A 72089-nucleotide genomic window follows, 5' to 3' on the forward strand; every position below is an offset into this window, starting at 1 on the left:
TAGTTTTAGTTATTATTCTCGTGTGTTATTATAATGTTTTCATATGAACCCATGATGACGATGAGTGCTATTATGGGCTAATCATGATCATAGGGTCGTAACAAATTTACTATGGAATTCTTTAGTTAGTTGTTTAATACCTTAGTGTGTAATGATTGTATGATATCTAGTATTGGTTGTGCTTATTCGTCTTATGTGCATCGCGAACATATAAGATAGGTTGTTAATCTCTTGTGAAGCGACGGTGGATCTTGAGATTTAGAACTTGCCATGCTAGCATAGGTTCATGTATGAGTATGCATGATTAGTGGGTAACTCTAACCGTTTTATTTGCCCTATGTAATCAAAAGGAATAACTTGTGCTTAAATCGTTATGTTGTCAATTTCTGTAGACATATAGGGACTCAACATAATTGATGCCTATTCAACTTCTATCTTAATTGTGGATGTTTGGTAGAATGGTATTAGTATAATAAAAGTTGGCTTTTATCAGTTTCGTGTTGTTCGATTAATATCATCACTGTTGCATGCTAAGGGTAATAACAATGACTATTGAAGGAAGTAGTAATGAAGTTGTGATCTCATGTGTGTTTTAATATTGTTAATTCAAGTGTTAATTAAGTGCTTAATTCTCGTAGTTAATTGTAGTTAATAATTAGTTAATCAAATCTAAGTGTTATTGTCTTAACATTGAGAAGTAATCATACATTGGTGAGTGAGTGTAATTGAACATAATTAGTCTGAGTCTCTGTGAAAACGAACTAGAAAGTATTCTATATTACTTGCGAACGCGTATACTTGCATGTATTATTAGCGCGTGTTTTCTCCCTAACAAGTTTTTGGCGCCGCTGCCGGGGACTCGGCGTATTTGTTTAGTTTATGTACTTACCATCAGTGGTCATTAGGACTCAGTGATTAAGGCGTGTTACTTATTGTTTCCGGTTATGTTTTAGGTACCTTAGCGAGCGTTTATGCAAACATGTTCTCATACTCGCAAGAGGACTTTAGATACGGCTGAGGAGATAGATGGAGTTCTTGATATTCCGGAGAAGATAGAATTTGAAGATTCGCATTCAGGAAGTGAGCAGAAAGAGCCAGTAATCATGGGTGATCGTATAGTTCTGGCAGATCCAGCTCTTATGGACTTTTCTCGGCCTAAAATTGATGGTATTCAGTCTAGCATCATGCACTCGGCTATTGAGGCCAATAACTTTGAAATCAAGCCGGGCACTATTCAGATGGTGCAGAATTCTTTTTCTTTCGGAGGTGCTACGACTGAAGACCCCAACATGCACATAAGGAATTTTGTCGAGATCTGTAGTACTTTCAAATATAATGGTGTGACTGATGAGGCTATCAAGGTGAGGCTTTTTCCATTCTCACTGAGGGATAAAGCTAAGGACTGATTACATTCTGAACTAGCTGGGTCTATCACTACTTGGCAAGATCTTGCGCAAAAGTTTCCGGTGAAGTTTTATCCAATGGCGAAGACTGCGGCTATGAGGAGTGCTCTTACTCAGTTTGCGCAGCAACCTTCAGAATCTATGTGCGAAGCTTGGGAGCGCTACAAGGAAATATTGAGAAAGTGTACACATCATGGAATGCCTGATTGGATGGTGATCACTGGTTTCTATAATGGTTTGGGGGCCCAATCTCGGCCTATGCTCGATGCAGCAGTTGGAGGCGCCTTGTGGGCCAAAAGCTATACTGAGGCTTATAATCTTATTGAGACTATGGCTGCAAATGAGCATCAAAACCCAACTCAAAGGATGATTCCTGAGAAGGTAGCAGGCATTCTGGAAGTTGATGCAGCTACAGCTATTGCAGCGCAGCTCCAAGCGCTGTCTATGAAGGTCGATTCTCTAGCCACCTATGGAGTCAATCAGATAGCTATGGTCTGTGAGCTTTATGCAGGTTCTCATGCTACGGATCAATGTTCTCTTGTTAATGAATCTGTTCAGTATGTGAACAATTATCAGCGCCCGCAGCAGCCTGTGCCAGCTACTTATCATCCTAACATAAATCATCCAAATTTCAGCTGGAGTAATAATCAGAATGCTATTCAGCAACCATATCAGCAAAGCGTAAGTAAACAGTTCAATCCACCTAGATTCCAGCAACCACAGCATTATGCTCAAAGGCAATCATATCTTCAATAAGGAGGTGCAGCTCCACCCTCTAGTGCTGATTTTGAGGAACTTAAGCTGTTGTGCAAAAGTCAGGCAGTCTCTATCAAGACCTTGGAAAATCAAATCGGTCAAATAGCCAATGCAGTGCTCAATCGTCAACCTGGCATACTTCCCAGTGATACTGAAGTGCCAGGCAGGAAGGAAGCTATAGAGCAAGTCAAGGCTATTACCTTAAGGTCTGGAAAAGTAGCTAATGCTGAAAAAGTAAAAGAAGGAGAAGCTGAAGTTGGTAATGAAGAAGCTAAGCAAAAGGAGAAAGTGGCAGAACCAAGGAAGACTACTGTTGAACACACTCTGCCTGAGGGTAATACAGGGGAGAAACATATCTATCTTCCACCACCTTTCCCTAAAAGATTGCAATAACAAAAGTTGGATAAGCAGTTCGGTAAGTTTCTAGAGGTGTTCAATAAACTCCACATTAATATACCTTTTGCTGAGGATCTGGAGCAAATGCCTAGTTATGCGAAATTTATGAAGAGTATTCTTTCAAGGAAGGTGAAACTGGATGACCTGGAGACCGTTGCTTTAACGGAAGAATGCAGTGTTGTGCTGCAACAAAAGTTACCTCCAAAGCTTAAAGATCCAGGTAGCTTCACCATTCCTTGCACCATTGGCAAGTTGTCTTTTGACAAGTGCCTCTGTGATTTGGGAGCAAGCATCAATCTGATACCGTTGTCGATCTTCAAAAATTTGAACTTGCCTGATCCAAAGCCCATCTACATGTCTCTACAATTAGCTGATCGTTCTATTACATACCCACGAGGAATAGTGGAGGATGTGCTAGTAAAGGTGGATAAGCTCTTCTTTCCTGCAGACTTTGTTATTCTGGATTTCGAGGAAGATAAGAAGATTCCCATAATCTTGGGGATACCTATCTTGGCTACAGGCCGTACCTTAATAGATGTGCAGAAAGGTGAACTTACTATGAGGGTGTAGGATCAGGATGTGACATTTAATATATTCAAAGCGATGAAATTCCCTACAGAAAATGAGGAGTGCTTAAAAGTGGATTTGATTGATTCTGCGGTTACTTCAGAACTTGATCATATGCTAATGTTTGATGCATTAGAGAAAGCCTTAGTGGGGGATTTTGACAGTGATGATGAGGATGGCAATGAGCAACTACAATATCTAAATGCTTCTCCTTGGAGGCAAAAGCTAGACATGCCATTTGAATCTCTTGGTACTTCAGACCTCAAAAATGCTGAAGGAAAGCTCAAACCATCTATTGAGAAAACACCTACCTTGGAGCTTATACCATTGCCTGAACACTTGAGGTATGCTTTTTTAGGTGATGCATCTACTCTATCTGGTATTATTGCATCTGACCTTTCAGGTAGTGAGGAGGACAAGCTCTTGAGGATCTTGAGAGAATTCAAATCGACTATCGGATGGACTATAGCAGACATCAAGGGGATCAGCCCTTCATACTGCATGCATAAGATTCTTCTAGAGGAGGGTAGTAAGCCGACTGTTGAGCAACAGCGCAGACTTAATCCTATCATGAAAGAAGTGGTGAAGAAAGAAATTCTAAAATGGCTGGATGCAGGAATTATTTATCCTATTTCTGACAGTTCTTGGGTGAGCCCCGTGCAATGTGTACCTAAGAAAGGAGGTATTACTGTGGTAGCAAATGAGAAGAACGAGCTCATCCCCACTCGAACAGTCACAGGATGGAGGGTATGCATGGACTACAGAAAGTTGAACAAGGCCACGAGGAAGGATCACTTCCCTCTTCCATTTATTGATCAGATGCTTGACAGGCTGGACGGTCACGAGTATTATTGTCTTTTGGATGGTTATTCGGGGTATAATCAGATATATATTGCACCAGAGGATCAAGAAAAGACTACCTTCACTTGTCTATTTGGCACGTTTGCTTTTCGCAGAGTTTCGTTTGGCTTATGTGGCGTACCGGCCACTTTTCAGAGATGTATGATGGCTATATTCTCTGATATGATTGGAAATAATATCGAGGCGTTCATGGACGACTTCTCCGTCTTTGGACATTCGTATGATGAATGTTTGAATAATCTTCGTGCAGTACTCAAAAGGTGTATGGAAACTAATTTGGTGCTCAATTGAGAAAAATGTCACTTTATGGTGCGTGAAGGCATTATTCTTGGGCATAAGGTCTCTAGTAAGGGTCTCGAGGTGGACAAAGCCAAGGTGGGAGTCATTGAAAATCTTCCACCACCTAGTTCTGTGAAAGGAATCCGTAGTTTTCTTGGTCATGCGGGTTTTTATAGGCATTTCATCAAGGGCTTTTCGAAGATATCTAAGTCGTTGTGCAACTTGCTTGAGAAGGATGTGCCTTTCAAATTTGATGATGAATGCTTGACGGCATTCGAGACTATCAAGAAGAGTTTGATAACTGCATCAATTATTACAGCACCTGACTGGACAGAGCCTTTTGAGATGATGTGTGATACGAGTGATTATGCGGTGGGCGTAGTTCTTGGGCAGCACAAGAATAATCTCTTTCATGTGGTCTACTATGCTAGCAAGACCTTAAATGGAGCTCAAATGAACTACACCACTACTGAGAAGGAACTCTTGGCTATAGTCTTTGGTTTCAAAAAATTTTGATCTTATTTGCTTGGGACAAAGGTGACAGTGTTCACTGATCATGCGGCCATTCGCTATTTGGTTTCCAAGAAGGATTCGAAGCCCAGACTCATTTGTCGGGTGCTCATGCTACAAGAATTTGAGTTAGAGATCAAGGATCGAAAAGGTACTGAGAATTAAGTAGCTGACCATCTCTCTAGATTTGAGAATCCCGAGTCTACTTCACATGATAATACTTTGATCAACGAATCTTTCCCGGATGAGCAGTTGTTCGCAGTTCAGGAGGAAGAGCCATGGTTCGCAGATATTGTGAATTATCTTGTCAGCAATATAATGCCTCCTAATTTGAATAGAGCTCAAAAGAAGAAGTTTCTGCATGAGGTGAAGTGGTATATGTGGGATGAACCATATTTGTTTAGACAGGGAGCTGACCAGATCATCAGGAGATGTATCCTATTCTGTGAGACGGAGGGGATATTACGAGACTGCCACTCCACAGTTTATGGTGGACATTATGGTGGTGAGAAGATGGCAGCTCGTATTCTGCAAGCAGGTTTTTTCTGGCCTACGTTGTTTAAGGATGCTCATCAGTTTGTTTTAAAGTGTGATCATTGCCGAAGAGTGGGAAATATTACGAGAAAGGATGAGATGCCGTTAAATGTGATGCTTGAAGTCGAGGTCTTTGATGTTTGGGGAATCGATTTCATGGGGCCATTTGTCTCATCCTGCAATAATCAGTACATTTTGCTGGCAGTCGATTATGTATCAAAATGGGTAGAAGTCAAAGCTCTGCCGACGAATGATGCAAAGGTAGTGTTGAATTTTCTTCATAAGCAGATTTTCACAAGGTTTGGAATGCCACGAGTAATCATAAGTGATGAAGGGTCGCATTTCTGCAACCGTAAGTTCACTTCTATGATGCAGCGCTACAATGTGAATCATCGTGTTGCTACTGCCTATCATCCGCAAACGAATGGTCAAGCGGACGTGTCTAATAGAGAAATTAAGCGCATTTTAGAGAAGGTTGTTTTTCCGTCAAGGAAGGATTGGTCTTTAAAGCTCGATGAAGCTGTTTGGGCTTATAGAACAGCATATAAGACTCCACTTGGGATGTCCCCGTTTCAACTTGTGTATGGTAAGGGATGTCATTTACCTGCGGAGCTTGAGCATAAGGCTTATTGGGTATTGAAGAAGTTGAACCTGGATCTAGATGCAGCTGGAAAGAAGTGAATGCTTCAGCTAAATGAACTTGATGAATTTCGACTCCAAGCGTACGAGAATAATAAAATGTACAAGGAAAAAGTGAAAAGGTGGCACGACAGGAAGTTATATCCTAAGTCATTTGTGTCGGGGTAGCAAGTTCTTTTATTCAACTCTCGTCTCCGACTTTTTCCTGGGAAGTTGAAATCAAGGTGGTCTGGACCTTTTATTGTCAAAACTGTGTTTCCACATGGAGCGGTGGAGATTTTTGAGAATGATCCGGACCAAGCATTCAAGGTTAATGGTCAACATTTGAAGCATTACTATGGGGACACGGTAAACCGGGAAGTGGTTAGTGTCGTTTTATTGTCAACTTGATTAAGGTACGCTACGTCAAGCTAATGACGAAAAAGAAGCGCTTCTTGGGAGGCAACCCATGATTTGTTGTTACAGGAACACTTAGAAGTTAGTAACCTATCCAAAACCACAAAAAAATCAAAAAAAAACAGGGCAAGGAATTTTTTTTTCCAGTAGACCCCTGAGCGCCCGCTCAGGGCCCGACTGGGAGAAATTTTTTTAAGTCTTATAAAATCCAAAAAAAAATCTGAAAAATAAAAAACAAAACACAGCCCCATTACCCACGATCTATTCCCCATTATCCCATGTTTTTAACCCTCAAACCCACTCCTAATCAAATTTTACCCTAATCTCTACCCTATATATACATACAACTATTCCATATACTCCCCATACACTTTCAAACCTTAAACTATCTACCATATTCAAAAACACAAATCTTAAACACTTTTTCTCAGTTTCAATGGCACCCAAGAGATCTAGGACTATTGATAGCAGCAACACTGTCCCTACTGCTGATTATTCAAGGGGTACTGCTGCGAGGCCTCGTTTGTTTGATAGGGCTGCTGAGGAGGAGTATACTAGGCTTCTGGGAAAGACGATTTTGAAGGAGAGGGGATTCTTACCATCGGGGAGGGATGGGGAGTTATTTCCAATGATTGTTGAGAAGGGTTGGATTGCTTTCTGTGAGTCTCCTGAAGCAGTTCTGATGAGCGTTGTTCGCGAGTTCTATGCGAACGTGAAGGCTAAAAAGAATGGTTATTCTATTGTACGGGGGATGACGGTGAATTATCACCCTGCGGCAATTCGCCGTGTGATTGGGCAGCGACAGAGGAAGCCCACGGAGGAGAATTGGAACGAGAAGACTGCTGAGGATTTTGACTTGGATTTGATTTGTGCTACCCTCTGTAGGCCGGGCACAGTTTGGACCTTTAAGACTGGGACTAACGAGTATCGCCATTTTCCGGTGATTGTGATGAATAGGTATGCCCGTGCATGGAATGCTTTTATTTGCGCTAATATTCTACCTACTTCACATGCACATGAGGTCATAGTTGAGAGAGCACAGTTGTTATAGGGTATTTTGAATGAAGAGTACTATGTGGACCTTGGTGAGTTCATCTACCAAGGAATTCTGAAGTTTTTGAGGGGAGCTAAGCACATGAACATCCCTTATGCATCCACGGTTACAAAGCTTTACCGAGCAGTGGGAGTTCAGTGGCCGTCTCACGAGCAATTGCAGTTGTCGGCCACTCCCATTGACTCCGGGACTCTGAGTGCGATGCAGGAGTGGATTGGTGGAGAGCCCGAGGAGCGTGGGATGGGTTATCATCTTCCAGGAGGGCGTCCAGTACGCGGTGCTACCATGGCGAGACCAGGGCGTGATGAGGCTGGTTCTTCTAGAGCTCAGGAGGGTGCTGGGATGGCTGATGCCCAGTATAGGAGGCTATCAAGGAGGATGGATGCTATGTACGAGACGCAGAGCAGGTTTGCTCAGGAGCTCACCCTTGCGCTTGGGACTGCTTTTAGAGGCCTTGGAGCTGACATCCAGTGGCCAGGTTTTGGTGAGGACTCTGCATATCCGCCTCCTGATACTCCACCCTTTGAGGGTGATGATGATGATGATGATGATGATCTCTCCGAGTAGGTATACCCTGTGTTCCTTTCTACTACCTTCACTGGGGACAGTGAAGATTTTAAGTTTGGGGGTGGTAGTTAAGGAATATTTTTTGTGTGTGTCATATAGTTGCATATTCATCATAGTTTAGTTCATATAGTTGCATATTTTTTGCCATATAGTTTTTTTTATTTTATAGATTTATTTATCATGTCATGTAGCTCATGCATACACCATGATCCCTTTTGCGTTGCTTTGCCAATTAATTTGTGATATTGAGGTGAGTGTAGTGATAGCGTTAAAGTGATGTTGAGTCTTGTAGGTTGACATACATGCTAGAAACACTTGTAATTTCACTAAGTCTTAGAGAATGCTTAGGGACTAGATTGTTGTTATGGTTTGATGGTTTTTGAGGTTAATCTATTGATTATGCTTAGAATTTATAATAGGTTCTAAGTGATAAAAAGCATGAAAAGAAAAATTGGAGTAAAAAGTGGAATTCATTGCTAATAGTGGCTAGGCGTCAAATGGCTAGTAGCCGGCTCATATTTTTATGCGAGTAGTCTAGGGTTGAGCAAGATGGAGCGAAACGCATTTGCTCAGAAATTTTGAAAAAGAAAAAAAAAGAGAAAAGAAAAGAAAAAAAAATAGAGAGTTAATGCATAATTGATCACGAGTGGGCTCTTTGGTATTCGAGTTATTAAGTTCTTAGGGAACTTTGTGCCTAGTGACCTAAGGCTTTTATAGTCTGGGATCCACTAACCTAACGCTCGCTACATGGATGCCATTGCATAGGTCTTTTGTGGACCTCACTCATTGCACGGTCAAATAAGCATTTGTTTGTGTGATAAATAAAAAGCATGATTCCGTAATAAGCTCCAGTAATCTTGAAGTGTTATAAGTCATTTTGTACCTAGAATTTTATTCTTCGTATAATCATGTGATTACCTTGAGGATAATCGAGTTATGATAATTGATCTAGTTTCGAAATATATCTGTTAAACATCTGCACACACCACGTTTCCGGCGGAATGTTAGTTTGCATGATTTGATTGATCTTTGTTCTCCTAATTGCATTTGTTGAGATGTCGTAAGTTGATTGGTTTGGTCATAGTAAGGGGATCGTTGCATTTCATATAGATTGCATTCATGCATGTTTTTGTTTTGTTTTTGAGTCTGTGACGTTTGAGGACAAGCATCGATTTAAGTTTGGGGGTGTGATAAGTGGCATTTTATACCACTTGGAACGTCTTATAATGGCTTGAATTGGTGTCTTGAAATCAAGTATTTTGTGTATTGGATGCGTTTTTCTAGTGTTTGTGCATTTCAGGATAATAATTACATTTCTGGAGAGATTTCATCAAGAATAAGCCTTAGTATGTGTTTAGCATTGCAAGCGAGAAGATAGGAGCAGATTGCAGCAAAGAAACGGGAGAAAAACAGAGCAATTTCCAGTAGGGGTCTGAGCGCCCGCTCAGCTCTGCTGAGCGCCCGCTCAGGAATGCCGAGCGGCCACTCAGGGACGGAAAATTAGAATTATTATCTCGGACTCCTAGTTCTGTTTAACTTCTAACTTCTAAGATATCTGGGTATTATGGGATTCCTATATAAGTAGTTTTCAGAGACGTTTCACAAAAGGTTGGATCGGAGTATTAATCGAAGAGCGAGGAGATAAGGAAGAAGACCGTTTTAGCACACCGCAACGAAGAGGAAGCATATTTTCTTGTGATTCTTTATTTCGTTGTAACATTGGATGCTAGTTTTCTTACTTTGAACCTATTTACTCTTGTGACGTACTCTGGTTTAATATAAGTAGTTTTAGTTATTATTCTCGTGTGTTATAATCATGTTTTCATATGAACCCATGATGACGATGAGTGCTATCATGGGCTAATCATGATCATGGGGTCGTAACAGATTTACTATGGAATTCTTTAGTTAGTTGTTTAATACCTTAGTGTGTGATGATTGTATGATATCTAGTATTGGTTGTGCTTATTCGTCTTATGTGCGTCGCGAACATATAAGATAGGTTTTTAATCTCTTGTGAAGCGACGGTGGATCTTGTCATGCTAGCATAGGTTCATGTATGAGTATGCATGATTAGTGAGTAACTCTAGCCATTTTATTCGCCATATGTAATCAAAAGGAATAACTTGTGCTTAAATCGTTATGTTGTCAATTTTTGTAGACATATAGGGACTCAACATAATTGATGCCTATTCAACTTCTATCTTAATTGTGGATGTTTGTTAGAATGGTATTAATACAATGAAAGTTGGCTTTTATCAGTTTCGTGTTGTTCAATTATTATCATCACTGTTGCATGCTAAGGGTAATAACAATGACTATTGAAGGAAGTAGTAATGAAGTTGTGATCTCATGTGTGTTTTAATATTGTTAATTCAAGTGTTAATTAAGTGATTAATTCTTGTAGTTAATTGTAGTTAATAATTAGTTAATCAAATCTAAGTGTTATTGTCTTAACATTGAGAAGTAATCATACATTGGTGAGTGAGTGTAATTGAACATAATTAGTCTGAGTCTCTGTGGGAATGAACTAGAAAGTATTCTATATTACTTGCGAACGCGTATACTTGCGTGTATTATTAGCGCGTGTTTTCGCCCTAACAATTGCTAGGAGACCGTGTGCGTAGCGGGGCAAATTCAAATTTAGGGCAGAGTTAACTCACGCCACGACTCCTACATTCTCACAAGTTATTCCGTTTGCTTTCTCACCTTTTCTTACAATGTATGCCATATTTATATGCAAATATGCATACTTGATTATATTTTTGAAATCAAATATGCATATAAGTATTTTTATCACATCATATATTATTACAAATATTAGGAAAAAGTTAAATAATTTTGGTATTGTACATCACAAAATACCACATATATCTTAAATTAGGTAGAAGTTAAAAAAAATTGTATATTTAAAATTATTTATGAAATTAAAATTTGAGTGCATCCTTTATTTTTTTGCTAACTGATTACACGCACACATTATGAGTCAAACTTCTGACCTTACAAAAGCAGTACAAGAACTTAACCTCTTAAATAATACTTTATTGGTGTACCCATTTTAACACCAAATATATACTCACCCCGTCCCTTTCATTTGTTGACATTTAAAATGAAGTGTTCGACACACATTTTAAGGCTTTTATCTAGTGTAGTTATATAACTTATTTTGAAAATTTTCTGTTAGATATATTTGATAATGTCATGACTAATATGATTTATGTTTAGTTTTCAGATCTTACTTAAACAGGACAAATCAGTACTTAACTGAAATCAGCACTTATACTGAAGTCAGAACTTAAGTTATCGGTACTTAAGGTTCATGAGTTATTTATCAGAAGATAATATCAGGACTTAAAGGAAACGTTCAGATAAGGAAGGCGGCTGATTGAAAGGAAAAGAAGATCAAGACAAACGTAAGAAGAAATATGCATGAAAAAAGAATTCTATGAAGAATAGAATACTTGGAAGAAAAGATATCTGATTGATATATTTTAGGAAGTAGAATTATATTCCATATCAATTAGCGATTATCTTGTAACTGTGTAGTATATAAACACAGACATAGGGTTTACACTATAAATGTTATCGTTATCGAGAATATTATTCATTGTAACCCTAGCAGCTCTCGTAATATTTGTTTATCACTGAGAGAGGACAGTTCCATACTGTAACAGAATTTATTGCTTTGAATAAAGTCTGTTTTCTGTTACTTGTGTTATTAGAATTCGATTTGATTGTGTTATACACTGTATTCACCCCCCCCCCCTCTACAGTGTGTGTGACCTAACAAGTGGTATCCGATCCTATCTGTTAACACACAAACAGTTTAAGATCCAAAAACAATCATGTCTGAAGCAGAAAGTCCAACCAACCCCACCAAAACTGAAGAACCACAAAAGACACAAATCCATAGTCGATATGAGACTATTAGAGTTCCCATATTGAAACCGTCTGAATATCCCATATGGAAGGTGAGGATGACTATGTTTTTGGAAGCTACAGATCCAGAATATCTTGACAGAATCAAGGAAGGACCTCACAATCCAACAAAGTTCGCAGTTGTAGTTGCAGGTGAAGCAGCAAAGTCTGTACCAAAGGAGAAGAGTGATTACACTACTGAAGATATCGCTTCAATTGCTAAGGATGCGAAGGTACGACACTTACTGCATAGTGCCATTGATAATGTAATGTCAAACAGGGTAATTAACTGCAAGACTGCAAAGGAGATATGGGATGCCTTGGAAATAAGATGTCAGGGAACTGATTCGATCAAGAAGAACGGGAAGACAATACTCACTCAAGAGTATGAACACTTTGACTCAAAGCCAAATGAGTCATTGACTGATTTATATGACAGATTTGTCAAGCTCTTGAATGATTTGTCACTGGTTGATAAGGAGTATGATCTTGAAGATTCGAACCTTAAATTCCTGTTAGCTCTTCCTGAAAGCTGGGATTTGAAGGCAACAACTATAAGAGACAACTATAATCTTGATGAAACTACTCTTGATGAAATTTATGGGATGCTCAAGACTCATGAACTTGAGATGGAACAAAGAAGCAAGAGGAAATGAGGAAAGTCAAGGGCAGTTGCTCTTAAGGCTGAAGAAGAATCTCCCAAGGCAGCTACCTTAAGGAAAGGCAAGGGTAAAGCTCTCTTCACAAAGTCTGATACTGAGTCATCAAGTTCTGATAGTGATGATGACTCAGAAACTGAAAGCTTGCCTGAGACGGATGCTGATGAAGAGATGATGAAGCTGTGTGCTCTTATAGTGAAAGGAATCACGAAGATTGCATACAGGAAGTTCAGGAAGGGAAAGAAGTTTTCCAGGAGAGGTGCAGGTTCTGATAAGAAGAATTTCAGAAAAACTGAAGGCAAAGGAGGAAAGTCTGACAGAGGAGATTATAAAAATGCCAAATGCTACAACTGTGGTGAAAAAGGCCACATATCTCCTGATTGCAAGAAAGTGAAGAGTGACAAAGGCAAGGCTCTTGTCATAAAGAAGAAAAACTGGACAGACACCTCAGATTCTGAAAGTGAGGAGAATTATGCCTTGATGGCAAATGCTGATATGGCAAGTGCTGAAAGCAGTTCTGAAGCTGCTGAGTTAAAGGTACCTCAAACTACTTATGCCTTTCATACTGATGATATCAATGAGTTGAGAAGATATCTTAAAACCATGTTCATTAGCTATAGAGACCAAACTTTAACATGTGAAAGATTAACTTCTGAAAATCTTGCTTGTAAAAAGAGGAATGATTATTTACAGAAAGAGTTAGTCATGTTCCATCAAACTCAGAAAGATAGAGATGATGCTTTCTATGTTAGGGATGAAGTACTTAAAATGAATGAATCTCTAAAAGCTGAGTTAGAAAATGAAAGAGAGATTATCAGGACTTGGACTAACTCCGGCAGAACAACTCAGAATTTGTTAAGTAGTGAAAACTGGAAAGAGGGCTTAGGTTATTGAGATGATAAGAATGATAAAGGAACTGTAGATATTAAGCCTATAGTTGTTAAAAAAAAGCCAAAGTTAAAACCTGTTAAGTTTGTAGCTGTAAAGTCTGATACTGAGAAATCATAAGTTAAAAAGGAATTAACTTCTGACAAACTAAAACAGGAAAAGACAACTGAAGTAAACGTAGGCTTAATGACAAAGAAGCAGCTTAAGCATAAGCTGAAAGATGTTAAGAATGCAAACAAGGTAAAATCACCTAGGAAAAATAGGAATGGAAAGGAAGGTGTGAATAAAAGCAATGATTATAAGCCTGTTCCTGATGCTCCTAGAAAAATGTGTCATAACTGTGGAAGTTCTAACCATCTGGCTTCTTTTTGCAGGAAGAATAAGAACATAAACTCCTTACCTTCAAAGTCAGGAGTTAAGAGTCAGTCTGTTAGATATAAGCCACAAAATCCTTGTTTTCATTGTGGTAGTTTATGGCATTCCATTTATACTTCTAAGGAATATCATAGTCTGTACTATGATTATTATCAAATAAAACCTTCTTTAAAGAAAGTTAGCATTGTTCCTTCTAGTATAAGTTCTGATTCAAAGTCTGATAGTGTAAATTCTGATAAGAAAAATGTTAACATAAACTCTGATGCTAAATCCGCTGCAAATGTTAACAAACTTAATAAGGACAAAGGATCCAAGCAAGTCTGGGTCCTTAAAACTAATCATTAGTGGTCTTTGTGATTACAGGGCAACAGGAAAAATATCCTAGTTCTGGACAGTGGATGTTCAGGACATATGACTGGAAATAAAGCCCTGCTATCAGACTTTATAGAGAAGGCTGGCCCAAGTGTTTCTTATGGAGATGGCAACATTGGAAAAATGTTGGGATATTGCAATATCAATCTTGGGAATGTCATCATTAAAGAAGTAGCTCTAGTCTCAGGACTTAAACATAATCTGCTGAGTGTTAGTCAAATCTGTGACATAGGTTATCATGTGGATTTCTTTGAAGAACACTGTGAAGTTGTAAGTAAATCTACAGGCAAAGTTGTTCTGAAAGGATACAGGCGTGGTAACATTTATGAAGCAAAGCTTTCAACAAGTACTGATGGTTCTACAGTTTGTCTGATTAGTAAAGCATCAATTGAAGAAAGCTGGAACTGGCACAAGAAACTCTCTCATTTAAATTTCAACAATATAAATGAATTGATCAAGAAAGATCTTGTGAGAGGACTACCAAAGTCAGTATTTGCTCCTGATGGCCTTTGTGATTCTTGTCAGAAGGCTAAACAAAGGAAATCTTCATTCAAGAGCAAGACTGAATCATCAATTCTTGAGCCTTATCACCTACTACATGTTGATCTATTTGGTCCTGTAAATGTCATGTCTATTGCAAAGAAGAAATATGCTATGGTCATAGTGGATGAGTTCACCAGATACACATGGGTGTATTTCTTGCACACAAAAAGTGAAACTGCATCTATCTTGATTGATCATGTCAGGCAACTGGATAAATTGGTCAAAGATTCTGTGAAGATTATAAGAAGTGATAATGGCACTGAGTTCAAGAATTTGATAATGGAAGAGTTCTGCAAAAACCATGGAATCAAGCAGGAATTTTCTGCTCCTGGAACTCCACAGCAAAATGGAGTTGTTGAAAGAAAGAATAGAACTCTTATTGAAGTAGCACGAACTATGCTTGATGAAGCAAAGCTTCCAACCTATTTCCGGGCTGAAGCTGTGCAGACTACTTGTTTTACTCAAAATGCAACACTCATTAACAAGCATGGAAAGACACCATATAAGATGGTGAAGAAAAAGAAGCCAAATCTAAAATATTTTCATGTATTTGGATGCAAGTGTTTTGTTCTTAAGACTCATCCTGAACAGCTATCGAAATTTGATCTAAAAGCTGATGAAGGAATCTTTGTTGGATATCCACTTTCCACAAAAGCCTTCAGAGTCTTTAACTTGAGAACAAGGGTGGTCATGGAATCTATCAGTGTCTCCTTTGATGATAAGAAAATTACTGGACTTGAAGATTTCAATGATCATGATCAACTGAGATTTGAAAATGAAGACTTAAATTCTGATACTGAAAATCCTGACAGTCTAAATCCTGATACAGTAAACTCTGATGGATTAAGCTCTGATATTATTGAAACTGTGGTGACTACGCCAAAGGAAGATGCACCTATGCAGGGGGAGCATACTGAAGATACAACCACATCTCAAGAAGCATCAGAACATACAACTGGCTCTTCAAGTTCTGATTCATCAAGTTCTGATAAGCCAAGTTCTGATAATTCTGAAAATTTAAATACTGAAGGATCCAAATCAGAGAGCATAGTTTCAGGGAGAGTATCAGAAGATGTTGATGAAGATGGCATGGATCATGGGGGAGCATCCAGTTCTAGAGAAAACATTCCATCTGCAATGAAGTTGACTAAATCACATACACCTGACTTAATAATTGGAAATCCTTATGCAGATGTCAGAACTAGAACAGCTATTTCAAGTGAATGTCTTTACAATTCTTTTCTTTCTCAGACTGAACCAAAGAAAGTGGAAGAAGCTCTTCCAGATGCTGATTGGGTGCAAGAAATGCAGGAATAGTTAAATGAATTTGAAAGAAACAAAGTCTGGACCCTAGTGCCAAGACCAAAGAACAGATCTGTTGTTGGTACAAAGTGGGTATTCAGAAACAAAACTGATAGTGATGGCATAATTACAAGGAATAAAGCAAGGTTGGTTGCAAAAGGATATTCTCAACAGGAAGGAATTGATTATGATGAAACATTTGCATCAGTTGCTAGATTGGAAGCCATAAGGATATTTTTGGCTTATGCTGCTCACAAAAAGTTTACTGTCTTTCAAATGGATGTGAAAAGTGCTTTTCTCAATGGAGAATTGGAGGAGGAAGTATATGTTGAACAACCTCCAGGCTTTGTCGATCCCCAATATCCAAATCATGTCTACAGGCTTGATAAAGCACTTTATGGCCTTAAGCAAGCTCCTAGAGCATGGTATGAGACTTTAGCTCAGTTTCTTCTGGAAAGTGGATTTAACAGAGGAACTATAGACAAAACACTGTTCTACCTCAACCATGGAAAGGACTTACTTCTGGTTCAGATTTATGTTGATGATATCATCTTTGGTTCTACAAATGACAGACTTTGCAAAAAGTTTGCCAAACTTATGCAGTCAAGATATCAAATGAGTATGATGGGAGAACTTAGCTATTTTCTGGGCCTTCAAGTCAAGCAGAATGAAGAAGGCACTTTTATTTGTCAAACCAAGTACACCAGAAACTTGCTGAAGAAATTTGGAATGCAAGATTGTTCAAGTGCATCCACTCCCATGTCCACTGCAACAAAACTGGATAAGGATACTGGTAAATCAGTAGATATTACTGATTACAGAGGTATGATTGGCTCTCTACTCTATCTAACTGCTAGTAGACCTGATATCATGTATGCTACCTGTCTTTGTGCAAGATTTCAAGCAGATCCAAGAGAACCTCACTTAACAGCTGTGAAAAGAATATTCAAGTATCTTAAGGGAACAGCTGATCTGGGATTGTGGTATCCCAAAGAATCAAATTTTAAACTAAAAGGTTACTCAGATGCAGATTTTGCAGGTTGCAAAATTGATAGGAAGAGCACAAGTGGAAGCTGCCAATTTCTTGGAGGCAGATTGGTTTCTTGGTTTAGCAAGAAACAAAAGTCAATTTCCACATCAACTGCAGAAGCAGAATACATTGCTGCAGGAAGCTGTTGTGCACAGATTCTTTGGATGAAGAATCAGTTATTGGATTATGGGTTAACATATTTTGAAATCCCTATTTACTGTGATAATCAAAGTGCTATTTCTATGACAGGTAATCCAGTTTAACACTCAATGACAAAGCATATCAGTATTAGGTACCACTTCATCAGGAAACATGTTGATGAAGGTACAGTGGAATTGCACTTTGTTCCAACAGATCAACAACTAGCAAATATCTTCACAAAACCACTGTGTGAAGCTACTTTTACAAGATTGGTAAATGAACTTGGAATGGTTTCAGGTTCTTTCTCTAAATCTGCTTAGTTTTGTTCTGATACATCAGACTTTATGATCAATATTTACAGATATTACTCTCTTTGTGTATTCTGTGCCTAATTGAAAATTGCTTAACTACTGATTGTTGTCTGATGTGAATTTCTAAACTTTGATAGTGAAATGACTGTTTCTGTGACTATTCGATCCTATGAGGATAATTGTGCTAGATGTTGACCTAGTAGTCTTTAACATACTAGAGATCCCATATTAGAAGTAATTATTTATGTGGAAATCTATTGACACAAGCAAATTCTGATATTGAGCTTAGTCACGTTTATTTTGTCTATCTTATTACTAAGTCTAAAACTAGAATAATGCTTCTCATCTGTTAAGTTCTGATGTTAGTAAATCTGCTGAATGTACTAAGTGCTGATAAACCTCACTTATCAAAAGAAAAAGGAAAAGAAAAGGGAATAAAAATCAGGTACTCCTTTGAGATCTAGAGTAAAAATGTGGAAGGGACGACCCAAGTGTATTGCTGGTATTAAGTAATATGCATTAGAAAAGCAAATAATTATTTTTCTTGGTGACTTTTCACACTCTATGATTACTGGAGAAATACTCTGATAATAACATAAATTCTGATAAGCAGTCGTGACTCACTTACACTGAGAAGCCACTGTAAAATGGAATTTCAAAAGATGCATAAAATAAGCACAAAACAGTTGAGGTGGACTCATGCATGAACTCGTTCAATAGTAGGCTTCAGAATAATGACAGATTTTAAGTAAAGTTCTTAGTTATGCCTTATTTCTAATATGTACTGAAGTGAATCAGACTTTACTCTTTGTCTGATATTTAGCTTAATGCACACACTTACACTCCATATGAATGATAACAATTACTGTGGCGATCAATGTTTTTTTAGATGAACAGTTTATGTGTCAGATTGCATAAATTCTGAGGATAGGTTCTGATGGAAGTTCTGATGATTAAGTTCTGAAGAACCAAAATCAGAATTTGTGTGAAGAATTACAGAAATAGGCATTCAACTTTTCGAATTAAGAAATCATGTTCTGATGACTGTTAAGTTCTGATATAAGTCTAAGTGCTGATATTAAATTCTGATTCTTTACTTGACTTATTTATGGTTAGAATCTGAAACAGTCTTATTTTAAATCCGAATATGTTTGGGTGGAATATTAACAGTCAATACAATTAGGGTTAGTGGTACACGTCCATGCACAGTAATATTTACTTGTTTCTTGTGTGCATTAAACCCTGTTTTACACTTCAAATGCCTGTTTTTATTCTCCTCGGTCTAGGGAGACGAGGTAGAATTATTTCTACCTGTCAGCATTAAATTTTCCTTGCGTCTCCTGGCATTCTATTGCCTATATAAACCAACACCTCACTCCAGTCAGAACATATCTCAAAACTTCACAGCTACCTCAACCTTCATCATCAGCACATAATATGAAGCCTTCATCTTCCAAGCCCAAGCGGACAAAGACTGTACCTCAGACAACACAGAAGAGAAGGAAGTTTATTCTGAGAGATGAGTCAGATAGTGAGGAACAGGTTCCTGTATCAGAACCTGTTATATAAGAAGCTGAGAAGGTCTCTTCTCAGAAGGATACTGGAATTGAGGGATCTAAGCTTCTCAAAAGGCTTAGAAGAATGTCTTATGCTGAAACTCCCAAGGAATCTACACCTTCAAAGAAAAGAAAGAAACAGAGAGCTCACAGGCCAGCTTCAGATGATGAGGAAGTAGCAGCTAAGGAAGGAGATCAGGAATCTCTGATCTCAAAAGAGCCCGAATTTGTTGGAGCTACTGCATCTCCATCTTCATTGTCACCAACTCATGAAGCTACTGCTACAGATAAAGCATCTACACCACCTGTGTCTCCTGTACATGAACCAGTATCTACTGAAGACCCAGGCACAAGTACTGAAATTGATATTCACAATCTAGTTGTGCCTGCGGTTCTCTATTTAGAAGCTCCAACATCAATAAATCCATCAACAACACCACTTACTGATGCTAATGAAACTCCAGAATTGTCTGCAATACCTTCTCTGCATCTAGATGTTGATGATCAGAATATAGGTGAGCATCAGACTATGGATGTTGATCAGAACTTGGAAGCAGATCAGCACTTAGAGGAGGATTTTGAAGTCTCAATTGCTTCTCATACTGTTCTTTTAACAGAAGATGTTGATTATGTCAGTTCTGATGCTGCAAATGCTGATGATACTGGTGATGCTGCTATAAATGCAGATGCTGATGAAGCTGGTCCTTCAGGACATGCACCTCCACAAACCATTTCTAAATCTGAACTAGTCAAGAAGTTTGTTCGAGGAGAAGCACCAGTACCTTGGAGTGAAACTCCTAGAGGACAGGAGTGGACTAAGGAATGGAACATAGTTACCTTTGTTCCATCTGAAAAAATTCTTGCTGAGCACTTGGCGAAAGCTGATGAGATTCTAATTAATGATGATTTCAAGACACAGCTTCGAGTCACTGCATTGAGTACTAGACATCTGCAAGGTCTACATTCAACAACTCATGCAGAGTTACAAAAAATTCAGGAAGAATTGCTCAAGCAAGAAACGACTAAGAAAATTGACAAGAAAACTTTCTTCCAACCTACCTTTGACAGAGTTGCTTACATTGAGAAGACCCAAGAGAAGCAACAGTCTCAGATTGATGATATTTTGAAAAATCAAGATTCTCAGCAATCTCAACTCGATGAAATCCAATCCTCAGTGAATTGCTTGTCTCTCTTCTCTTACCTGCTGATGCCAAAAAGGGGGAGAAGGTAATTAAGTCCAAATGCAAAACTGTTAAGACACTGAAGGGGAAGGATGATGAAAAAGATGACCAGGGAAACTCTGGAATGGGTGGAGGTCATGGTCAAGGTAGTGGTTTCTCATCAAGAAGAGCTGAAGCAACAGGTCATAGAACAAGTTCTAATACTGGAAAAAGAATTACTTCTGATACTAGTAAAAGGATAAGTTCTGATGAACTTTTGGATCTTGATGAAGAAATATCAAGACAGTTATTTCTTAAGGAATATCCAGGAATGGACTTTGAGAGTCTGATGGAAGAAGAAGCTAGACTTAAGTAAAAAAAAAAGTCAATTCTAAATCTGAAGCTTCTGTTGGTAAAAAGAAACTTCCTAAGGCCAAAGGCATTGTGATAAAAGAAAGGACAAATCCTGAAGCAACCAAGGTCAAATCACAATTGCAGATAGATCCAAGGTCTAAGGGCAAAGAAAAATTGATGAACCTATAAAGGTTTATGTGCCTCCTGTGGATGAAGAAATTACTGTTGAAGATGCTGATCTTACTCTGACTTCAAGGAAGATTTCTAAGACAACCTCTGACATGGCTCAAGTTGTTCAGAGTCAAGATATAGTTAGTTCTGATATTACAAAGAAGCAAATAACCTCTGATATAGATCAAGTTGACTTGATATCAGAAGATAAGGTAAAGGAAACCTCTGACATTGCTCATGTTAAACCCTCAAAGTTACTCCTACCAGGATTCACCAAAGCCAAACAGACTCAACCTTTGAAGACTGCATCAAGTGGTTTTGAAGCAAGAGTGGTTACTGGAAAGGAAGCAAGAGATAAATCTGGATTGGGTAGTGCTGATGAAAGAAAAGTACATAACACAACCAATGATCCAACTTCCTTAAGTGAACCAGGTATTGGAGCAACTCCTGAAAGATTGAATCAACTAGAATCTGTACAGATGGTTTACCATACCTACTTGAAAGAACACATCTTGTTGTACTTAATGACAGATGGTAGGGTTTATCGTATAAGGAAAAATGCTATTCCACTGAAGTATTTTGAAGAATTGAAACATGTATTATTCTTACTTCAAGTGAATGACAGAATAACAGAAAGTGCTACAAACTATTTGAAGAATCAAATTCAGAGACAGAAAAGGCTTTATTCTGTAAAGTCTGACAGCACATATCTTCCAAGGTACAAAGATCACAAGGGTGATATTGTTGAGATGAAACCTAACACTGCTAAGATTATAACTACCTTTCTGGGTTATAAGGCTGTAGAATTCAATCTTGAGTCTGACAAGGCGTATTTGATCAGACTGGATCAGGACATAAGGAAAGCTAGAATTAATGATCTCAGGGCTGCTATCTTTCAAACTGGTGAAGATTTTGCAGAACTTAAAGATGCTAAAAGGAGGATGATTGATGAAGTCAGATATGATGAGAGATGTTTGTTAAAGAACTATCTCAGAACAACTCCTGACATCAGAGAGATCAGAAAGTGAAGCCAAGTCAAGATCTACAACTGCTCAAATTCTGATATGAATACAGACTGAAGTTGTTATCAGTAGTTAAAGTTGGTAAAGCTTTAAGGACTGTAAGTTGTAGTTATCTAGTCAAATTCTCATGCATTTGTACTTCATATTTTTGACATCATCAAATATCTGTTAAACTTGTATATTATGCTAATTTACAAGTTGGGGGAGATTGTTAGATATATTTGACAATGTCATGACTAATATGATTTATGTTTAGTTTTCAGATCTTACTTAAACAGGACAAATCAGTACTTAACTGAAATCAGCACTTATACTGAAGTCAGAACTTAAGTTATCAGTACTTAAGGTTCAGAAGATATTTATTAGAAGATAATATCAGGACTTAAAGGAAACGTTCAGATAAGAAAGGCGGCTGATTGAAAGGAAAAGAAGATCAAGACAAACGTAAGAAGAGATATGCATGAAAAAAGAATTCTATGAAGAATAGAATACTTGGAAGAAAAGATATATGATTGATATATTTTAGGAAGCAGAATTATATTCAATATCAATTAGCGATTATCTTGTAATTTTAGTATATAAACACAGACATAGGGTTTACACTATAAGTGTTATCATTATCGAGAATATTATTCATTGTAACCCTAGCAGCTCTCGTGATATTTGTTCATCACTTAGAGAGGACAGTTCCATACTGTAACAGAATTTATTGCTTTGAATAAAGTCTGTTTTCTGTTACTTGTGTTATTAGAATTCGATTTGATTGTGCTATACACTGTATTCACCCCCCCTCTACAGTATGTGTGACCTAACATTTTCTTTTTTGAATAAAAATTTAAACATTTAATATTAATTCAAAAGAAAGAAAATTTAAAAATATATATATATATAACAATATTAGATAAAATCCTTAAAATGCATGTCGAACACCAACTCAAATGAAACGAGGGATTATATATTAATGTTATTTTATAATATTAGCTACAATTATCTCCTTCCATATATTATAAGAGGACAAGGGGCAAATTGAGCCATTTTAATGACTGTCAAATTACAATTTTGCCCTTTTATGTTTAAAAATTATAAAAATATCATCATCATAAAGTTTATGTTAAAAATAAGTATAATATTGTATTTCCAAATTATCGAACACCAGACCTATTAAATTTAAATTTTTTATTAGATAAGTTACATGGGGCAAATTGAGCCATCATCCTCATATACATCCTCATATAGTTTATGTTAAAAATAAGTATAAGATTATATCTCCTAAGAATCGAACACCAGACCTCCTACTCAAACATTGCATGTCACTACCTTTGCGATACATCACTTCTTGAGTTAAATTTAAATTTTTTATTTGAAAAGCTACATCCTCTCTTTTTATCAAGTTCAGTTTTATTACTTTAATTTTTGAGTATATAAAATATTGGTATATATTATTTATGTGCCTCTTTTTATTTAGTTTTTATAATATTATTATAAAATTTTAATAATGAACCTCGTACGAGTTTTTATGCTAGTTTTAGATTTAGTACTGGGTTGCCCCGACAGTACGCCGTTAGACACTGTCGACCACCTTCTCTTTCTACTTTCTGCTGTCCAAGTCTTGGTCAAGCAACTTGGCCAATTGTCACTTATAATTTGCAAGAAAAGTCTATACCAACTTGTTTATTATTATAAAAATATTTAATTACATTTTGTCAATTACATTTTTATATATTTATTATATTATTGTCCAATCATATATTTTTATATTAAATTCTTTAGCTTTAGTTTGTTTATTAAATCAATATTCCAATAAAATATTACATTTACAGTATTTTTTATTGAATTGAAAGTAATATAGATTAATTTATAAATAATATATATTATTTATCTTCAAATAGTATAAAGATTTACTTATATAACTCTAATTAAGAATCTTCATTTGTTTTCCTACCTGCACTACAAAAATACTTATTTGTGTTGTCAACCAAGAGTACTCTTGAGCCATGAGTCGTCCAGACGAAGAGAACCAAGATGAACAAGGCGAGGAGCAGTTTGATGATCAGACTGCTGATCATGGAGATTACAACCTAATACCTCAGCATCAACCTCAGCAATTTCAACAGGTTAATCAAAATCCACCAGTTTCTCAAAAGCCACAGGCTAAGCCTGAGGACTGGAATACTGAATTATTTGGTTGCCTGGAGGATCCGTCAAATGGTAATTATCTAAAAATATGCTATTATGTGGGTACTTTAATTCCTTGGATATTTAATTTTTTGACTTTGGTGTTGCATGCAATATTTCAGCTCTAATCACAGCATTCTTCCCGTGTGTGACATTTGGACAAATCGCGGAGATCATTGACAATGGCCACAGTAGTAAGCTTTCAACTCATGTATATGAAATACAGTAATAAGATATTTGGGTTTTATTATGAAAACTAAAATTTTGATATATATATGGTGATGAATTATGTATAGAATGCACGAGCCAGGGAGTGTTTTATGGTGCGATGTGGGGGTGTTTAGTTGGAATGCCATGCTTCGTTTCATACACATATCGGACGGAGATGAGGAGGCAATACCAATTGACGGGGACTCCTGCACCAGATTTGTTAATTCATTGCTTCTGCCATCCCTGTGCTCTTTGTCAAGAATATAGAGAGCTTCGCCACAGAGGATTTGACCCCTCTATTGGTAATCCTTTCTTCTTTCCCTCCTTTTTTCTATTACATTTATTTGATTGTTTGTGAAATTAAAGTGAAGTTATAAAATGTTCTCAAAATTTTAAGATGTACAATTTGACTTTTTAAAAATGGATACCGTCTTTTTTTAATAGTAACTTATGAATTAAATTTAGTGTTGAGTAATTTAAGTACTGATATTTTAACATTGTATTCCTCACATTTCTAACATTGTATTCCTATATATATATATAATCAACGGCATACTTGGAAAGATTTATAGTTGTCAAGGTCAAATTAATACTCTGTTAGATTTTAGTTTTAGTTACGATTTTATTACTGATATGCGTTGTATATAGGTCAACGTTACGTATGTAATCTTGCAGAGGACGAATGATAAATACAATACATAAAACGTAACAAACTCTCTCAGTCAAGTCAATTCTGCATAAGAGCAAGTGCAACAATATTCTACTAGATGCCTTATAAATATAATAAAATATATTTTCAAAATAAAATAATAAAATATAATGTCCTAATGATTTAAGACATGAATTTTGCATATTTACTCCAACAATATGTCTTATAATGATGCCCTATTATTAGTATAATATTATATTTGAATTATAATTGGAAGGAAAGAAAAGATAAGAGAGAAGAGATGCGTAAAAAAAGAGGGAAATAATTTTTTTGTTGATATAAATTAAATAGGGCATGCCTAGGGATGCCTTAAAAATGAGGCATTTGATTCATGTCCTAGTGTTTTAAGACACCACTAGGACATTGTTGGAGCACAAATTTAAACAAAATGCCTTAAATTTTAGTTTAGAACATGAATTTAGGGCACTCTTAGACTTGCTCTAATCAATTTTGTGTTTTGTTCATGGTATTAGAGCAAGACCACTAGTTTGCTTGTAAATATTATAAAATAATAACTCTCAGGAACATGATTTTATATTTCAACTCCAACACTGATTTCTAAATACATCCCTTATTATTATAATAATAATAATAAATTTGAAAATATATGAACAAAAAGTGGAAGAAATAGAAAGAAATGAGTGGAAGAAAAAGTGAGAAATTAATATTCTATTAATAAAAATGATATAAGGGATGACTAATTGTTCGTTAAAGATAAAGTATGAAGGTGATGTATTAGTGATTTGAACTTAAGAGCTCATTTAAGGAAGGTGTTGGATTTGCTCTTAGAATTGTACAAATCGAGTGTGTGTCGAGTTCGTTTGGTGTAAGTAACTAGTAAGATCATCATTTTTGTGAAAAATCGGGGATAATTGAAGCTCAACAATAGACCTTGAGTAGCAAATTCTCGTTCACAGATTTGCAAAATTCTCAAGTGATGAACCTACATCGATCAATGTATCGAAATTATAAGACGCGGGGGATTACATGAATGAAAGCGTATCATAGAGATCCTACTGTATTTGAGGCGGAAACTAGGGTTCGCATCTTGAAAGCATAACTTATGCAAATGATACTATTCAATGGGATACTTGCAACAACATGATAATCTCTTGGATGCAAAACAATGTTTCTAATTCAATTAGGAGATCTATACTATTTGTTAACACTTAAAGTGATATTAAAAAATATTTGGAGAACCGTTTCATTTACGAATGGATATCGCAAATATAAGCATAATAAAGATCTGTTTAGCTTGAAACAGAATATACTGCCTTTAGTTGAGTATTATACTGTAAATGCTACTGTTTGAAGGAGTTGGATGATATGTACTTGTTGCCTGTTATAGTAACCGAACTGATTTGTTATAGTAACAGAACTGATGAAATTAGGTTACTTCTTAAGGCTTTAGATGTGAAAAACAAGAGGTTAGGCTAAGTTATTTCAGTCTTAAACGGCTTGGATGATGCACATGCACCAAAACAGAGCCGAATCTTGATGATCTCTTCATTGCCCAGTGTTGAAACGACTTGTTCAATAATTCAACAAGAGGAGAAATCTCACACAAATTCTATGAAATTTCAAAATATTACTAATACTAAGATTGCTGCTATGTATAATAGTCGTAAAAGTACTAATACTGATAGATGTTTGGAGTGTGGATGTAAAAGACACAATGAAGAAAATTGTTGGACCATTATAGATTATCAGAAAAGGCACGGTAGGTATAAGAAGCACTATGGTTCCTGGTGGTAAGAATAACAGTACTAAGTGGTCAGATCATCGGAATTTAAATCTAATCAAAAAATGACACTTAAAATGAAATAAAAAGAGTATCTTTTTTAGCATGACGAATATATGTTGTTCAATTTTATTTTTTGTTTTAAAATAAAATACACATCATATACATACAATTTTGGTATCGGACCAATTAATATACGAACAATTAATATCTTTTAGGCCTTAGCAACAATACTGTAGTTGGTAAGTACACAATGTGCACTTTACTCTTTGTTTTATCAGTAGTAATGTGAATTGGTTTGCAGGATGGCAGGGGAACTTATCCTTGCAGCAACAGAACTATCCAATGACACCACCGGCCAACCCTGGAATGATGCATAAATAGATGAACCAAGAACCAAATCCCCACAAACCTATTTTTTCTAGTCCTATACAAGTTTGCATTTTGGATATTAATATTTGTGACAGTAGTTTTTCTTATTTATTTTGCAATGCAAGTTTATTTTCATGCTTCTTATATGTAAGCTTATATATTTGTATCACTGTTCTAGATATTTGGAGATTTGATTTGTATGGCTGGCGCAAAGTTCATTTTTGTCATGTAAATCTAAAAGCTTCAGGTCTAATGTGCATGATGTACAACTCTATAATTTTAGGTTGTACTGTTCAGTATCACGTTTTAAAATACAAACGCCTACATTATAATTAACTGATAAAAATAACAATACACAGTCATGGCCTTGTATTCGGAATAATTCTCTTTTAGATTAGATGAAATCTGACAGCCTTAACTACATATAGTTGCCTTTGTCCAGCTGTACTAGTACGTTTATAAATATATACAACCCCCACTGACAGCAACCCTTAAATGTTTTATGAAACATTTGTTAAACTAGTAAACAGTCTTCTCTTTTCTTAGATTCAAAACACCCACAAAACCTGGTCCACCAGCTTGCCTCTACTCCTTCAACTACCTCATCATTAGGTTCCTTAAAGTTTGCTTTGATGCTCAACTCTTCGAACGAATCAACAAGATTCTGGAGCCTTGCAACAAACTCGATCAATAGCGATGCAAATGTTGCCAAAGACAACACACTGGCACTTTCATAAGTCTTCGACTCTTCTTGGTTAGAAGCTGCAGAATTGTTTTTACCGAAGCTTTCGCTAGTATTGGATTTGTCATCTATGTTAGATTTGCTGAAATCCCAGTTCCCTTGGAGTGAGCTCAGATCTAGAACAGTTTCACTGCGAGATTTATATTCTGGAAATCTTTTTTCGTCACTATCTGTTGTTAGAAAATCTTGAGGATCCTCTAGTACTATTGCTGGTTTTCCAATTTCCCAGCTTTCTGAATTGACAAGAAGGTATGATTTTTGATCAATCTTTTTTTGCAAGTTCTCCGCTGCTTCGTGCACTTCATCAAGTATATCCACGGTTCCTAACTTCTCCATCTTTTTTAATTTGTTCCCAATCTCACGTAATACTTTGGCACCAGCAGTACCTGTCTTCTGCAGTTCCTCGCGAAAAACTAGTCTTCTCTCAGCTGGAGCCTATATAAAATTAAGTATAATAATGTGATGACCCCATAAAAGAGAAATAATACAAGTTACAACGAAGTTAATAAACATCCTATAAAGTAAATAGATTGACACATGAAAGGAAAATATTGCAAGTAGAACAATATCATGTGTCGTGGCTTTGCATATCAAACGACAGTACATACCTTATTATTAACTCATTTAGACAATATATAAGATAAGTGGTACAAATTAAAAAATTAAGGAGTTCTTATAAATATACCATCAATATCATTTTTTATCTAAAAATATGTTTTTTTAAGCAGTCACAAAAATATGATGTTTTAAGGTTTATTTTAAAAAATATGATTTGCAACTTTGCAACCTATAATGCAACTTTATTTCAATTTTTTGATAGTTCATTTTAAAGTTGATTTACGTTGCATTAGTTGCAATTTAGAGGATTCAGGTTGTTTGATGCAACTTTATAAAAACCCAAAAGTCAATCAAATGCATAACACCGCCAAAACAACTCTGTAACAAAAAGTCAACCCAAATGTACAAAGATAAGCAAAGCAAAATCAACTTTGTGCAACTTATTTCTTTGTGACACTCCACCAAACAATTTGTAGGCGTTCCGAAATCCATACAAAAGTGATGATGCTAACTAGAAAACTTACCGCAATGAGCCATATCACATATCAACGCCAAAATTAACCAAATGATGAAGCAACAATACTCGTCGGAATCAATAAAAATGCAACATTCTAGATCTACGTACAAAAACTATGTTACCCGGACTCTTCAGTTTTGCCCTCATACCCGTGTCGAGCCATCATACCCGTGTCGAGCCATCATACACGTGTCGAGTGGATATGACATGGGTGTGCGTATGGGATCTGAGTCGGATTCTTCATATATCAAAACCGGACAATTTGACTTCAAGAAATCTAGTTCAAAATGATTTGCAAGGCCTCACAACAACTTAATTCTCAATAAGAATGTTAAGAGATTACTATTACCATGTTATCCTTTCAATTTATGCTATAAATATACCATAAACAGTTATGTAGGTGTTTTCTTTATTTGTTAGAGAACATTAATTTAGAAATGTGAAGTATAAAAAGTAGGTATAATTTCACTTATGTGAAGGTTATATACCGAATCCCCGCACCCGTATCCAATTTCGGATCCATATCCATGAATCCTAATTTTTTAATAACCAAGAGTCTAACACTTGTATCCGCACCCGTGTCCGACCCCCGTACCCGAGTCCGGGTAACTTAGTACATAAATATGTGTGTGTCTATACACACGCACATATAGTTATATACACATCAATGGAAACAGAGAGATTATAAGCGCATTATATGAAAATATATGAATATAACAAAGATTAGAAGTATGAAAGAAATTGTTGACGGAGAAATTTGGGAACAACAAAACTTGAGGTTAGTAGCCGGAAACAAGATCTGAGATGGCGGTTCTTTGTCGAAAACATGAACAGTAGTCGGTGGATCCGATGAACAGTAGTCGTCGGAAAAGATGAACAGTGTTTGGCGGTGTTGATTATTGGGGGCTGAGATTGCTTGAGGTTAGTGGTGGCTCCTTTGCGCTCTCGCTTATTCCCCTTACACAATGTGCCTACGTACCCCTATTTATAGGGGATCAAGCCCACGTAGTTCTTGAAGAACAAGAAACCTAATGAGCTTAGATTTCTTATCCCGAGGCCCAATGGGAAGCCCACTGGAAACCGTCTTCTACTAGTTTTAGGAATGTCCGCCGATGAGACCCCACCACAAAGGCCCAAGGCTCGTCCACGGCTTCGAGACTTCACGGATGAGGCATCTCCCAGGCCAAGGATAACACTCCGCTACCAGCTGTTTCTCTAATCTGTGGACGCAGGTATAGCCGTGGTTCACCCCAAATGTTGGACGCATTCTTGTCCCCCGATAAGGAGCCCCTACCAGATTACAGGACAAGTGATCCCAAGCTTTTGGGTGCAAAGTGCAGGATACTCCAAAGTCTCCCCACGAGGACACCCGTTGACTACAGAGACAGAGCTCCCAAAGCACACACCAGCTTTCACCCCACATCCCCAATGAGGACACCCATTGACTACAGGAGGAGGCCTTCAGTCCAGGCATACCCCTGGAGGTCTCTGACCACGGACACCGCCTTTCCTGTAGATATGCTACAGGAAGGAGTTCTTCAATAGAGTACCCGCATCAAATAGGTTAGTAATAACATTCTCCATCTTCCTTGAGTCTTCCAGAGAATCCATCCAAGCAGCACATAAAAGCTATATTTATATGTCAAGTAAAAGTTGAGGGCGCGCCCTGACATCTCTGTATGTTGGCGCTGCCCTGTGTTACCAGCCTTTGGTCTCTTCTTATATCATTCTACATCATAGGGCGCGCCCTAAACTATTCATCTTTAGGGCTCACTTCAATTATGTCTAAATCAAGCAAGTCTGCCAAAGCAATCATTTTCAAACAACCCGTCCAAAGAGTCTTCCTTGCTCAAGGCGCGCCCTAAGGCTCACTACACTACAGGTTTTAATTAAGAAAATTTTCTCCTCCTTCTCAATAACTGGGCGCGCCTCCTCCGCCTGTTGGAGGGCGCGCCTTTAAAGCATGATAACCACAACTGTCAATCAGCTATTCAATCAATGGGGCGCGTTCTTAGGGCGCGCCTTCTATTTATGGAAAGTCAATCTTATCTTCTTCCTAGATTTCAGGCGCTTCTCTTTTAATTCTGCTCATTTTATTAATCTTAATCTAAATATTGTTTATACCAATTTTTGGGCATAACAACTACCCCCAAATTCCATATGCTATTGAAAATGGGATTGGAATTTTTTTCTTCACCTTTATTAGAATTTGTATAAACAAATCTTCCAATACTTTTTACAGGACGCGCCTTAAACAGAGCGTGCCTTCCAATTTTTCTTTACGGCTTCAATGGTGCCATAATAACGAAATAGGGCGCGCCTTCAAGAGGGCGCATCCTAGAAGTTCAAACGGTTTAAAAACAGTTCCCCTGATTACTAGGGATTCGCGATGGATGTGACTGATTTTGACAGCTGTCATTTTCAACTATAAATACCAGTTACACCCTTTCTTTTTACTTTTCACTTTTACTCTCTCTCCTACTTTACCCTTCTCCAAAACTTATCATACCGGCGAAAAGAAGCTTTGTCTGGGATCAGCTTTCTCCGCTGCCATTTCTTAAATCTGTTCTAGCCAACTTATTCTCCATTCGAAAAGGTACAAAAAACTTCTTGCATCTCTGAATTTTGTTAAGTAAATCACATTGCATGTCGCATTACCTTTTCATCTCCCATTTCTGTTCTTGATGATGTGCATAAAATAATGTATGTATCTGTGTATGTATATGTGTAGTCTCGAATTTTGCTATTTTAGATCCAAAATCATTGGGTCTAACTTTTAAATTTGTGTTTTTGAGAATATCAATCGTTAATTACAATTTGCACCTGACCATCTGTGCCCTTAGAATCCACCAGCAACTTAGGACGCGCCCTATCTTTGGCTTATAACCTGTTCATGACCAGAATAGGGCGCGCCTGTTGTAATAAAAAGACTTTTAATAATAGGCTAAGATTTTCTTGATGGCGCGCCCCTTGTTAGAAGGCTTATTTTAAAAGGGAGCTGATATAGATCATAGAAAATACTCTTCTCTTACACCCCCCACCTATCTATCCCATTTTCTTTACACTTTTGTATCTCATTCTTTCGTATGGGGCGCGCCCTCAACATTTCTTTCGGTTTTCTTGACAGCTGGAAGACGAGGGCGCGTCCTCTCCTTTTCACCCTTTCAAGAATTTTCTTACCAATTTGGGGATTTATTCGCCCCCAAATATTTACTTCGATCCTCAACCTCCAAACGCCCACCACACTCCTGAATTTCTGAACCGGGTGGCGCGCCTTCTTCAGGATTCCAAAGAGGGTACCTTGATGGCCGATTCCTCAGATAATTCGTCCACGGACAATATTCTTTTATCTCGTAGGCAAGGCAAGCAGAAGCTGGTCCAAAAGAATAGATCCCCAATCCCAGATAGGACAGAACTGGACGATGATGATTGGTTCGAGAGTTTGAATGCTGATAGATATAGGGGTATTGAGAGGGGCGTCAACGTAGGTGCGGGACCCTCTAAAGTATCCTACAGGACTGTATCTCCAAGTCCGTCTCCCCAACAAACAGAGGGCGCGCCCAAGTCCCCCGTTTCTGAGGGCGCGCCTGAAGCGAGTGCGTCCCCTCTTCGCAATGAGGAAAATTTCTTTGATGAGGACTCCTTCCAATTTTCCATCTCTCCTGAACCTTCTCCAATCCCTTTCCACCACTGGGAAGTTTCTGATAGTGAATTAGATTTTGACTGGGATGAATTTGAACCATGTACCGAAGCTATGAAGAAGCGTTTCAGGAAGGAGCATGGGAAGCTTTTCTGTGTGGGCCTGTCTTCAGCCTGTTCAGATGAGCAACTAGGATGGCTCATGGAGTTTTACGATATGGAAGGCATATGGGCGCGGCCTTTGAGCATGATGCGGCCCCATATCTTTAATTATGGGAGGAACTTTAAAATCCCCAGAATGGTGACCAGCCCCAAGCTAGTATCTTTAGGTATAGGCGCGCCCTTACACCCCTACCTCAGGGAAGTGATAGAACTGTATGATGTTGCTCCACTTCAACTATCTCCCAACAGCTACAAGTTTATCCTGGCTCTGTTTATCCTCTATATGGACTTGGGCTTTCCTCAACCGTCAATGGCAGAAGTTGCTTATTTTTTCAATCTAAGGAAATCTGATCATGGGTACTACTATCTGGTGGTGGACAAGCAACATAACAAGAAGGGTTTTTCCTCTGGCAAGCTTAGCCATGAGAAAGGTTGGAAAGAAAACTTCTTTTACCTTTATGACGTTCCCAGAATAAGGATTAAAATTCAACAAGTCACCAAGTAAGGGCGCGCCCTTTTGTCTTTTCCCTTGTGTTATTTTTACATTTTTTTTTCTCATCCTTATACTTTTTCAGACAGACCAGCTTCAAAACCCCTTAAAGGCGAGCCCAAAAAACGAGCTGAAGCCCTCCTTAGAGTGGCTTCTGACAGGTGGAACTTAAAAACCTTAGTCACTCGATCCAACTTGATGCGAGTAGGGATCCTTTCTGACCAAGTAGGAGTGAAGTGCAAATACGTAAAATTTAGGAAGGGTGCTCCTGTTTCTCGTGTTATTGACTTAGACAGCGAAGAAGCTGAAGAAGAAGAGGAAACAGAGGATGGCTCCCTACAAGACCAAGATCCTTCAGGTTCATTCACTGTAGAATATAAAGGCGCGCCTTTTCACTATTGGCGCGTCTTACTTCTTTTTTGTTAACTCTCCATTGTCATACTGGATAGAAAAACTTTCGTTCATTTATTCTTCTTGCGTCTTTAAGGCGCGCCCTGTTACTCTAGGCGTAGTATTTTACTCATGTTTATCAATGTTGTCTCTATCAATTGCTTCTATTTGTTGCATTATTCAACATATTTGACTGTCATGTCTAACTAATATGTCTTTATGTCTTGTGCAGAAATGGCTCCTCCAAGAATCCCCAAGTCTTTTGGGGCGCGCCCTGGTGATAAGCCTAGGCCCAAATCGAAGAAGGATGCTCCTGCTGCACAGGCATCTGTTCCAACTTCTGCCTCCATCCCTCAAACTGCACCTGCTCAAAAGAGGCCCATCATTGACCTCACAGAAAAGCAGGGCGCGCCTAAGAGGCAAAGAGCAGAGGGCGCGCCTTCCGTCTCTTCTGCTGCCTTGAACGCTCTTGGCCCCATGGGTTCCCTTCATGTTTCAGATGAAGAAGTGGAGCAATGGCAAGCCATGGATTTGGGAGATGCAGCTCGTGCTTCAATAAAGGCATCTTGCCAATTGTTTATCCACTCCATTCGAGTGGTGGATAAGCTACTGGAAGAGGGGGCGCGCCTGGAGAGGCTGCAGGGGGACAACAATATTTTGAGGAACACCCTCAAAGACAAAGACTTTCTGCATGCCAAAGACATTAAAGCTAAGGATTCTGAAATCTCTTTTCTCAAGGATGAGGTGGCCAATCTTACTTCCCAGCTAGAGATTGCCAACAAAAAGGCTACCTCTCTCCACACTGAGCTGGGTGCAGCTAACTTGAGAATTGAATATCTGGAGGAGCAACAAAAACTAGGCTGGCCTGATGAAAAGAGGGAAATATCTGATGAGGCATTTGCCAATGGTTTTCACTTCTACAGAGTGGGTTTTGTGGCCAATGATCCTGACTACTCCTTTGAGAAGTTTGGGGAGGAGACTGTTGCTGAGATTGTGGAATTCAAAAAAGAGCATGCTGCTGAGATCAGGGCGAGGAGGATAGAACTTGGGTTGGAAGAAGAAGAAGAAGCGGAGGGCGCGCCACAAGAGGAAGTCTCCAAGGACGCGCCTGAAGTTGATCCAACTGTCCCTCTTCAATCTATTCCCCCAACGGACCAGTCCCAAGGCGCGCCTTGATTATTTACTGCTTTAAATTTCAAATACTTATGAGGAGCCAGCCCTCTTTTGATGCTGTGCAAAGTTGTATGACTTGTTTTTCTGCTACTCTTTTATTCTTGCATGTATGACTCGTTGTTAATTTCATTTTTACTCAAAAATTTGTTAAGTCACTTTGATTTTTCCCTTGGCAATCATATGTTTCCATGGAGTATGTTACTATATGGCGCGCCCTTATAGATTTTTGTGTGATCTCAAAGTTTGTTATTGTGTTTCTTTCCATCAGTACCTTTGTCATATTTTAATTGACTTATTGGTCCAATAGGCGCGCCTTATTTCGGGGAGTTTTTTCCCTTAGTCTTACTTTGCTGACCATGTGCATTTGTTTCCTTCATCTTTGTCTACTATGTCTGTCATGATCATAAAGCAGGAGTTATCAGATAGGGCGCGCCTCTTTATAGGGCGCGCCATTGATGTTTTTCAGATGAGAATTTTCATGTTAAGCAAATACAGTAACTTTTGAAGTAACTTTTCTCTTTTATTGATAACGCGCTCTAGTGGGTAAATTACACCAGTCCCATGGCTACTATACTCTATGGGGAAATTATTTGAAAAATATTTCTTCCTTCAGCTAGTTTCGAGGTTCGCAGTCATGTGTACTACCCCCGAGGCTAGGAGGAATGGAGGAATTTATTTGCTACTAGCCTATTACATAAGAATTAAAACAAGGAAACAAGGGGGACACAACCACACCCTACTGATAAAATGTTCTGCATTCCATGCTCGAGGAATAAGTTTACCATCCAGATCTTCTAAGCGATAGGTCCCTTTCCAGAGTATAGCTTTGACTTTGTACGGTCCTTCCCAATTAGCTCCAAGCATCCCGTGCTGAGCTATCTTAGTGTTAGGCATAACCTTTCGCAACACGAGGTCTCCAACCTTGAACGGTATGGGTTTTACTTTTTTATTGAAATACCTTGCGACCCTCTGTTGGTACGCAGCGAGCTTCAATTGAGCGTTTGCCCGGGCTTCATCTAACAGATCCAAGTGGAGCCTCTAGTTAACTTCTGCATTTTCCTCGACGAACGCATCTCTCCGTAGAGATCCTGCTCCTACCTCCACGGGAACCATGGCCTCATACCCGTAGGTCAGCAGAAAAGGGGTTTCACCTGTGGTCGTCCTAGGTGTCGTGTTGTAAGACCAAAGGACCATAGGCATTTCTTCTGGCCAATCCCCTTTCTTTTCTTCTAACTTTGCCTTCAAGGTATGTTTTATGATTTTGTTTATGGCTTCTGTCTGACCATTACTCTGCGGATGATAAACCGCGGCGAAGCATCTTTAAGTCTTCACAGAGCTTCCTTAACTCCTTACTATCAAATTGTTTTCCATTGTCTGAAATGAGCTTGTAAGGAATACCAAACCTGCATACTATGGAGTTGAACACAAAATCCCTTATCTTCTTTGCCGTGATCGTGGCTAGTGGCATGGCTTCTGCCCATTTGGTGAAGTAGTCCACAGCTACCACGGCGTATTTCACACCCCCCTTTGCTTTGGGTAACTCTCCAATGAGATCAATCCCCCACATGGCAAAAGGCCAAGGACTTGTTAATGAGGTAATGGTGGATGTCGGGACGTTGGAATAGTTGGCGAACCGTTGGCAACGATCACAAGCCCGGACAAAATTGAAAGCATCTTCCCTCATAGTCGGCCAGTAGTACCCTTGTCTGAGCACTTTTAATGCCAAGGAACCACCCCCCGAGTGATTGCCACAAATCCCTTCATGCACCTCTCTGAGAATATAATTTCCTTCTTCCCTGTCCACACAACGTAACAGTGGCTGGTTAAATCCTCTCTTGTATAGTACCCCGTCATACTCGACATACTTTGCAGCTTGGTACCGAAGACGTCGAGCCTGTAGTTTATCCTCCGGTACAGCCCCTGACTGAATATAGTTATAGATGGGGGTCATCCAGTTTTCTTGTGGGATTTCTTGCGTTTGAAACACCTCCACCTCTGGGATACTTGGAACTTCCTGGATTCCCAAAGGGATTTGTCCAAGTTGAACGTTGTCCATCTGTGAACCCATCTTGGTCAAAGCGTCCGCATTACTATTCTCTTCTCGCGGAACACTTTCCAGTCTAGCACTTGAAAATTTTCCCAGTAGGCGTTTTGCACATCTCATATACACCTCTGTCCGCGGTCCTCGGGCTTGGAATCCTCCGTTGACTTGATTGACAACTAATTCGGAATCACTTCGAACTATCAAATTCACGGCCCCTACCTCCAGAGCTAACTTCAGACCGTTAATCAAGGCTTCATACTCAGCATCATTGTTGGTAGCATAAAACTTGAAATGGATAGCACTCATCAAGCGGTGCCCCTCCGGAGTGATCAAGACTATCCCGGCACCTGACCCGCTGTTGTTTACGGCCCCGTCCACATGTAATGTCCACCACGGGTGGGGGAGTTCCTGCTTCTTTTCGTCCTGATGACTTTCTTGCGAGGTTGGTTCTGCCGGCACTATGGCCTTATCATCAATTTCGTCATCAAACTCAAGTACGAAATCGGCCAGCGCTTGTCCTTTGATTGCCGTGCGTGGACAATATTCCAAATCGAATTGCCCTAGCTCTATGGCCCATTTTAACATTCTTCCCGACGATTCGGGTTTATGTAAAATATGTCGGAGCGGATAAGCGGTGCGAACTTCTATTCTGTGAGCCTGAAAATACGGTCTTAGCTTTCGTGCCGCAAGAATAAGAGCGTACACTAATTTTTCCATGTTGGTATATCTGGTTTCCGCATCCAACAACCTTTTGCTTACATAGTATACAGGCCACTGGTGGCTTGCTTCTTCCTTTACCAAGACGGCACTGACGGAATATTCTGACACCGCCAAATACAGAATTAATGTTTCTCCGTCTTCTGGCTTGGCCAACATCGGCGGATTTCCCAGTTGTTCTTTGATTTTCAGAAAAGCTTCTTCACAATCAGGGGTCCACAGAAAATCCTTCCCTCTCCCTTTGATCGCTTTGAAGAATTCTTTGCACCTATCCGACGACTTTGACACAAATCGATTTAGGGCCGCGATCCTTCTTGTTAGACTCTGTACCTGTTTGACACTGGTAGGAGATTTCATGTCTAGCAGAGCTTTTATTTTTGCCGGGTTGGCCTCAATTCCCCGGTTATTGACCATGAATCCCAAGAATTTTCCCGACTCTACGCCGAACACGCACTTCTGCGGGTTTAGTTTCATCCTATATTTTCTCAGGATATGGAACATTTCAGTTAAGTCGGCGATGTGATCTTCCGCCCTTTTCGATTTCACGAGCATGTCATCCACATACACTTCCATAGTCTTCCCAATCTGCTTCTTGAACATTTTGTTTACCAACCTTTGGTAAGTGGCACCGGCGTTGATCAGACCAAATGGCATTCCGATATAGCAGTAGAGCCCTCTATCAGTGATGAAAGAGGTGTGCTCCTGGTCAGGCTCATACATAAGGATCTGGTTATACCCGGAGTATGCGTCCATGAAGCTGAGCAGGGCATGTCCCGCCGTGGCGTCGACCAACTGATCAATTCTTGGTAGGGGAAAACTATCTTTTGGGCATGCTTTATTTAGGTCGGTGAAGTCCACGTACGTTCTCCATTTGTCGTTGGGCTTTTTTACCAATACCGGATTTGCTAGCCATTCTGGGTAAAAAGATTCTCGAATTAGTCCGACGTCTAGGAGCCTTTCTACTTCTTCTGCTAGGGCTATAGCTCTCTCTCCACTTACGGCCCTTCGTTTTTGTCGAACCCCTTTATGCTTGGGGTCGATATTCAATCGGTGGCACATTATTTCTGGATCAATCCCCACCATATCAGAATGGCTCCATGCAAATACATCAAGGTTTGCCAACAGAAATATTGAAAGACCTTCCTTTAACCTTGGTGCCAATTGGGACCCTATTCTCAGAACCTTACTCGGGTCTTTTTCATCAACGGGGATTTCGATCGTATCTTCTGCTGGCCCCATCTTTTCCGTCGGCATTGGTATCCGGGGATCCAAGTCAAGGGGGTTATAGATCTCCTGGTCTTGTAGAGAGGGTGCATCCCCTTCAGGAGGTGTGCCTTGCGTAGTAGAGTCATCAACTTTTTCAGTATGTTTTGCGGGCGAGGGTGCTCCTGCAAGAGGAATGGCATCACCCTGTTCGAGGTTTTGCAAGACATCAAATCTTCCTTTTAAACGTTCCCCATGGAAATCTGCTTGGACTATGGTATCCATCGCCTCCTCTTCTTCTTCCAACATATCAATTCTGATTGTGTCTTCCAAGTACAACATTGTCGAGGGCAACTCAGAGGGATGTTCTTCTTCTTGCTCAACATAATAGTGGACTCGGATTTCCTCGGTTGGTTGCTCAATGCTTTTCTCCCGATCCACGTCCGGAGTATCATCGGCGTGGGAGTCTTTTCTGAAACCTTTCATTGCTTGCCTGTAGCACTCCCGTGAGTCATATTGGGAACCCCTGATACTTCCCACTCCATTCGGCGTTGAAAATTTGATACTTAGGTGATGAATTGAAGGATTGACTCTCATTTCCCGCAGAAAAGGTCGTCCCAATAACACGTTGTGGGACGATTCCTGATTCAGGACCTTAAATTCGAGCATCTTTGTTACCGACAGTGGGCTTTCCCCCAGTGTACATGGGAGCCGAATTGACCCCATGACTCTAACTCCTGCACCTGAAAAACCATAGACCCACGAGTCTTCCCCCGACATATCCTGATCAGGCAGTCCCATCTTTTTGAAGGTGCTGTAATAGAGGATGTTTGCTGAGCTTCCATTGTCCACGAAGGCTCTATGGACATTCTTTGTACCGATTTGGATGGAAATAACCAACGCATCATTGTGTGGGTGATGTACCCATCGGGCATCTGTTTCTCTGAAAGTGATATCCATGGACTCACCCTTAAACACCTTGGGTGGCCGGGTTTCCACCCTATGAATATCTGTGAGAGGCCTGAACCGGGCTTCCCTAGCGTATTTTGCCAAGGCTCGGTTGCTGCATTCCATTCCGGGATCTCCCCCGTAGATTGTTCGGATACTGCCATCTCTGATAAATTTATTTTCCTCCGGGGTATCATTGTTTGTCCCGCGTGGGGCTCGTCTTTCCTCTTCCCTTGTCCTGTCATCCTTGTGCTTCCTTACTTCCTTGACTACCCATTCTCCGAGGTATCCTTCCTTGATAAGCGCTTCGATTTCGTCTTTTAAATGTCGGCACTCGTGCGTGTTATGTCCAGATGATTCATGTTATTCGCAATATTTTTTCTTGTCTTTGCTTTGCCATGATGATAAAGCTTCAGGTTTTCTAAATAGCCCTTTATTTCTGTTTACCTCGTAGATATGGTCGATAGATGCGACCAAAGGTGTGTACCGGCTTGTCCTGTAGTCATAGTTTGAGGGAGGGCTCCATCCCCTCCTTGTGCTTGCTGTATTTATCCGGTCTGGGCTTCGACTATCCCTTCGGTATCTCGGGCTTGGTGACCTATCCCTCTTCCTTCCTTTGTTTCTCTGACTCGACTGTGAGGTTGGTTGTACATCTGCCAAAGATTGTTCTATAGCTTTAAAGGATTCCGCCAAAGCGAAGACATCGCGAAGACATCTGCGAGAGTGGCCGGATCTTTCCCTTGCAAGTGCTTCCAAAAATCTGAACCAACCCTTAATCCTGCGATCAGGAAACTTTTTAAGGCTTCGTCTGACGCCCCCTTCACGCTAGTAGACTCGGCGTTGAACCTTTTGAAGTACGATGTTAAGCTTTCATTTTCTCTTTGCCTAACATTGGCAAGAGATGTGACAGAGGGAGCGTATCTCACCGCGGCTTGGAACTTAGTTAAGAACAAATTCTTCATCTGATCCCACGAGGTGATCACCTCTGGCCCGAGCTTTTGAAACCACTGCTGGGCACTTTCTCTAAAGGTTGCCGCCAAGAGACGACATCGAGCCAAGTCCGGGACTTGGTACACATCCATCTCTATATTAAAACGACCCAGGAATTCCACCGGATCTGAGTTTCCGTGGAAACGGAGATCGCTAGTAGTGTTGCGATACCCGGCCGGCAATTGTGCATCCCTTACTGCTGCCGAGAATGGGGAAGGGATTTCAGCTGTAGCCGTCACCCTGCCTTCGAGATGGTTAAGTAGCCTTTTTAGATCTCCTACATTGAAAGTTCCCACGCCGGGAATGGTCTGCATTTGAGGCTGCGGACCTTGGGGTTGCAATGGAGGTATTTCCACTTGATTCCCCCCGGGGGGGGCTTGCTGCTGGTTTGTATTATGGGCGTCTTCAGGTATTACAATTATTTCAGGATTTCGTTCTTGATTTCTCCCTTATTTCTCTTCCCTACCTTGGCCGCGGCCTCAAACCGTACCGCGATCATAGTTTTCTATATTCCTGGGATCATCATGTTCCACATAATCATAGCCATCTGCTTGGTTATTCCAGCGGGAATCAAGGTGTCCGCGGTAATTGCCACGACGGTATCCGTCTAAATATCTGTCTCGGCCTCCACCTCTTCCTTTCCATTGAGGCCTTCTCCATCGATCGTTTCCATACCCACGTCCATATCGATCCAGCGATCTGCGGGGAGGAGCTCTCTCATGATCGCGGTGCCGCTCCCGATTTTCCTGGGGATTCGGGGGCACACGCGTTGGATCGCGGTGCCGCTCCCGATTTTCCTGAGAGTTCAGGGGCACACGCGTTGTATCATGGGGCGTCACATCTCCGCGATCAGCTTCTCTCTGCCATTCAAGTAACACCATTCTCAAATCGCCATCGCCCAAGCGAATCCCCAAGCGATCTTTCAGAGCTGCGAAGCCTCGTGGCTGATTCTCCGGCATTGACTCCGCCTGCCGGCGTTCCTCGAGACTACGTCCAGAGCGGTGCGGATGGGTGGCTCCCCGATTATCTGTTCGCAAAATTTCCCGTCCATCAGCATCTTCTTCCACTAGCTCAACGATCGGGGACGTGTCATTAGAATAGTCCAAGCGTCGCGGGGTTATCGGCACACGCCCTCTTTCAGTGTGGCCATGGCCGGTCGAGACATCCCTATCTGTCATGGGTGCTTTTCCAGGCGCCTAAGCCGCTCGGTTGTGGCGAAGACCCCTCCTGCCCTTGCGCCGTTCCACGGTGCTTAACCTTGAATCGAAACCATTCAAATCGTCGCCCATGCGATACAGTTGTTCCAACAAGTCGGCGTTGCTGATGAGCACAGGCGGCTGTCCTCCAACGTCCGGTGTGGGACGGTCAGTCATTGGCGGAACGTATGGTTCATATTCACAGCCATGATCGGAATCTTCTTCAGAACTTCCATCGTAAAAACCTTCATCGTGATATTGAGACATCCTTCCTCCCAGATGTAGATCTTGTTCGACCCCTCCTTCTAGCGCCAATTTGTTGACGGAGGAATTTGGGAACAACAAAACTTGAGGTTAGTAGCCGGAAACAAGATCTGTGATGGCGGTTCTTTGTCGGAAACGTGAACAGTAGTCAGTGGATCCGATGAACAGTATTCGTCGGAAAAGATGAACAGTGTTTGGTGGTGTTGATTATTGGGGGCTGAGATTGCTTAGGGTTAGTGGTGGCTCCTTTGCGCTCTCGCTTCTTCCCCTTACAATGTGCCTACGTACCCCTATTTATAGGGGATCAAGCCCACGTAGTTCTTGGAGAACAAGAAACCTAATGAGCTTAGATTTCTTATCCCGAGACCCAATGGGAAGCCCACTGGAAACCGTCTTCTACTAGCTTTAGGAATGTCCGCCAATGAGGCCCAACCACAAAGGCCCAAGGCTCGTCCACGGCTTCGAGACTTCACGGATGAGGCATCTCCCTGGCCAAGGATAACCCTCCGCTACCAGCTGTTTCTCTAATCTGTGGACGCAGGTATAGCCGTGGTTCACCCCAAATGTTGGACGCATCCTTGTCCCCCGATAAGGAGCCCCTACCAGATTACAGGACAAGTGATCCCAAGCTTTTGGGTGCAAAGTGCAGGATACTCCAAAGTCTCCCAACGAGGACACCCGTTGACTACAGAGACAGAGCTCCCAAAGCACACACCAGCTTTCACCCCACATCCCCAATGAGGACACCCATTGACTACAGGAGGAGGCCTTCAGTCCAGGCATACCCCTGGAGGTCTCTGACCACGGACACTGCCTTTCCTGTAGATATGCTACAGGAAGGAGTTTTTCAATAGAGTACCTGCATCAAATAGGTTAGTAATAACATTCTCCATCTTCCTTGAGTCTTCCAGAGAATCCATCCAAGCAGCACATAAAAGCTATATTTATATGTCAAGTAAAAGTTGAGGGCGCGCCCTGACATCTCTGTATGTTGGCGCCGCCTTGTGTTACCAGCCTTTGGTCTCTTCTTATATCATTCTACATCATAGGGCGCGCCCTAAACTATTCATCTTTAGGGCTCGCTTCAATTCTGTCTAAATCAAGCAAGTCTGCCAAAGCAATCATATCCAAACAACCCGTCCAAAGAGTCTTCCTTGCTCAAGGCGCGCCCTAAGGCTCACTACACTACAGGTTTCAATTAAGAAAATTCTCTCCTCCTTCTCAATAACTGGGCGCGCCTCCTCCGCCTGTTGGAGCGCGCCTTTAAAGCATGATAACCACAACTGTCAATCAGCTATTCAATCAATGGGGCGCGTTCTTAGGGCGCGCCTTCTATTTATGGAAAGTCAATCTTATCTTCTTCCTAGATTTCAGGCACTTCTCTTTTAATTCTGATCATTTTATTAATCTTAATCTAAATATTGTTTATACCAATTTTTGGGCATAACAAAAATGATGGATGAATTGATAGTAGTCAAACATATGCGGCCGTGGGCCAATTTACATTTCTTTCTACATTCCATGACAAAGAAATAAAGGAAAAAGAAGTGTTGTGGATACATGTAATACTATCTTTAGAAATAAAAAAGTTAAAAACCGAACAGAAAGAGGAACACCGTATTTTAGCAATTAAGACAAGAAAAGAATCATATATTGTGCAATTTCCCAAATATTAACTGGGTAGATTTTATACCTTCGAAATTTAAAAAGTATACCATATCAACTGAATTCATATTCTTATGCTACTTCCTTAAGAATCAGTAGAAATCCACGTCCTGTAGTAGTGTATAGTTCCTACAAATTTAGATTTTTGAGCCACAGAACTATTTAGAATGGAGTTCAACAGAATTTTAGGTGAGAAAAATTTTTGGTGCCATTTAAATGGACTCAAAGTATAGAATATAGATTATGTTCAGACAACTTTGACTGTCATTCACTAGTCTCTTAATTTTTCACACATCGCATATCGAGTGCATCATCCATTTATTAAGGAACATCTATCTAAAGAAATAACAAATAAAACTAAAAAGTATGTAACCTGTATTTCCGAGAGTATACATCCATGCAATGCCATGACCATGAATGCACAATGCCTTAACGAGCCACCCACTTTGACATAATTTTTCCAGGGGTATTTAAGCATATTGTAAGGACCATGAGGCGGCTCCCAAATAGCAAAGCCCAGCTGCAAATATGTATGATTTTATTAAAGAAAAATATAAACGTGCAACTTAAAGTTCAATCAGCAGATAATTACCAGAGCATCCTCTTGGCTGGTAGATTCTACAGCTGATCGGTAGCCACTGTACACTGGATCGTCAGACGCTTGGTAAGTAAGAATTTTTGAAGGGATCCTCTTGTATTCAATACAATGAAGATATCCACTGATACAGCCTGAGAAGAAGATTAAAAAATTAGTAAAAGTCCCTAGCCAAATTAGATACCAATCCGTACATATGGCATAATTTACAGCGTTGTTTACTACTGTACTAGTGTACTAGCTCATCAGGGTATAATTTACTTCACAAAAAGCAAAATACAAATTTGGCATAAGCACTAAAGCTTTTTAGAAAATTGCTTTTCCACCAAATGTAAGATATAGTTAAGTGTCTATTAACCTTCCAAAGAGTCAGCAACACGTGTAAAGTTTTTTGCTACCAAATTGTGTAGATCCTCCCCAGCCCAAATAGGGTATATGCAGATATTAACCGCCAAACTGACGCCAGCCCCCAGTGCGATGAGCAAGAAGCGGGTTATTGCTGTATGTAAAAAATCTCCCTTTTGATAGCCGGACACCATAATGAAACAATACGTCAACAAGAAGACACGGAAACCATATTCATACGGCTTGAATGTGGGATACAGTTTTGCGTAAGTGGCGCAAAAACCTTATAAGGAAAAAATCACATGTACAAAAAGTCAAAAACTACACTTGATGAAAAAATAATTTAATAAAAAAACAAGTGACATTGGAGAAAAAGAAAAAGCCTGAAACAATCTTTACCTGTAATAAATACGCTGACAATAACAACAGATTCTTCCCAGTCTCCCGCCAATTGACATAACTGTGCCGTCCCAAGAGCAAGACCCCCAGCTGATAGTGTCCCCAGTCCACGATTAAATCCTTTGCTTAATGTGGCTCCTGCAAGAGAACATAGCCACACATGTTAGAGAAGAGATACATTGTTTGGATGCATAATCTCAGGATTAACCAACATAAAATGCTAAATTGAAACAAATGTGCAAATTATGAACAACCAAACCTACTATATCTTCCAAATGCTATATACAAGTTCTGGGATTTATAATCTTAAACAAACAGCTGTTAATAAGAATGGATTAAAAAATACATACAGTAGTCCCGCTAGTTCAAATTATTTTTGAAAAAAAAGGGCTTCGGAGTGAGTAAAAGAACTGAAACAGAAATACGATATACATGTCAATTTCACCTTCTAAGTCCTAACACTTCACGATTCCCGTGAGTTGATAACCAAACAATTAATGATCCAGTCAATCATAAACAATGCTGATTGCAACGAATCATCAACAATACGTTTTCAAGATAATTCCACATACAATACCGTAAAACAACAAAAGGGACATAACAAAATCCATCATGACACACAAAATCATTCAAGCCACAATTCTCCAATCAATTTACATCAACAAACAACAATACTGATCAAACAAGCAACACATACATAACATAATCAAAACACAAAAAACCAAGAAAAGGGTATCAAGACATACCAATACTGAACTCAAACACAACAACAACAGTAAGAATAGCCCAAACAGAGTGAAAACTAAGTTCTTTAATGGGTTCTTTCCAGAAAATCAAGAAAGAAATAAGCACCAAAGCCAAGCCCATTTTAGCAGAAAACACAATCTTTCTCGGGTCAGTCCGACCCATCTCAAAACCTTTAACAACAACATCTTTCAAATTGTTCCAAAAGATAGCAACTTTTTCACTAAAAAAGGCCTTATCTTCTTGTTCAAGATTGGTGTTAATATAAAGCTCAGAAGAGCCTTTTTTACCACCAGATAACAATTTGACAAGCTCTCTTTTTTCTGCAAAAGTGTATCTAAAAGACCCTAATTTAGCTGCCATAACTACAGTTTACCACTAAAAACAACCCCCCAAATAGATACAACAATGTGTCAGATTAAAAACTCATATATGTTTAAATAATTTTAATATATTAATAAAATATGTGAATTGATTTACATATAGAACACAAATTCTAAATCTTTTTATACCCGTACAGTCAGTCGTACGTAGGTCCTAGAGCGGAGACATATTATAGATAGGAATTAGGATTTTATTCTGCGTGAAAGGGATCGGTATAGAATATTAATGAATTTTTTTAAGTGAACTAGTGTATTTAGTCAAAAGAATTTAGAATTCAAAAATATATATTGGTATTAAATAAGTATTTTACTGAAAATTAAAGATAATTTGATAATAATTAACAGAAAAATTATTTTTTAAGTTACATAAAATTTATTCAAAATTAATAATTACTATACACACATCCGTACCACAAGCCCACTTTTTATTTACCTAAACAGAGGTACAAGAACTCGTATATTACATCAATCTTTTGTTGAATTCAACAAAATGAAATTATCTCATAATGGACCCCAGGGACAAGTATTCCCTTATTTACTAATATCTCCGTCCAGGTTATATACATTCACTATTTGTACGTATTTCGATACTCTAATAATGTATAGTTTTATAATAGATTTTTTTAAAAAGGAAATTGAATAAAAATTTAAACATAAAATTTTATTCAGAAAAAAAATATTTAAAAAAAATTAAAATTATATTTTAAATGAACATTAAAAAGCGTGTCAAAAAATAATGTATAAAATTTAATGGAAGAGAGGAGTAGATATAACTTTTGCGTTCAACATAACTAAATTTTACGTATACAAGGATCCCAAAATCAATAATTTACCAAGTCGGAGCTTGTGGCAATGAATTGTTTTCAATATTGAAAGCTACCAACCCTAAATATTATTATTGCACTGCTTAGCATTGGATTGCTAATTAAGGATGTCTATTCAAGAGGAACAACCTTCAATCGAGTAATGTATGAGTGAGCTAATACCTACTAACTACACGATCGGACTTGCCAAGGATAGCTGCATTCTTGGGCTTTCCCGAAGGACCTAATAAGAGCTCTTGAAGTAAAACTACAAATATAACAATGTAGAATGTGATATTCACGGCTAACAATTTTTATTAGTCTAAAAATTTCACAAGGTTCGGGACACAAACTTAATATAACAAGATAAGTTTATTTTGAATGCCTCATTTTCAAGTAAAATCAAATGGGTTGAATTCTAGAAATTCATCCCAACTCATGTTAAAGTTAAAAGGATACTTACCCCTTACTCCCGAGTTTTAAAAAGGGTGGAAAGAAAGTGAAAGGTAAGTAAATAGTTTCACTTTCATTCCTAATCGTACTCCCGAGTTTTTAAAAGAAACAAAAACAAGTGGTCATGAATGTAAATTTTAGATACTTTACCTCCAAAACTTTCATCTCATTTTTGGGATGAAACTACTTTACCTCCCTATCACTTACTTCATTCCCTAATAGAAACTCGGGAGCAAGGCCTTAGTATTAGACTTGATAATGATGCATGTATAATGCTATATGTTGATCTCCCCGTGGTAAGACTTACCATTTCCTGATGCATTAAAGAAAATTGGACTAACTTGTGAGCGCTTCCAATTATCAGAAGAGAACAGGAAAGCAGTAAGAACTTTGATTCCGTTGTTAGCTTCAAGGTTTCTGATGATGAAATAACAGAATGGGATTAACTCAATGCATCAGAATGATTCAACAAGATCAATCTGAGATTAACGTATTTCAGGAGATAAGGTTTGGGGTTTAATGTACATCTTTGTTTGACTGGATTTAAACCTCATCTTCAACAACCTTATCTTAAACTTAGTTTGAATCTTTCAAATCTCTATCTTTAACTAAGTTTATCTATTTACAAATACTCTAACAGATTAATTCAAATTAATTCAAGCAAAACTATTTTGAATATATCAGTTATCTTATCTTTTGTTTGAAACAAACATATGTTAGACTTTTTCTACAAATACAACTCTAGTATTTCAGATTGAAAAAATGCTTTCACGTTTATCTCTTATCATCTTATATACTTTCTTGTTCATCTTTTTCCAAATCTAAATCCAGTCGAACAAGATATAGTTTGAGTTGTAATCAATTTATTTATTCTTGTACTCGTGTATTCATATCAACTTTGGGTCGGGTTGTGACAAGGCTTGATTTCAAAGTATAGCAAGGTAGCTAAAAGGCTAAGGAATAGCAGTGGGCTAGATAGCAAGGTAGCTTGGGAAAGGATTTCTTTCAGGTGCTATATTTGTAATCAAGGAAAGACTGTAAGTTCTTTATTAAAGTTGATATAATACTTTCTCTATGCTGGTTGGCATATGGACTTGGATGTAGGCCATAGACTAGGATTAAGGGCCGAACCAAGTGAAAACTCATGGTATTTTTACATTGTTCATTTTTTAGCATACTGCATTTATATTACTGTTATTTTCATTCTGCAGTTAAAAGAGACTGTCCCATTACCTGTCTCATTTATAAAGGGACTGTCCCATTTGTATTAGAGACTGTCCCATTTGCTTTGACAGTTAGAATATAATACATATCTATCGAGCCTTTGAATTTAATTGGTATCAGAGCAGGTGTATTTAATTCTCTTTTTAGTATTTATTTTGCTAGCGATCCATGACTCAAACATATAGGTATTCAAATAATTATCCACCACTGCTCCAAGATGCTGAAAACTATAATGATTGGAAATTCCGGATGAAGATATTTCTCCAGCGTGATGCATTCGAGTGGGATGTTGTAGAAAATGGCTTTACAATTCCAATGAAAGATGAGAAGCCCAAATCCCTCAAGGATCTCTCTCCTGAAGAAGTGAATGCAATGAATTCCAATGCTAAAGCCATAAATTCACTTCTTAATGGCATGGTAGCTACCGAGTTACGAAAAGTATCAGCATGTACTACTACGAAACAGGTCTGGGATACGATCAAAGTCACCCATGAAGGCACTTCCAAGGTACGTGAAGTCAAACTTAACATGTTAATGAGTGATTATGAAGGTTCCAGGTTGGAAAGAGATGAAAGTGTTTGAGATGCACAAGGAAGATTCCTGACTTTGATAAACTCTATCTCACTATTGGAAAGGATCATTCCTCAATCTGAGATCAATAGGAAAATCCTCAGGGCAATGCCTAAGAAGTTTGCTCCAAAGGTTACCAATCTGCAGGATTCAACACTTCTTTCGACTATGGACACTTTAACACTCTTTAGTGAATTGGAAGAATTCAAAAATCAGCTACGTAGATATGACGAAGAAGATGAAACTCCTCGTAAAAAGACTCTTGCACTCAATGTCGAAGCTGATGAGTCTCCTGATGATTCTAATGAGGAAATTGCTCTTCTGACCAAGAAGTTTCATAAATTTCTTGCCAAACAGAATGTCTCTAAACGACCTATGAAGTCACAGTTTCCAAAGAAGGACTTCAAATCTAATTCTAGCAAGGAAAATAAAGCAAATCAAAGTAAGGATACATACTTTGAATGTGGAAAGAAAGGGCATTTCAAAAAGGACTGCTACAAGCTGAAGAACAAGAAGAAGGCATTAATCACTTGGAGTGATGATGAGTCTGATATCGAGATTGATTCAGATGATGAAGTTGCTCAACTCTGCTTTGCTGGACTCGAGGACATCTTCAGTGACAACGATGAGGTACATCATATAAAACATAATTCAAATATATCTTCATCTATGTTGAATTTGCAGGTCCAGGTTAAGAAACTAAAAGAAAAAAAAGCTTATTTAAAACAAGCATTAAGTGAGGTTCTTAGTGAAATGGACGATCCTATGAAGGATGAAGCTTTGGTTGAAGAAAACAGATCTTTGCTTGAAAAAGTTTCTAAGCTTACTGAGGAAAATCAATATCTCAATAATGAGATTGAGATGAAGGATGTATGCCTGGAAGCATTGAAGAAAGAGACAACCTCACTTGTTCCAGAAACTGTCAAAAGAGATAGTGCTCCTGGCCCTTTGGTTCCTGAACTAAAGCAGAAAGTGGCACAACTTGAAAAAGATTTAGCAAAGTATTTTCATGGTGAAGGAACTCTGAATGCTTTACTTGCGGAATAAAAATCTTCTCTTGATAAAGGAGGATTAGGATGTGAATCAATCAAGAAACGTGCATTTTAAGGTGGTTACAAGCGAGCTCCAATAAAATATAAGATGCCTTATGAGAAATGTCGAGATTGTGGCAAATCTGGTCATACTACTTCTGAATCTAGATTATGTGGTATCAAGGGCCACTCTTCTAACTCATCTTATAGATCGTCTGCTAGATATAAATCTGCTAATGCATCTATTAATATTGTTCAGATGTGGATTAAGAAATCAGATAGACATTTATATAAGATCTGTGATACTAACCAACAAGGACCCAAAGTTAAGTGGGTACCTAAGAGATAAAGCAATTTTTGCAGGTTTGCTTGAAGGTCCATGTTCCGCTAAATAAATGGATCATCGACAGTGGTTGTCCACGTCATATGACTGGTGATAAATCCAAGTTTCTATCTCTAGTTGCCAAGGAAGGTGGTTTAGTCACTCTTGGAGATTCTAACACCGTACGAATTATTGGAAAAGGCACCATTGGTAATGACAGGTTTGCGTTTAGTAGATGGTTTGAAATACAATCTTATTAGTGTTAGTCAACTTATCGATGTTGGTCATAAAGTTAAGTTTGATAAAGATGTATGCTATATTGGTACTCAATCTAATGAGTTTGCTTTAGTTGCCAAAAGAAAAGGGAATATTTTCATGTTAGATTTTGATGAACAGCAGGAGGAAATTTGTCTTACTACTGTTCAAGATCAGCAGAATCTTTGGCATCACATGGATCTCCTTCGGAAGATATCTTCTCATGATCTGGTACGAGGTCTGCCCAAGCTGAAATACAAGAAGGTTGAACCTTACTCGACATGTCAGCTAGGAAAATAGGTGAAAACATCTTTTATTGCTAAGAATCGTATGTCAACAACTGATCCTTTGCAGCTTCTTCACCTAGATATTTTTTGTCCTGAAAGGTATGTAAGTCTTGGAGGTAAAATTATGCATTTGTCATAGTTGATGATTACTCACGGTTTACATGGGTATTATTCTTACGTACTAAAGATGAAGATTTTGTTGAGTTTAAAGACCTTATTACTAACCTTGAGACTAAGTATTCATATAAGCTCAAGACTATCCGTAGTGACCATGGAGGTGAATTCGAGAAGGATTTCATAACCTTTTGCAAATCAAGAGGAATCACTCATGAATTCTCAACTCCTCGTAATCCTCAACGGAATGGAGTAGTGGAATGCAAGAACAGGACACTACATGAGACAACAAGAACCCTACTACATGAGAGTAAGCTTCCAAGAAAATTTTGGGCTGAAGCGGTACACACTTCTTGTTATGTTTTAAATAGAGTACTTATTCGTCCTATATTGCTTAAAACTCCTTATGAATTGCTTAAGAAAAAGACTCCTAACATCAATTATTTTCGAGTATTTGGTTCCAAGTGTTTTATTTTAGATACTCAAAATAATCGAGGCAAGTTCGATGCAAAATCTACGGAAGGAATCTTCTTGGGTTATTCTACAACAAGCAAAGCTTATAGAGTTTTTAATTATGTCAAGAACAAAGTAGAAGAATCCATAAATATTGCCTTCAATGAATCTTCAAGCAATATATCTCAAATTGACGAAGACATTGCGGATTCATCGTCTCATTCCCAAATTAGACAGTTTCATTCTGAAAAGAGTCAGTCTCATTCTGACAAATCAAGCAATCAAGACTCTCCAGGTCCATCGCAGTCTTCTAATAATTCTTCAGTTTCTTCTCAAGATTCAGATAAATCTTCTGGCTCTCTAAAGACTCCTGATAGTGTTTCAAATGTTTTCTTTACTACTCCTCTGGATAAATCTTCACAAGCAGAATTGAGACCGTCTCATTCAAATGAGACAACTCTTATTCAGTTTCAGGCTGATAACTCTAATGAGGAAGAGGTGAGTAATATTCGTCTTCCTAAGTCATCTAGAACTATAAAGAATCATCCACCAGATAATCTTCTTACGGATTTGGATCAAGGAATTTCTACACGAAGCAGACTTCATAATTTATGTGCATTATGTGCTTTTGTTGCTGAGTTCGAACCAAAGAATGCTCAAGAAGCTGTTGCAGATGAACACTGGTCAGTTGCAATGCAGGAAGAACTTAATCAGTTCGAGCGTTGTGATGTTTGGGAACTTGTCCCACCTCCTCAAGATGCCAAGATCATTGGTACTCGTTGGATTTTCAAGAATAAGAAGGATGAAGATGGAAATATCATTCACAATAAAGCTCGTTTACTTGCTCAGGGATACAACCAACAGGAAGGAATCGACTATGACGAGACGTATGCTCCAGTAGCTCGATTAGAAGCTATTCGAATCTTAATGGCATTTGTAGCTCACAAGAAATTCAAGATATACCAAATGGACGTCAAGAGCGCTTTTCTTAATGGCTATCTTAAAGAAGAAGTGTATATGTGAAGCCACCTCCAAGTTTTATTCATGAAAAGTATCCTAACTATGTTTATAGGCTCAAGAAATCTGTCTACAGATTGAGACAGTCCCCTCATTGTTGGTATGAACGTCTCAGTCAATTTCTTGTAAACAATGGCTTCACTCGCGGCCTCGATCCAACTCTCTCTATATTTCATAAACGTGATAACTTTCTTTTAGTTCAAGTTTATGTAGATGATATAGTATTTGGATCTTCTAATGAATCTTTGTGTAAGTGGTTTTCTGACTGCATACATAAGGAATTTGACATGAGTTTGATGGGTGAATTGCAGTACTTTCTAGGTTTGCAAATTAATCAGTCTAATGCAGATATATTCATTCACCAAAGCAAATATATTAAGGATCTACTCAAAAGGTTTGAACTTGAACATATCACACCTAAATCGACTCCAATGAGTACTTCAGTTAAGCTCACAAAGGATGAACAAGGTACACCTGTAGATGTCACTGAATTTCGAGGTATGATTGGTTCATTGTTATATTTAATTGCTTCACGACTTGACATTATGTATAGTGTGTGCTTGTGTGCACGTTTATAGTCTCAACCTAAAGAATCTCATTTGAATTCCGTTAAACGTATTTTAAATATTTGAAAGGTACGAGTGACTTGGGATTATTTTATCCTAATTCCTCTTCCTTTGACTTAATCAGTTTTTCAGATGCTGACTATGCAGGGTCACGGGTTGATAGAAAAAGCACAAGTGGTGCTTCTGAATTTTTAGGAGATTGTTTGGTTGCATGGCATAGAAAAAAGCAAACTTTTGTAGCTCTTTCTACTATTGAAGGAGAGTACATTGCAGCTGGAAGTTATTGTGCTCAAATTTTATGGATGCAACAAACTTTGCAGAATTTTGGTATTCTTTATTCAAATATTCCTATTTATTGTGATAATACCTCTGCAATTAATATCTCTAAAAATCCTGTCATGCATTCTCGTACTAAGCATATTGATGTTCGTCACCATTTTATGCGAGATAATGTTTCTAAAGGTAATATTGAGCTTATTTATATATCCATTGAGAAACAGCGTACGGATATCTTCACTAAGCCTTTAGCTGAAGATCATTTTTGTGTAATGCGTCGTGAATTAGGTATGTGTTCCATGTAATTTTTATGTGATTATTTGTGCATTATTTCATAATATTTGTGTTTTTTGGTGTCGTTTATTCTGTGATTATTAGTTTTATAATTGTTTTATTATTTTAGTCCGTGTGTTTCTCCGTGTGGAATGCAAATAGATTTAGGATATCTATTTGATTTGACTTATCACTTCCTCGTTCTTCGTGCATGTAATTCTATCTCAGTACATCTCCTATTTCTCTCTTTCGTTTCCACTTCCAATTCTAACTCTTAGTCTTCTCATTCTTATATAATTTCTCTTTCTCAATCTCTTCATTTTCTTCACTAAATCCTCACATTCTCTCTCAAAAATCTTTTCTCTCTCTCTCAACCCTATACCTTCTCTAACCATGGCTCATTGATCGAGATCCACCGCTTACCAAACCCCACCTGCCGGTGCATCAGGCTCCAAGCACCACCGTATTACTACCGTTGATTCAGAAGTTTCCAGTGGAGGTTCACCCAACTCGTTTGAACGACATGCAAAAGCAAGTAGTTCTAAGATTTTATCCAAGCCCAATTTGAAAGAGCGTTTCTGTGATGTGGATTTGTTGACTCGTGTTGGTGTGTTTGATCTTTTCAAGACTCAAGGGTGTGAATCGTTGCTATCTCCAACGGATGTTGTCTACCCCAAATTGGTTCGAGAATTTTACGCTAATCTCCAGCTGTTACAAGATGATTTGGTGTTTTCCGGTATTTGTGGTACTCCGATTGTATTCAAGGCCGATATGCTTGCTCGTATTGGGAATCTGTCTGACAAAGGTGTTTGCCCGTATACAACACATCAAGCTTTCATGAATGTTCCTAGATTACAGTATGAAGAGCAGTTGAAGACACTTGTTGGTGATAATTTTATTGATGTGTCTGTGAAGCCCTCGGTATCAGACTTAACCCCTCTTTCTTTACTCTTATTTAAATTATTTCATACAAATATTTTGCCTCGTAAGAGTGGTAGAGATAGGGTGACTTTTCAGGATTCAATTCTTTTGTTTATGTTTATTAAGAAAATCCCTTGTGATGTTGCATCATAAGTTATCAAAAACATGAGTCATTGTTCGACACATGTGTAATAACCCCCAAAATTTTCAACTTTTTGTAACCCTTATGAATAGTGTTTTAGCTGAATGAGAAAACTTTTTATGCCCCACTATGTAGGGATTCTGTTATGGATATTCTGAGATTTTATTAGTACTCTATATGGTATATAAGTGTATGTAAAGATCGTCAGAATCCAATTCCGAATACTTTGATTTTTCCCGGAAATCCACTAGATACGGAAAGAATTGAGTATAAGGTAACAGAATAAAAAGGATTTAAATTCAAGGATTTTATTAGAGGATCATAAAAAGGAATATAATGTATTAAGAAAGGTTAAGGGAACCTAAGTAATAAGATCCCGGGTATGATCCCTCAAACGATAAACGAGAGCGAAAGTTAAGCGAACCGTATAACAGATCAGCGGTCATTAGGCAAACAATTAGGAAGTTAATCAAAGAGATTAGAGGATATGATGTCACCCAACCAATAAGAAGAGGACAAAGAGAGGAGGATGACATCATGAGCATGACATAAGCATGACATAAGGGGAAGGAGATGTGGTTAGTTTATAACCACACAAAGACAAGGTTAATAAGGTAATTAACCAAAATAAATCAAAAGAAAATCAACCAACCAAAACAAAAACAAAGCAAACACAAAAATCATTCATCTCTCCCACCTTGCTCTCGGCTTTTCCTATTTTTCAAAGAGAAGAATTTCAAAATCCAAGATCCAAGCTTCCTAAATTGGTAAGATAATTCTCTAGTATTCCTTATGCATAGTTATGGCTATCTTATGAGTTTAAGCCTCTAATTCATTCTCAATCTTCTCCAAGAAATCAATGAGGAAAATAATGAATAGTGATTTCAAGGTTTTTAACTTGATTTTTCTTGTTTTTCCTTTAAGATCCAAGCATCCCTAAGACTCTTCAAGGCTTCCTAAGGCTTCCTAGCTACTCACACCACTTCAAGGAAGGTATATCATCTCCAAACCCTAGCTTTACTTTGTATATTAGGATGATTTTGATAGTTATGGTAAAGAATAGCTTGAAGCTTGTTTGTTTAGAGTTTGGGTTGGAATGGTGGTGAATGAGATGTTGAAATCTTATGGTTTGGTTAAAGGATTTAGTATAGTTTAAATTCAAGTTTTAGGAATAAGTATAATTGTTAATAATGAGTTGGTTGGGGCTGTTGTAATGTGTTATGGATGGGCTTTGGTTGTAAGAATGGATTGGGGTTGCTTGGTGATTGATTTGGATTGGTTTAAATTTGGGAAATCGCGTAAACATAGCCGTCGTAATGTCCGATTTACTTTAGACTACTTTTGTACATAACATTAGGACCCGAGAACTCCCTGCTAGGTTTTGACCATTGCCATGTTTAGATAGTTCATGTTACGAGTTCGTTTTGATATGTGGTTCGTTTGATTCCGATGTACGGTTTAGGAGAAACGACCGTTTTAAGTAACGACGTTTCGCAAACGAACCATTACCCCTCGCCTTACTTTGAAACATAGGTTAAAGACCTTAAAGGTTAATTAATGTATGAAACAATTATGTTAAGTGTGTTAGGCAGTTGGTAAGACACTCGTGAAGGAATCGCCTTAAAACTCGTAATGGTTAAATTATTAAAAATAGTGGAGCCGAGGGTACTCGAGTGACTTAAGAGAATCAGTAAGCGCAAAACGAGCGTTAGAGTCTGAGTAGGTTAGAGTATAGATTTACAAGTGACTTTGGTTTAATTCCAACTTACTTGTTGTTTATAAGTTACCAGACTCGTCCCGAGCCATTCGTAATCCCCAGTCGCCCAGGCAAGTTTTCTACCCGTTATACTGTTGTTGTGATGTATATATGTATATGCATTATCTTGTGATAGATGCATGTTGGTTAATTAGCAAATTTTGCGATATATTGAACCATGCTGATATGGTATATATATGCATGCCTGTTTCATATTCTTGCCATATATATCTGTTGGTTCAGTTGATAATACCTATGCTAGAGAATAGCGGTAATTTGCATATACCCTTAGTATAGGGACCCAAAGGTGAAAACATTTTCTAAAACCGGGAGTCGAGGATCCCGAGTTGATTATATATATATATATATATTTATATTTATATATATATGGTTATAGTTTTCAAAACTATTAATCGAATAAGGTTTATTCGATAACTTTATATTATTTAATGAATATTATTTCGAATATTCATTCGAGGGCTTATGACTCAGCTTATTTATTTATTGAATATTATTTCGAATATTCATTCGAGGGCTTATGACTCAGCTTATTTATTTATTGAATATTATTTCGAATATTCATTCGAGGGCTTATGACTCAGCTTATTTTATTTATTGAATATTATTTGAATATTCATTTGAGGATCTATGACTCCGATTATTTGCTGAGATATATTCTTTATTTTTATTAAAGAATAAGGTGTCGATAATCAAACTCACTTTTGATTATTCAAATAAAGATAGTACTTTCGTATAGGTATATCTTTGGTTATTTTATTCATTTCAAGTATAAGTTTAAAACTTCTACTTTAATTATTTTATAAAGATTATTCTTTATGGGAATATTATTTAAATAATAATATTCAGATATTTTCTAATATATTGGGACTGATTTATTTTGTTAAATCAGCATCACTCCGAACATTCTCAAAAATGTTTTGCGAGTCTTCAAAATGATTTTTAAAAGTTAGAGCGGATCCAAAAACTCATTTTTATATTTAAGATCCTCCTTTCGAAGGGGATTTAAATACTCGCTCAAAACCTGAGGGATCCGGCTCTGTGGTGTGTTTTATATTCGCAACAAGGTTGCTGTCTTGATAAAAGAATTTTGATTACTTACCCAACACTCGGGAAGTAAAATTCTTGGAACAAGTTAATCCATTAACAGGCATCGCCTGGGAAATATCGGTGAGTTTTCCTTTCCAACTAGATACGACTTCTTGGTGGAGCCGTATCAACAAGTTTCTACTTGGGGAAAGGGGGGAAGAGCTTTACGTTTCAGAGTCATGGATTTCATCTGAACTAGGAGTGGCGTAAGTGGTCGAGTGGCGCCGGCCCAGCCTTATTATATTGGCCCATAATGGCCTGGAAGTTCCACTAAGGCGGTCCATTCCTTAGGAGTTCAGTGTTCGGTTGACAAGTAAATCCGACAGGTTCCCCTCTACATGTAGAAAATGGTGGGGTTGTACTACTACGACTGATCATCGTAAGTGGTCTTCCTGGCGCGGCAAACTCCCGTAATGAGTTCATCTTCCAATTGGATATTTCTGCAACACTACCCAGAGCACTTCGATAGAAAGGCTACGGTTGGGCGATTGTTGAGTGTTGGCAGGGTCAAGTTTTCAAAATGATGTGTGCATCAAATGAAGTATCTCATAACTTTATTTATTTTGATGATATTTTAAAGATTGATTCTATACAAGTTTTGTCTTATAGCTTAATCTATGGGATGAACTATTTATACATTGAACGGTGGTAGTTCAAGTAGTATTCGGAAAAGATATAAGTATATTGGAGTATCTTGTAACTTCATCTTTTAAACTTATATCTAGTAAATGATTATCTTGTGCATGTCAAAGATTTTCAGAAAAATGTTGAGACAAAGTTAGATATATGAGATCACCTTGCAACGATATTTTTATACAGTTATAAACTGGAACTCTATGTATATTATACATGGCAGAGGATTTCAAAGATTTTGAAAAGTATATAAGTATATATACTGAATATTTTGCGACTTCGTCGCATTAAGAGGTCAAACTTGGTTCATTTCTTTTGACCAAGACTTTCATGAGTACTATGAGAAGGCTCATATATTGTTAATCATTATACATATTATTTTGGTGGGCTTGCTGCTCACCCTTGCTTTCTTCTTTCATCACACAATAACAGATAGAAAAGATGAACAGGACCAAGCTCCCGATTCGCAAGCGATTAGGAAACGTTCCGCAGTTTCCTATAGGCGTTGATGTCGCTGTAGCTGAGGTAGGAACTACCAATAGGCTAGGCTTTCAACTTTTGATGTACCAGACTTATGTATCTTTATCAAATGTAATAATGGCAAAGAAATGGAAATTTATTCAGAAACCCGTTTAAGGTGTATTGGCATATAATTGTGGAATAAAATGACTTGTGATTATTTTTGGATATTCATCTCTGAGACTATAACTTGTGGTGTGTGTGTTTATTGTGGGGTCACAGTACAGAGTAGTTGATTATTTATTAAGATTGGGTGTTATTAAGGGAAATGGAACTCGTGACAACCCGGATCCCCGACCCCGGATTTGGGGGTGTTACAGAAGTGGTATCAGAGCTAAGCGTTATAAACCTCAGAGATGATGTGACGTAAAGATAATAAATTCACTAAGATAATAAGAACTCTTTCCCAGTTCATAGTCGGGCTACCTAACGTAGTACTGACAGTTAAAACCCTTACGGGAACCCTTATAAATATCGTGATAGTAACATAGTTCGTTCTCGTATAGGGCAGCGGGGCACCGAATCCTGAGGTTCAGGAGCATCAGCATGAGGATGTTTTATTACAAGTTGGAGATCAAATTGTGAATCCGATGGAGTACCCTAATGAGGGACCGGATGAGATTCATATTGAGAATATTGCGGTTGAGGATGTTATTCCGGAAAGGATTGTGGCTGAGGAGGATCTCATGGAGGATCCTGATGAGAATGAAGAGAGGACCACTGAGGAATTGATGACCGTAGTCAGGGCGACTACCAGAGCAAGAATGGCCGCGAGGGTGGCGCTAGAGGATGAAGAGTTACCATGGGCATAAAGGTTAATGAGGGCAGAAGGAGTGGGGCCTTCCACGACCTCAATTATACCAGTATCAGACCCTCTTCCAGAGGTTCCTGTAGACATTCATGAGGTTCCACCAATTCCTGTTCCCTCCCCTGTACAGAGCCCAGCACCTACTGAGGAAATGCCACCTTTATCTCCTGCACCATTGTCACCTGATACTGTGCTTGATTATCCGTTTGGATCTCCTAGGTCTGCGCCACCTGCACCCCATGGATTGCTAGACGCTACCACTCAGGCTTCTCTTATCGCCAATTATCACATGACTTTGGGTGGCCTGTCCGAGGCCCGTAATGTTAGGAGTGATCTGTTGGATCGACTTACTGCACCAAGGATTGAGGGCGGGGTACTTCCGGCAGGATTAGCTCATAGCATGGAAAGGATTGAGGCTACCACCCGTGTTACAGCTAGAGGCCATCTTGAGGGTCAGATTGATCCAGCTCTACTTGCAACTATCTTAGACCTCATCACCTCTGTGATGGAGCAGGTTAGGGATGTCGTGCGTGCCCGCATTTCTTGATCCATGGTAGTGTGCAGAGCCAGAGCAATCAGGCAAGGGTTTCATGTAGCACCGCTTTTGGAGGATTAGCCTAAGTTATGAATGATTAGTTTTAATGACTAGATGATTATCTATGCTAGTACTTTTGGGATAGAAGCAATCAGATCACATGATGTAATTCTCTTTAATGTGTTCAGTTGTTGTACCCTCGAACAAATGGTTATGTATATATTCGTTAATTTCAGTTCAGATCAGTTTGTTTGTGATGAGATCACATTGTTAATTGCTCTATTAACACTTAAGAGAGTGTCATGAAGTTTATCGAACTTGAGAATTCATAATTTGCAATCGTGCAAGGACTGAACGAGGGAAAGACTTAAGCAAAGTAAGTAAGACAAATATCCAGAGATTCTCAAATTTTTTTTCCAGGTAATATGCCCCCACAAGGAATAAGATTAGGGGCAAACCTTGAATGTGATAATCAGGGAGGTCGCAATTAAGATATAAGGAACCCAGAATATAATAAAGTGGAAAATGGGGATTTTAAATTTAAAGATGACCCCAATTATGGGGAGTATGAAGAAATATTTAGACTGAGAAAACAGAAGTCGAGCGAGATAGGGAGACCCGAGACGGTACTCCTATACGGAAATTCATGGACCTGTCTAAACAGAACTTATGCTTTATTCCCAACCACCACCTTGAGGGAAACAATGTAGTGGAAAATTCTTTCAGGACCTTTAAGTCGCTAAGCTCTCAGAGTTCCAAGGAACGAGCTGACCCAGCCGAGGCAAGAGCCTGGCTAAAGGAAATAGAGGAATCATTTGAGATTCTGAATGATTGACGAATCACAAAAGACTATTTTTGTCACTTACCCTCCTAAGAGAGAGAACATCCACTGGTGAAAGACCAAGAAAGGCGGAGCAAGAAGTTATGATAAACTGATTTAAGTTCAGTCAATTGTTTTCGGGAAAGTAATTCCCAAAGATAAGGAGATAGTGTAAAAGCTTTGGAGCTAGAACAAAAACGGATAAGTATGATGAATTATGAATCTAAGTTGTAAAAGTTGTCAAGATTCGTATGGAGGACACGAATCCAGAATGACGGGATGTTTGAAATCAATACTTATGTTGTGTTGGTTCATGAAATAATGATAAGAGAAAGGAAAAAAAAAAGAAACTGAAGTGGAAAGGAATATAAAGGCAATAGAGTTTGAGAAATGATAAGGGAGTTGGGTATGAGGAAACCCTAAAGACTCGTAGCAATAGAAATAGAAAAGTATATACTCGTCAGGATGAGGGTGATTCACCATGAGTTAAAGTTGATGATTGAAGGAATAAAAGATACATATATTTTATCCCCTGTAAGTTGGGAGGATTCGAGGAAACCTTGAGATAGTTTGAAGGATAAATAATGAGACGAGGATAGACTGAGGAGACAAGAAAGTAAGAAATTAGGAAAAAATTGGATGAAGGAAGTGACCTTCAAGAATGTAAAGTGTAAGACCGGTGGCTTGATACCCAGAAAGGGGGACGCCATGTATGAAAGATATCCCAACATTGAGGTGACTGTTGAGATAAACAACAAAAGTAAATAAGGAATTATTAAAAAGAGGTTCACGTTGAACACGACCAATATCTTCCAGAACATCCTTGTTATCGTTACCAAATTAGGCATATACTATCGAGGTGGGAATGATTGAATACGACACCCTTATCAGGGATATATGACTTGATTTATCCATGGAAGGATGCATGTACCTTTTTAAAGGTGGAATTAAGGATAGAACATCGGTAACTTAAAACGAATCCTAGGGGAATGCCTAAAGGTTGGCATTTCACCCTTAATAGGGATAGTATGAGTTTTGACAGTATGAATTGGAAAGGATTAAGGTAATAACAACCTTTAAGAATCAGTGGAAAAAAAAAATTCAGAAGTATATAGACAATGATTCTGGTATTAATAAATGGTATCTTGATATGCCCTGTATCTAGGGAATACAGGAGGAACGATTCAAGGATAACCTTAGAGGTTTTACAAGGAGAAAGGTAATATTCAAAATTCTCAAGAATAGAAATGTTGATAAAGGAAATATGACGTAATTATAATGTTGCCAAGTGGGGCACGTGTTAAACCACGAGAAAGTATGGATCGAACCAGTAATGGTCGAAATTGTTCAGGGCAATTAGGACTTAAGATAAAAGATGTTCTAAGTATGATTGAGAGTCAGTCGTGACAGTGATTAACCTCTAAAGACTGAGGCAATAACTTATGGAAAAATGGTGATATTTTTTTATTTACTCATCAGATTTTAAGGAAAACATCTTCACATAAGTTGTGATTGAAAGGAGGTAGAAAATTTATTTGGAGGTGGTTAAAATGACATTGACTATAAGGAAATTTTACTATCAGAAAAGGCCAAAGAGGTGGCTGACACTTTAAAGGTAAGAGGATAATTATAGGCGCCTATGCCAAAGGAATACAGTGATGATGGGTAAAGCTATGAAGGTTGTATTAGGGTTTGGAAGATTGACATTCCTTCTGATGACTGTGCAATACCCAACCGTAATGGTAGTTGGTAAAGGTTTAATTCGTGTAATCGCCATGAGCGGGCTATCTATCTCAGAAGATACTATCTTGAGATAAGTCAGGACCATGTTTCAAAAAGGACTAAACGAACCTTGAGTTAAGTCTTCTATTTAAGGCATACGATTAAGAATGGTATTCACCTGCTATCATTGCTTTGACTGAAACTCTTCTGCAATTTTATCTGCTTCATGTCATGTATGTATGTCAGGATCAGGAGTGTTCTTCATGAATCAGGAATGGTGATTATGTTACCTCCTTAGTAGGATTTGATACAACATGTACGGACTCCGTATGGTTAGATATTAAGATTTCATGGAAAGTGAATGACGACAGTAGGTCAGTGGTGGACCATAGTAATGCAACAATGATTCTACGAGTAATGAGCTGATTACAACCGTGAGAGTTGTATTGGAATGGATGTTGAGATTGAGTACCACTAATCGGGTTGTATTGACATATAAGTTATCTTTGATAGAAAAAAAACTAGGTCGATTATCTACCTATTGAATACTTATTCCTTCTTATCAATAGAGAGTCGTATTACTATACGAGGAAGGTTGCGGTGCAAGCACAGAATTCTATTAACGATGATGTATAAAATGAGATTTCAGATTCGATTTTCGATGTCGAGGGAGTTTCAAAGGTGATTGTTTATAAGCTCGAGCAAGAGCATGGGTCCATAGAATGATGGACGAAATAGTAAATATTCAGCATGCGAAATGCGATGCGATAATACTTGATGTTGATATATAAACACATATGTTTTGTTCTCCTATATCAAACCTCTATAGTTCAGAGGTAGGTTCCAATCCAGATATTTTGTGGCAGTATATTTTTTTTCACATATACAATTGTCTTCAGTTCGTTCTTTTCTCTCCTTTTCATTTCATATAAGCTGAGAAGAACAACCCTTCCAGAAGGGGAGGTATTGCCGAATGACTATCTATCTGTGTGATAGAAGCCTAGTAGGATACCATCTATTGTTTAATTGCTTGTCAAGTACTAAAGGCTGGCCACCTTCTGTACTAACTATGCGATATAACAAGTGTTCATGATCATAGTAATCTCTCAATAAATTCTTTTACTTCTATATGAAGGACTAAGCTTTCGAAGATAGAAGCAGCTGAAAAAGGAGTAGTAAAGTTGTGGTGGGATTCGGAATGGAAACACATTTGTGATACTAAGGTTGACGAGGTTATTAAAAGGTTATAGAACGCTAAACGAGCAAAAGTATAACCAGTATAATATTAGGAACAGAAGGTAGTAGCGATTACGAACTGGAAAAGAATGGGTAGTGAGAAGCAAAAGCTATAATGCTAGAAGCTATGATGAGAGCCGGTGCAATAGACTTGAAAGAATTTGGAATTATCACTTAACACGGATTGAGTTTTCTTACGATAATCGATCGTATGTCAGTATCGAGGTATCGCCTTATGAGATCCTTGAGGGAAGACAATGTCGATCTCCCTTATGTTAGGATGAAGTTGTAGAGCGCAAGATGCTCGGACCCGAAGTGATCCAAAGGACCAAAGACATAGTGGATCTTATCAGAGGGTGGCTTGTAGCAGCCCAAGACAGACAGAAGAAATATGCAGACCTAGCCCAAAAGGACAAGGAATATGAAGTAGGGGACTTACTACTGCTGAAGGTATCCCCTTGGAAGGGATTAATGAGGTTCGGAAAGAAAGGAAAACTAAGCCCAAGGTACATTGGACCTTTTGAGATATTAAGACGGATTGGAAAGTTAGCTTACGAGCTAGCCTTACCCCCAAACCTACACCAAGTTCATAATGTGTTCCATGTGTCAATGCTAAGGAAGTATCATCGGGATGCCAGACACATAGTGGAGTACGAGCAGGTGGATATGTAACCAGATCTGACTTACGTGGAGAAGCCAGTAAGGATTATCGATAAGAGGGAGCAGGTGCTTCGGAACAAGTAATCAAGCTAGTCAGAGTGCTATGGCAGAATCATAATATGGAAGAATCAACTTGGGAACTAGAGAGTGCAATGCTAGAAAAGTACCCCCATTTGTTTCTATTTGATTCTGGGACGGAATCCTTTTAAGGAGGGGAGACTGTAATAACCCCCAAAATTTTCAACTTTTTGTAACCCTTATGAATAGTGTTTTACCTGAATGAGAAAACTTTTCATGCCCCACTATGTAGGGATTCTGTTATGGATATTCTGAGATTTTATTAGTACTCTATATGGTATATAAGTGTATGTAAAGATCGTCAGAATCCAATTCCGAATACTTTGATTTTTCCCGGAAATCCACTAGATACGGAAAGAATTGAGTATAAGGTAACAGGATAAAAAGGATTTAAATTCAAGGATTTTATTAGAGGATCATAAAAAGGAATATAATGTATTAAGAAAGGTTAAGGGAACCTAAGTAATAAGATCCCGGGTATGATCCCTCAAACGATAAACGAAAGCGAAAGTTAAGCGAACCGTATAACAGATCAGCGGTCATTAAGCAAACAATTAGGAAGTTAATCAAAGAGATTAGAGGGGATGATGTCACCCAACCAATGAGAAGAGGACAAAGAGGGGAGGATGACATCATGAGCATGACATAAGCATGACATAAGGGGAAGGAGATGTGGTTAGTTTATAACCACACAAAGACAAGGTTAATAAGGTAATTAACAAAAATAAATCAAAAGAAAATCAACCAACCAAAACAAAAACAAAGCAAACAAAAAAATCATTCATCTCTCCCACCTTGCTCTCAGCTTTTCCTATTTTTCAAAGAGAAGAATTTCAAAATCCAAGATCCAAGCTTCCTAAATTGGTAAGATAATTCTCTAATATTCCTTATGCATAGTTATGGCTATCTTATGAGTTTAAGCCTCTAATTTATTCTCAATCTTCTCCAAGAAATCAATGAGGAAGACAATAAATAGTGATTTCAAGGTTTTTAACTTGATTTTTTTTCTTTTTCCTTTAAGATCCAAGCATCCCTAAGACTCCTCAAGGCTTCCTAAGGCTTCCTAGCTACTCACACCACTTCAAGGAAGGTATATCATCTCCAAACCCTAGATTTACTTTGTATATTAGGATGATTTTGATAGTTATGGTAAAGAATAGCTTGAAGCTTGTTTGTTTAGAGTTTGGGTTGGAATGGTGGTGAATGAGATGGTGAAATCTTATGGTTCGGTTAAAGGATTTAGTATAGTTTAAATTCATGTTTTAGGAATAAGTATAATTGTTAATAATGAGTTGGTTGGGGCTGTTGTAATGTGTTATGGATGGGCTTTAGTTGTAAGAATGGATTGGGGTTGTTTGGTGATTGATTTGGATTGGTTTAAATTTGGGAAATCGCGTAAACATAGCCGTTGTAATGTCCGATTTACTTTAGACTACTTTTGTACATAACATTAGGACCCGAGAACTCCCTACTAGGTTTTGACCATTGCCATGTTTAGATAGTTCATGTTACGAGCTTCGTTTTGATATATGATTCCGATGTACGGTTTAGGAGAAACGGCCGTTTTAAGTAACGACGTTTCGCAAACGAACCATTACCCCTCGCCTTACTTTGAAACATAGGTTAAAGACCTTAAAGGTTAATTAATGTATGAAAAAATTATGTTAAGTGTGTTAGGCAGTTGATAAGACACTCGTGAAGGAATCGCCTTAAAACTCATAATGGTTAAATTATTAAAAATAGTGGAGCCGAGGGTACTCGAGTGACTTAAGAGAATCAGTAAGCGCAAAACGAGCGTTAGAGTCTGAGTAGGTTAGAGTATAGATTTACAAGTGACTTTGGTTTAATTCCAACTTGTTGTTTATAGGTTACCAGACTCGTCCCGAGCCATTCGTAACCCCCAGTCGCCCAGGCAAGTTTTCTACCCGTTATACTGTTGTTGTGATGTATATATATATATGCATTATCTTGTGATAGATGCATGTTGGTTAATTAGCAAATTTTGCGATATATTGAAGCATGCTGATATGGTATATATATGCATGCCTGTTTCGTATTCTTGCCATATATATCTGTTGGTTCAGTTGATAATACCTATGTTAGAGAATAACGGTAATTTACATATACCCTTAGTATAGGGACCCAAAGGTGAAAACATTTTTTAAAACCGGGAGTCGAGGATCCCGAGTTGATTATATATATATATATATATTTATATATATATGGTTATAGTTTTCAAAACTATTAATCGAATAAGGTTTATTCGATAACTTTATATTATTTAATGAATATTATTTCGAATATTCATTCGAGGGCTTATGACTCAGCTTATTTATTTATTGAATATTATTTCGAATATTCATTCGAGGGCTTATGACTCAGCTTATTTATTTATTAAATATTATTTCGAATATTCATTCGAGGGCTTATGACTCAGCTTATTTTATTTATTGAATATTATTTGAATATTCATTTGAGGATCTATGACTCCGATTATTTGCTGAGATATATTCTTTATTTTTATTAAAGAATAAGGTGTCGATAATCAAAATCACTTTTGATTATTCCAATAAAGATAGTACTTTCGTATAGGTATATCTTTGATTATTTTATTCATTTCAAGTATAAGTTTAAAACTTCTACTTCAATTATTTTATAAAGATTATTCTTTATGGGAATATTATTTAAATAATAATATTCAGATATTTTCTAATATATTGGGACTGATTTATTTTGTTAAATCAGCATCACTCCGAACATTCTCAAAAATGTTTTGCGAGTCTTCAAAATGATTTTTAAAAGTTAGAGTTGATCCCAAAACTCATCTTTATATTTAAGATCCTCCTTTCGAAGGGGATTTAAATACTCGCTCAAAACCTGAGGGATCCGGCTCTGTGGTGTGTTTTATATTCGCAACAAGGTTGCTGTCTTGATAAAAGAATTTTGATTACTTACCCAACACTCGGGAAGTAAAATTCTTGGAACAAGTTAATCCATTAACAGGCATCGCCTGGGAAATATCGGTTAGTTTTCCTTTCCAACTAGATACGACTTCTTGGTGGAGCCGTATCAACAAGTTTCTACTTGGGGAAAGGGGGGACGAGCTTTACGTTTCAGAGTCATGGATTTCATCTGAACTAGGAGTGGCGTAAGTGGTCGAGTGGCGCCGGCCCAGCCTTATTATATTGGCCCATAATGGCCTGGAAGTTCCGCTAAGGCGGTCCATTCCTTAGGAGTTCAGTGTTCGGTTGACAAGTAAATCTGACAGGTTCTCCTCTACATGTAGAAAATGGTGGGGTTGTACTACTACGACTGATCATCGTAAGTGGTCTTCCTGGCGCGGCAAACTCCCGTAATGAGTTCATCTTCCAATTGGATATTTCTGCAACACTACCCAGAGCACTTCGATAGAAAGGCTACGGTTAGGCGATTGTTGAGTGTTGGCAGGATCAAGATTTCAAAATGATGTGTGCATCAAATGAAGTATCTCATAACTTTATTTTATTTTGATGATATTTTAAAGATTGATTCTATACAAGTTTTGTCTTATAGCTTAATCTATGGGATGAACTATTTATACATTGAACGGTGGTAGTTCAAGTAGTATTCGGAAAAGATATAAGTATATTGGAGTATCTTGTAACTTCATCTTTTAAACTTATATCTAGTAAATGATTATCTTGTGCATGTCAAAGATTTTCAGAAAAACGTTGAGACAAGGTTAGATATATGAGATCACCTTGCAACGATATTTTTATACAGTTATAAACTGGAACTCTATGTATATTATACATGGCAGAGGATTTCAAAGATTTTGAAAAGTATATAAGTATATATACTGAATATTTTGCGACTTCGTCGCATTAAGAGGTCAAACTTGGTTCATTTCTTTTGACCAAGACTTTCATGAGTACTATGAGAAGGCTCATATATTGTTAATCATTATACATATTATTTTGGTGGGCTTGCTGCTCACCCTTGCTTTCTTTTTTCATCACACAACAACAAATAGAAAAGATGAACAGGACCAAGCTCCCGATTCGCAAGCGATTAGGAAACGTTCCGTAGTTTCCTATAGGCGTTGATGTCGCTGTAGCTGAGGTAGGAACTACCAATAGGCTAGGCTTTCAACTTTTGATGTACCAGACTTATGTATCTTTATCAATTGTAATAATGGCAAAGAAATGTAAATTTATTCAGAAACCCGTTTAAGGTGTATTGGCATATAATTGTGGAATAAAACGACTTGTGATTATTTTTGGATATTCATCTCTGAGACTATAACTTGTGGTGTGTGTGTTTATTGTGGGGTCACAGTACAGAGTAGTTGATTATTTATTAAGATTGGGTGTTATTAAGGGAAATGGAACTCGTGACAACCCGGATCCCCGACCCCAGATTTGGGGGTGTTACAACATGAATCCATGCACCTTCCTTTTCCGGCCCTATTAACAAAGATTTTTAATTTTTTTCATGTTCCTTTTGAGTTTGTTAAGTTAGAAAAATTAAGTGTTATTTTTGATTTGTTGGTGTTGACTGCAAATGGTCTTGTAGTTTCTGATTCAAATAATTTATTATTTGATGATGCCCATCGTTCTTGTGGTGGTTTGCCTAAATCACCACACTATGCCTCTGAGCCTAATGATCAAGATAATACTAATATCCTCAATTCTCTGTTAGCCAAATTAAATGAGAACTCTGCTGCTTTAGCCTCGTTTAGCCTCGTTAAATCAGCACTTTGCTTCAGTAGAGTCCTTAGGTTCCCTCACTTCTCAGGTTAGCATGGTGCAAGCCTCTTATGAATTGTTTAACAAACAAGTTTGTCAGTCACTCGATGCTATCAACTCTAAGCTTGATGTTTGTATGCTCACGATAAAAGATTGGCAAATACAGTAGATTTTGAGTTTGGTTATTTGCAAGAGGGTATGTGCACCACTGCCAAAGCATGGGAGAAGGAATTTGTCAAGCTGTTCCTTCAGTTAGAATCTGAGACTAAGTTTCTGTCTCAGCAGCTGTCTGTGATGCAGGACAAGGCCAAGATGTACTGGCACCATAAGAAAGATTGGATAGGAGACTGTACCCTTGAAGAAATTTCTGCTCCTCTGTCTTTACCAACCATTCCCCCTCCATCTGTTTCTGGGATGACAAGGGAAGAATACAAGACAAAGATCATTGAATGGCTTCGAGAAAGAGACGGCAAAGCACCAGCTCAGGATGCATTCGACAACCTCTTTTCTGAATATGGATCTACACCAGTTTTTCCATCTACTAAGCATAAGGATTCAGGCTCTGGAAAGGGAAAAAGGGAAGACGCATGTTGATTTAGACGACTATTATTGACTCCTTTTATGATGATGAAGGGGGAGGAAATGTCTGAAGTGTTTGCTTGATTTATTGTTTTACTGTTTGCTTTAAGACTATGTTTGGTTTTTGCTTTAAAACTATGTTTGGTTTCTGTTAAGACATATTTGAATATGTTTGAATGATTCTGGATATTTTCAAAGACAACTGGACACCCTGGGTGAATGGGTGGGTTGTTCTTTGTTTTGTTAAGTATTTATATAATTGGGATTATCTCACTTGTGTGTCTCTTTATGTTTTATGCTTACTGTCTCTACTGATATGCAACAAGTTTTAACTGAGAATTCATTCTAGCTTCATCTAGCAGATCTAATTGGAGCCTTTGATTGACCTCTGCATCTTTTTTAACGAACAAATCTCTTCGCAATTATCCAGCGCCCACTTCCACAAGAATCATAGCCTCATACCCGTAGGTTAGCATGAAAGGGGACTCACCCGTAGTTGACCTTAGAGTTATGTTATAACACCAAAGAACCTTTGGTAGCTGCTCTAACCAATCTCCTTCCTTTTCTTCCAGCTTTGCTTTTAAGCTGCGCTTTATGATCTTGTTTATAGCCTCAGTTCGGCCATTACTTTGTGGGTGATAGACTATGGTGAAATCCTTCTTGATGTTCAAATCTTCGCAAAGCTTCCTCAACTCTTTGCTGTCAAATTGCTTCCTATTGTCAGATATGAGTATATACGGGATACCAACTCTATAGATTATGGAATTGAAGACGAAATCTTTGATTTTCTTAGCTGTGATTATGGCCAACGACATAGCTTCTGCCCATTTTGTAAAATAATCAACAACCACCACAGCATACTTCACACCCCCCTTAACCTTGGAAAGTTCTCCAATGAGGTCAATTCCCCACATAGCGAAAGACCAAGGACTTACCAACGAAGTTATGGATGTTGCTGGGGCATTAGAATAATTATCAAATCGTTGGAAATGATCACACGCCCTAACAAACTTGAAAGAATCTTCTTTTATGGTTGGCCAATAATATCCCTGTCTAAGGACTTTGAACGCCAATGAACCACCACCTGAATGATTGCCACAGATATCTTTATGTACCTCTCTAAGAATATAATTTCCTTCCTCCAGATCTACACATCGTAAAAGCGACTGATTAAATCATCTCTTATATAGCACCCCATCATACTCAACATACTTCGCAGCCCGATAACGAAGCGTTGAGCCTGTAGATTGTCTTCCGACAAAGTCCCTGTGCAGATATAGTTGTAAATTGGGGTCATCTAAGTCTCCAACGGGACCTTTTGCATCTGAAACACACTTATTTCTGGAATACTCAGTATTTCCTGAATTTCCAAGGGAATTTGTCCCAGCAACACGTTGTCCATCTGCGAGCCCATTTTTTTTCAGGCATCAGCATTGACATTCTCTTCTCTTGGCACGCCTTCCAGCTTAGTACTTCCAAATCTTTGGAGTACATCTCATATATAATTCAGTTCGAGGGCCTTGGGCCTGAAACCCTCCATTAACCTGATTTACCACCAACTCCGAGTCACTTCGAGCTATCAAATTTACAACCCCTACCTCTAAGGCTATCTTCAGACCATTGATCAGGGCTTCATATTCGGTGTCATTGTTGGTGACATAAAACATGAAATGAATGGAACTCATCAAGTGATGTCCTTCCAGGGTAACCAAAACAATACCGGCTCCTGCTTCGTTATTATTCACAGCCCCATCGACATGTAGGATCCACCAAGGGTTTGGGAACTCTTCCCTCACTTTGTCGGGAGCATTCCCCTGTGAGGAAGGTTCTGCCAACACTATAGCCTTATCATCTACCTCAGAATTAAACTCAAGTATGAAATCGGCCAACGCCTGCCCCTTAATTGATGTATGAGGGAAATATTCCAGATCGAATTGTCCCAATTCTACCGCCCATTTTAGCATTCTTTCTGATGACTCTGGCTTATGCAAGATGTGCTTTAGAGAATAAGCGGTGCGGAATTCTATTCGATGTACTTGGAAGTATGGCCTTAGCTTTCGTGCTACA

The 72089-nt window shown here is 38.4% G+C and overlaps 3 protein-coding genes and 1 non-coding gene across 5 annotated transcripts; 2 read left to right on the forward strand and 2 right to left on the reverse strand.

Annotated features, from left to right (window-relative positions):
- Positions 1-1496: 1496 nt before the first annotated feature.
- LOC141715928 (small nucleolar RNA R71) lies at positions 1497-1603 on the reverse strand. Its single transcript, XR_012572668.1, has one exon. It is a non-coding gene; the product is annotated as a small nucleolar RNA R71 (small nucleolar RNA).
- A 22095-nt stretch (positions 1604-23698) lies between these two features.
- LOC141712147 (protein PLANT CADMIUM RESISTANCE 7-like) lies at positions 23699-27171 on the forward strand. The gene is made up of 4 exons (XM_074514967.1): positions 23699-23972; positions 24062-24133; positions 24236-24451; positions 26904-27171. Exons 1-4 carry the CDS (start codon positions 23759-23761, stop codon positions 26981-26983), a joined length of 582 nt encoding a protein of 193 aa, XP_074371068.1. The 5' UTR covers positions 23699-23758; the 3' UTR covers positions 26984-27171.
- Positions 27172-27275: 104 nt separating this feature from the next.
- On the reverse strand, positions 27276-46186 carry LOC141712145 (aluminum-activated malate transporter 9-like). The gene is made up of 6 exons (XM_074514964.1): positions 45755-46186; positions 45009-45146; positions 44623-44892; positions 44262-44398; positions 44043-44189; positions 27276-28148 (listed from the first exon to the last, which is right to left on the reverse strand). Exons 1-6 carry the CDS (start codon positions 46113-46115, stop codon positions 27486-27488), a joined length of 1716 nt encoding a protein of 571 aa, XP_074371065.1. The 5' UTR covers positions 46116-46186; the 3' UTR covers positions 27276-27485.
- On the forward strand, positions 27823-35318 carry LOC141712146 (uncharacterized). 2 transcript variants are annotated; one of them, XM_074514966.1, is made up of 2 exons: positions 27823-27962; positions 33702-34812. In XM_074514966.1, the coding sequence occupies exon 2, from the start codon at positions 33704-33706 to the stop codon at positions 34643-34645; it is 942 nt and encodes a 313-aa protein (XP_074371067.1). In that variant the 5' UTR covers positions 27823-27962; positions 33702-33703; the 3' UTR covers positions 34646-34812. The 2 variants fall into 2 exon arrangements, with proteins under 2 accessions (XP_074371067.1, XP_074371066.1); XM_074514965.1 differs by lacking the exon at positions 27823-27962 and adding an exon at positions 32727-33437 and having other exon boundaries at positions 33702-35318.
- Positions 46187-72089: the final 25903 nt, after the last annotated feature.

Source organism: Apium graveolens, chromosome 3 (genome assembly GCF_009905375.1).
Source record: "Apium graveolens cultivar Ventura chromosome 3, ASM990537v1, whole genome shotgun sequence".
Taxonomy (NCBI): domain Eukaryota; kingdom Viridiplantae; phylum Streptophyta; class Magnoliopsida; order Apiales; family Apiaceae; genus Apium; species Apium graveolens.

Excerpts from the sequence above, each read along its gene's own strand:
- LOC141712147 (XM_074514967.1), top strand. The coding sequence starts at position 23,759 with ATGAGTCGTCCAGACGAAGAGAACCAAGATGAACAAGGCGAGGAGCAG. Across the intron at positions 23,973-24,061 it reads CCTGGAGGATCCGTCAAATG|CTCTAATCACAGCATTCTTC; the intron begins GTAATTATCTAA and ends GCAATATTTCAG. Across the intron at positions 24,452-26,903 it reads AGGATTTGACCCCTCTATTG|GATGGCAGGGGAACTTATCC; the intron begins GTAATCCTTTCT and ends ATTGGTTTGCAG.
- LOC141712146 (XM_074514965.1), top strand. The coding sequence starts at position 33,278 with ATGCGAGTAGGGATCCTTTCTGACCAAGTAGGAGTGAAGTGCAAATAC. Across the intron at positions 33,438-33,701 it reads ACAAGACCAAGATCCTTCAG|AAATGGCTCCTCCAAGAATC; the intron begins GTTCATTCACTG and ends TGTCTTGTGCAG.
- LOC141712145 (XM_074514964.1), bottom strand. The coding sequence starts at position 46,115 with ATGGCAGCTAAATTAGGGTCTTTTAGATACACTTTTGCAGAAAAAAGA. Across the intron at positions 44,893-45,008 it reads TGTCAGCGTATTTATTACAG|GTTTTTGCGCCACTTACGCA; the intron begins GTAAAGATTGTT and ends TTTCCTTATAAG. Across the intron at positions 44,190-44,261 it reads CCAGCCAAGAGGATGCTCTG|CTGGGCTTTGCTATTTGGGA; the intron begins GTAATTATCTGC and ends ACATATTTGCAG.